At 39.1% G+C, this 67042-nt stretch overlaps 2 protein-coding genes across 5 annotated transcripts; one reads left to right on the top strand and one right to left on the bottom strand.

Moving 5' to 3' along the window:
- Window positions 1–24488: 24488 nt before the first annotated feature.
- Window positions 24489–31264, bottom strand: LOC149925489 (troponin C). Its single transcript, XM_090159989.1, has 5 exons — window positions 31109–31264; window positions 30966–30996; window positions 26209–26352; window positions 25855–26106; window positions 24489–24518 (listed from the first exon to the last, which is right to left on the bottom strand). Exons 1-5 carry the CDS (start codon window positions 31109–31111, stop codon window positions 24490–24492), a joined length of 459 nt encoding a protein of 152 aa, XP_090016115.1. The 5' UTR covers window positions 31112–31264; the 3' UTR covers window position 24489.
- A 4134-nt stretch (window positions 31265–35398) lies between these two features.
- LOC149925488 (calmodulin-like) lies at window positions 35399–66123 on the top strand. Of its 4 annotated transcripts, none has more exons than XM_090159832.1 (5): window positions 35399–35527; window positions 62431–62464; window positions 62766–62909; window positions 62979–63221; window positions 65163–66123. In XM_090159832.1, the coding sequence occupies exons 1-5, from the start codon at window positions 35444–35446 to the stop codon at window positions 65198–65200; spliced, it is 543 nt and encodes a 180-aa protein (XP_090015958.1). In that variant the 5' UTR covers window positions 35399–35443; the 3' UTR covers window positions 65201–66123. The 4 variants fall into 4 exon arrangements, with proteins under 4 accessions (XP_090015958.1, XP_090015959.1, XP_090015957.1 ...); XM_090159833.1 differs by lacking the exon at window positions 35399–35527 and adding an exon at window positions 58324–58863; XM_090159831.1 differs by lacking the exon at window positions 35399–35527 and adding an exon at window positions 61294–61535 and having other exon boundaries at window positions 65183–66123.
- Window positions 66124–67042: the final 919 nt, after the last annotated feature.

Below are 67042 nucleotides of genomic sequence, written 5' to 3'. Positions count from 1 at the left end.
TGGCGGGGGGGGGGCGCTACTAACCCAAGCTCCGCCACTGTTACTACTGACCATTACAGTAAGCAGCCCCCCTAAAACAGTCTGCAGACTATTTTAGTGGGGCTGCTTTTAAATAGTTATATTATAAATAAGACAAAAATCTTGCGTTTTTAAAAATTAAGTCATCTTCTAAATTTCTTGAAATTAGAATAAAGTATATTGGGAATTTTATCAGATAATTATGACATGTTTATGATTAACACACTTTTCATTGGTTGAGTCGTAGTTCCCTATTATTGTTATTAGAGAAAGACCTTTGGGTTTGTTGGAGGTGGCTTTTTAAATCCCTTGCATTTTTCATTCGGATTTAATTTTATTTATTTATTTAAAATAAAAGAATATGGCTACGAAGCTATATTTTATAGCTTGTGTGTAGCCTTACAGGAAACATTCTGTGACCATAGGGTACCAGAAAGATATATACAAAAGGATATTTACATACAAATAGTGAACCCAAAAGTTGTGACACTAAGACGGAGATAACAATGAGCGCGTGTCACAGCCAAGGGCCCTTGGGGGCAGTGAGTTCCACCTTTCGACAGCACGAAACGCAAGGTACCAACGGCGGACATTAGTCTTGACACGTGGCTTAAAAATCTTAGCGCGATGGCCCAGTGTCTTTACTCTTGTGGAGAGTAGAGAACTGGAAGAGAGTTGAGGCGGTTAGCGCAGATTCACCAGATCACATGCTCCAGATTTGCACAACGTCGTTAATTGCGTGGCGAAGTAGCGGGGCATCAAGGCCAAGGCGCGTATCCCGTTCGTCTGGCGGTAGAGTGGCAAGACCTTTAGCTAATTTGGTGAAGCGATTACGCGCCTTCGTTAGTCGAGTTTGGTCGCCTAGCAGCGGCGGGAGGCATAGTTAATTTGCTCAAGCACCAAGGAGTTGTATAGCGTGCGGATAAGTTTCGGGGAGCGAAAGAAAAACGTTCTACGTGTCAGGCCGGTGATTGAATTAAGTTTTTTGACAACACGTGTTGTGTGGTTACTAAATGTTAAGGAGGGATCTATCCATAATCCCAAATCGCGAATGGGAGCGTCAGGGTTAAGAAGGGGGGAGCCATCTACGCGATAACGCTCGCGGGGGTTGTTGGTGCCCAGATGGTTGACACCACTTTTCTTGACGTTAAATGACATTCCGTGATTATCCGCCCATGCTGAAACAGCGGCCAGGTCTTTCTTTAGCTGGGCTCATTCCAAATCAGTCACTACCGCATATTTTAAAATCATAATTTAAATATATTAACAACATGCAATTGTGAGAAGTTTATAACACTTCCCAAAAATACTGTTTACAATTAAAGCGTAACTTTACCTCTGAAGGAATTCCAATGTGCATTTGCACTCTTCCAGGTACTCATGTTCATCGTGTTATACCAAGTCTATCGAAGCAAAACCTTATTTACGTCCGAAAGTAGGTAACGAGAGCGACTATGAACCACGGCGATCGGTTTTAAATGTCTCTTCCAGTTTCCAAACTAGAATTTCTCATCTCTCCGACCTAAGCTGAGAGCCCGACACAGCAGTCTGACAGTGTTCAATGCTAGACTAGCACGGTTTTTCCCCGCCTGCACTCGATGTCAACTTCCCGAAAGCTTTATCTCGAAAACGAAACTACAAATAACGCCGTAGGCCTATGACGCACCCTGTAAAATATTTCCAACGGCAAAAGTAAAAAAATTAATTTAAGTTGTCACTGCATCACTGATGTTCCGGGTGGTACATTTGTACTTTTTTAAAACATTTTAGATTTTGAATACGTATTTAGTACATTTTGTAAATTTATGATAGAAAAGTAAAATTTTTGATACGTATTAAGTACATTTTTAGGAAACTTTGTACAGTTGCACTTATCAAAAACAAGGATCGTGTAAACTAAATAAAGTTTTTTCATTCAAACCACACCAACACTGTAATACTTGGTTATAAAGCACGAACTCGTCGGTCTCTTGAAGACTAGTCTAAGCTATTTAATTAGTGCTGATTTTTCTATCATTCCGCGCAATAAGGTTCGCTGTTAGGTAAATCTGCATCGCTATTTATTCCTATTAACGTTTCGCGCCACATAGTAGTGATTTTTGGAACCTGCGAAAATCTATAGGGGCACCTAAAAATTTAAGTACATAAATATCGTGCGGTTATTTAATAAATCTTGTGCCGAATATTGAAATATCACGCCAAGATTTAATAAATATCGCACTGACATTTTAAATGCTAGGCGTTTTTATGAGAAATGTTATAGTTACAGTAATTTTTTACTAACCAATAAAGCTCGTGACTTATCTGAAATAGTTTTTAAATCGCGCTCTTTTATTTTATCGTATGTCTATTTTATTGAGGCAACGTTATATTTAGTTTGAAGTAACGTGCTGTTGCTTTGGCTGCAAGGTACTGTTTCGCTTGAAGCTCAATTTGAGGCAAAGCACTGTTTCGTTTGAGGCAACGTACTGTTTCGTTTAAGGCTCAATTTGGGGCAACGTACTGTTTTGTTTAAGGCAACATACTGTTTTGTTCTAGCAACATACTGTTTCGTTTAAGGCAACGTTTGGTGTATCTTGTAGCAATTTACTGTTCCAAAGGGAGTAGTGTAATGTTTATTTTTATACTATTATATTGTTATTTTCCTAAAAGGTTACTGTTATTATTACAGCAACTATTTTTTCTCTCAAAAACACTAACACATTGTGAATTTAACTGCAAGTTGCAATAATGTATCGCAAACCACAAACTATTGTGTTTTGAGAACCCATAACTTTTAAATTAACAATATGTAGAAGTACTTTTGAGTGCTACATACTGTGATTGCATAAAACAGCATAATGTTGTATAAAATACTGTTAATGTTGTATATTTTCCAAAACAGCAGCATGCTTTTATTTAAACCGTAGTATTTACTATTGTTTTGACAGTAAGGGATGAGTGTGCATCTCCTGGCCTTTTGGAGTTCCGCCGGGATATCCGGTGCCAGCTGTGCCGGGTTATGCGGGCTGCTGTGTGCCTGCCGTTCCCCTTTAGGCGCTCTTTCCAAAGGGCTTGGCTCTCTACCTTCCTAGGTAGGGTGTCGGCCGGCGTTGCCAGAGCATCCACTCTCATTCCCACTGCTGTGTGTGAAGTGGTGCGTTGGTTGGCCCATTGCTGCACCTTCTGCTGGGTTGAGCGGCTTACGTCAAGGGTGCGACCATCAGTAGTAGGGTTCTGCTACCCATGCTGGTTTTGTCACCTGTCCGGGTCTGTGGACGCTGGCGTAGGGCATATGATGATAGACCTCCGGTGGTGTGGTTTAAATCTTACCGATACACCGGGCTATAAATCTGACGCATGTCCAGCCATTTGCGGTATGGGTTTCTTTTCAGACAGATAAATGAGAAGCTGATGATCTGTTATTAATGTGAATCGTCGACCCAGTAGATAATCGCGGAATTTTGTTACGCCGAATACAAGTGATAAAGCTTCTCGTTCCAATTGTGAGTAGTTTTTCTCGGCTGGCGCCAATGTTCTCAAGGCGCATGCAATCGGGAACTGTTCACCGTTGACGACGTGTGAGATAACGGCTCAAATACCTTGTGGCGAGGCGTCGCGTGCTAGTCTTATGTCTCTCTCCGGATCGAAGTGTGTCAAGAATCTTGATTTTTGAAAAGCGGTTCTTCGCATTGATAAAGGCGTGTGTCTCTTTTGAAGTCCATCTCCATTCGGTTGACTTTTTCATTAGGTCGTACAGAGGCGATAATGCAGTAGCTTGATTAGGAATGAACTTGGAATAGTAGTTTAGAAACCCAATGAACGATCGAAGTTCTTCTAAATTGCACGGTTCGGGCGCTTCCACGGTGGCCTTCATTTTGGTCTGTTGAGGATGCAGGCCGTCTTTGTCCAAGTGATACCCCAAAAAATCCAAACTAGGCTGCATAAATTGGCATTTGTCTTGTCTGAGTTTGAGTCCCGCCGTGCGTAAAGTTGATAATAACTTATCCAGCTTCTCAAGGTGGTCTTTATCGTCCACTCCGCCAAGGAGAATATCATCCAGGTATCAGTGTTCAGCGATATCTAAATACACGATATCTAGATACGGATCTAGCTACGTTTTTAGGTACTTTTTTTAGGTACAAGATATAATTGTGGGTAAAAGATATTAACTTTTTTCAGCCAAACACAGATAAATAAAAAACTCTTACACATACTTTTTTTTCCGTATCTGTTTGCAAAGAATTTATCTTATATATCTAAATTATTGCCCTTTGGTATCTATCTTCTGTTGAGGGGCCATATCTGCAACGTCCCTTATCTGTATCATTCTTGTTTTGCTAGTTATATTTTAATACATCGATAAAAAGATATACCAGGTACAAAGAGTGAAAACGAACGTAATTATGTTTTTAGTTTGAAAAAGCATTATCTGGGTTTCTTTCAGGCATCTCTCCGGGGGGAATGTCTACCTCCAGGGCCGTCTTAAGGCATGGGCTAAATGGGCTACAGCCCAGGGACCCCAGTCAGTATTGGGGCCCAGGAAAGGCCAGCCATACAACCTCTACTCTAGGGATTAGGGTTTAGTTAGTTTTATATTATTTATGCTCATTTAATTTTATGTATCTATTAGTTACGTCTAAAGTAATTTGATTCATAGCGTATCATACGGTACCAGCAATTTATAAAACCTAACAGCGAGTCAGTGACAGTAAAAATCTTATTTGCAGTAGGCCTATGTTATACTTTTGAAATTAAAGGTTTTGGTCTGATTATTAAATAGTTGAGTTTAGATAACGGACATACAAAGGCTGACCGTTGGGGATCGCAAAGGTCTCAAGAAATAATTTAGCCCAGGGCCCCAAAAGGTCTTAAGACGGGCCTGTCTACCTCCCGGGCGTTAAGAGCTTACATCACACACACGTTTGTCTGGTAAAAACCACTCTCAGCCTAGTTACCTTCCCCCGAGGAAACGTTTCTGAGATAAACACTGAGCATTATTAACGTTTGTAGCGCAAGAGTCACACTCAGGGGCGGACAGGTGCCTTTTTCGTGAAGTGGGTACTGTAGACTTGCGGCCCCCAAAAATTACCTTTCAAGCAGTCCATTCTGTAGTATTGGTAGTTTTGATGACGGCCATGTTTGTACACAGAGAATTGGACCATGACCGCAGTATATAACTAATGGTAATTCGACTTGTACGTTCTTGTATGTTGACACTGGTGACGATGAAGAACTGTTCCAGTCTTTCCAGGTTTAGGGACCCTGGTTCGACGCGACTGTTAAAAGTTCCAAATTACCTCAAATTGGCCATAATAAAATTTTACTTACGTCAAGTATCAAATTTCCTCCGAGGGTTTAGCAGTCTTCCTTTTCACTTCCATTCTATCCCCGTATTTGTTATGTATTTAATACACGGATGATGATATTTACAATAATATATAAAATAGTCATTACATAGTCGAGAGCCCCAGATCCCCTGCCCCTACATTTCAGAGTACCATATTTATAATAATAATAATAATAATTTGTCATTTTCATCGTAAAGCTATGATTGCCAACGCGATCCCCCGCTCGAAAACGTCTTCCACGGCAATTACGAAGTACTTGGCTTTTATATTTTTAACAGTCTATCACGTCGTTAAAATAATAAACGAATTTAATCCATATTTTGATAGATTTTAATCAATATATTAAAAAATACATAAAAAAGACAGGATTTTACTGGCAGATTGCTCCACAATACACTGAGAAATCAGATGACACAAAAATATTATTAATACAAGAGTCGGAATAAACGTGAAAAACTTTGAGATGATGCTGTTGATTGAAATATCTCCTCATTTTCTTATATTACCCTCGAAACCTTACGCTAAAACACCCAATTTAATTTAGTGAATAGACCAATCCCATCCACTGTCATGTCCGTTAAAATATCTCTCCAAATGAGGAACAGTCTTAATTTAATATCTCTAGAGCTTTCCGAAATTGTTTCCGCGGTCGGTGGGATGTGGGTGATAAATTATTTCAACGCGGGAATTCTAGATGGCCATGTTTAAAATTTGTGGTGGGGATTTTTGGCGAAATCGACGCATTTTTTGCATTTGCAGAAAGAGCTTCCGGTGCCGCAGTAATATCCGCTGGAGCAACAGTGGGCGTTCTTATCGTCCGGGTTGCAAATGGGCCTTTTCCCGTTCAGTTTGGGCGTGTCGGGGCCGCAGCGCCCTCTTTTACCGTCCGGGGCGTTCAGGAAATACCACTGAACGGGAACGGATGGTTTGGTCGGGTTCTCCAAGATCTTCTCCGGGTTCTTGGCGAAATTGACGCAAGTTGGGCAGTCGCAGTAGTCGTCGCCGGTGCCGCAGTAGCCGAATGACCCGCAGCAGCTGTAGCCGGGGTCATCGGGGTCGCACACCGGGTAGAAGCCCTTGTAGAGCGGCGCCGAGCGGCCGCACAGCCCAGCCTTGTCGTCTCCGTCCTCCGAGGTCCACCATCTCTTGTCCGTGATGGGGGAGCATTTGAAGATGATGGCGCTCTTGTCGGTGTTGGAACATAGGTTGGCCCCGTACACGGTTTTTAACATGGACAAGTCGCTGTCGTCTTGATCAATCGCCCATATCATTAACCCTCCCAAGTTCTTCTTAGACGCGTAATCGGCTTTGACCTTCAACGACCTTTGATTTTCGTACCCCAAATAAGTCTTCTCCGCTTCGTTCCAAGCGTAGGGCGCTTCCACTTTTTCGTTGTAGATCTTTTGGAAGGCTCCGTTCGGGATGTACTTTTCCAGAATCTCCTTCCAGCCCGCGTACCCGCCTTCGAACACTCCGCCGACGCGAACCGCGTTTCGCCACATTCCATCCTTGGGGTCGATCGGGGCGCCGACGTTCTTCCAGTAGCGTCCGTAGAAGGGGACACCCATGTTGATTTGGTGAGGGCTTTTGCTTCGGCAGGCGTAATACTTCATAGTCCAATCGACGTTGGTCTTCCCCGAATATCGCTTTGGCATGCCGAAGTACAGAGGGGCGGGTGGACCCGTGAAGGCGCCCCAGTCACTGGCCCACGCCCCGAAAAAGTCGTACGTCATGACGTTGACCCAGTCGGCGTATTTGAGCAAACCGGGCAGGTCAAACCCGGGGTCTAGCGTCCATTGTCCAGCCGCGCCGGCGAAGGACAGCAGAAAGAGATCCTTCCTGCCTTTGTCCTTGGCGTGCTGATCTAAGGCCTCCCTCAGCTCTTTCATCAGTTGGACGTAATTCTGTTTATCGTCAGGAACGCCTTCGTGGGCGCCGCCCGTGACGGGATACTCCCAGTCGAGGTCCACGCCGTCAAAGTCCCACTCGTCAATGTTCTGGATGATGGAGGCGATGAAAGTCAGCCGTTTCTGCGGGGAGGCTGCGACGCTACTGAAATACTGGGAGTTCTCCCAGCCACCAACCGCGAACTGCACCTTCAAGTGCGAAAATGGCTTGGCCACTTTCTTCAGTTGACGCAACCGGGCCTGGGACGTTGCCGTCACTTCGTCGGAATTGAGACTGTTGTTGGGGTCCGGATTCCCGACGGCGATGGTGCCGTCGGCTTTCATTTCAAAGAAGGCGTAAACGACGTGGGTGAGTCGCTGTCCTTGTCTCTGACTGAATTTCCCCTTTCCCCAGGAGGGATAGTAGCCGATCATTCGCTTGTTGCATTTGGCAGCTGGCACCAAATTTCCGCCGTCTCCTTCGGGTCCGTCGTCCTCGTCTTCCTGTTCGTCTTCCGACGGAAAGTCGTCTCCCAAATCGTCCAAGAACACGGAACTTAATCCCAGTAAAGCCGCTAAGCTGTTCCCTTCCTCCTCTGTGCAACCTCGAGTATTTTGGGGGATGGATCGTTTACCCCGGTTCTTATTTTTTTTCTTTCTTTTTCCGCTCAGGTTGGCTTCCCATTCACCTGCTTCCGCTTTATTTAAATCTTTCGAGGCGGAGCATTCAGACGGATTGATTAGCTTGGCGCCTCTTCCGACCAAGACGTATTTGGAGCCTTCGACCCACGGATTGAGGAATCCTGGACTGCCTCTCATTTTACTTTCAATATCTCTCTGGGAGACCGGTTTTGCTATTTGTAATTTTCTTTGTTTGATTAGATTCGTCTGACCCTTCAAAACTTGATCGTTGCTGGCCAAGAATCCAACCACAATGGTTTTACCTCTATTGGGAGCGTCGGGCTTCCTGTAACATACCATTTTCCAAAAGCAGTCTGGTATCTCTAAGCCTCCGAGCGTCTTCCCTCTATTTCCGGGGCAGATTCCGGTTAGGACGAGTCCGTCGATGCGGTTGGTGAAACATTTAACCTGGCCTTCCAGTAGTTTCCACAAAACGGAATTGGTGAAGCCGTCTTGAGGAGCCATGTTGATATATAAGTTCACGGATTTAGTCGCCTTCCCGCTGAACAACATGACGTTAGCCGGCGTCAAATGTCCTTTGTGAATGGGCTTAAAGCCTTTCCCGGGCTGCGTGGGGAAATCGGAATGTTTCGGTTGGTCTTTCCCGAGGCACTGATACTCGTAAAAAGGCCCTTTCCGTTCCTTTTTGCTCTGGCCGTTGAGACTGTCCTGGAAAGCCAAGGACCATATCGGCAAGCGACGTTCTTTGTTCACTTTGATTGCGTAGGCTGTAATTCGGGTTCGTCTCCCGGCGACGGTTCTCGAGTTGGGAACCTTGATCGGAAACAGAGGGTAGGGACTCCGGTCACAGGTTTCATTTTTGCATTGTGGATTCGGGACAAATTTGGGCGGTTGTCCACTGGAGGTGGCTAAGCACTTCAACGTGATGGGCTCTTCCAAGAAGCCTACATCGCATTCAAAACCGCATGATTTACCGATCTTCAGGTGCTCGCAATCCAAAGAGTCCAAGAGATTTTTAATGTTTCCCATATTACAGGTTCTGTCTTTCTTTTTGTTTCTATTGTTGCAACTTGAGTTTGACCCGGGATTCTTTCTCTTGTTATTTTGCGGTGCTCGGCGACATCGGTCCGGCTGATTCTTGTCTCGGTTGTCGTTGTTCCTGTTGTCGTTTTTCTTGCCGTTTGTGTCTCTGTTTTTATTCACGTTATCGCCGACCCGGTCCTTGCTCTTTTTACCCACGTCTTTCTGGATGTTCTTAGAGCCTTTTCCGATGACGTTCTTGATGATTTTGGCGCCAACTTTCACAGCTTGTCCGGGGCCTGGGATGAAATCCACGGCGGTGGAAGCAAGCCCCAAAGCGGCGTTGCCAGCCCCCTTCCAGTCTCCTTTGACGACGGACTTCCCCAACTTGATCACGTTTCCAACCGTTTCTTTGGCGGTTTTGACAATCGGTATATCCAGGAAAGCCTTTTTCGCGCCCTTGAAATCTCCAGTGACGACTTTGCCGATGGTTTTGCCGACATTTTTCACCGTGTCCACGACCTTCTTTCCAATGTCTTTCACGGTATCCACAATCGCTTTCCCTATTTTCTTGAAGGCGTTCGCGATCTTCTTGAAAATGTTTCTCCTGATTCTGAGACTTTTTCGTTCTCTGGATTCGTTGGGTTCGAAATCGAGAACGTCATCTTTGGGTACTAAGGTACTTTGACTCTGCAGGTGGCTGTTCTCGAAGCACGTGAAGAGGTCTTGCGGTTGGAAAGTGTCCAGGTTATTCAGGGCGTTAAGGTTGAGCGTCTTGTTGCTAAATTTCACCGTGTATATTTCTCCGTTCCCTTTGGGCGCGATCGTGACGTTGACTTCGAAACTGTAAAATCGGCAGACGACGCGGTTCGCCAAGTACTCCATCGAGATTTCGTCACACCATTGACCGAATCTTTTGGAACAACTGTCGACGCAATTCGTAATTTGGCGGGAGCAGTCGTTCGACCCGCATTGCAGGGTCTCTTCCGATTTGAAATTTTTCGAGTCAATGTAGAACCCCGGCGTTCTCTTGTAAGGGAAAAGCGACGAGGTCAATTTCGGCCGCAAGAGGAAGACGTGGAAATCTTGGTTCTTGTTCGGCCTGTTGTCCTTCACCGACGCGGAACCCGAACCGACGACGCAAGTTTTCTTGGAGGCCGAATAACTAACTTTGGAACACATTGGGCTATCGAGACATTGTTTTAAACAGGTGTTCCAATTGGCGGTGTTGGGGGACGTTTTAAACCAGTTGTTGTTGGTGTTCTTCGTGGCGACAAGCTCGTGGTTAGGAACCATAGAAAACTTGAGGAGGTTGTTCTTATCAAGGTCGTCCCGTCGGGGGTACTGCAAGTAATACCTTTTGACCGCGTCGGACGCATCAACGAGGTACTTGTTCAAAGAGAGATAGTCGCAGTCGGTTTGCTGGGCGTTGAAGTCGAGACCGACACACGTTCGGGAGTTAATACATTCTTTGAAGCACGATTTAAGTTTGGATTTGACGTTTCCTCTACTTAGGACGGTACTGTCGGGGCATATGGAGAGGTCCGAGCGATATTTCATGACGATCTCCGGGTAGTAGCAAGTTAAACAACCGGTTGCCGAATCGCAACCTAACCCTCCCGACGTGGTGCATTTGGAGTTGTACATAATGTCAACACCCTTTTCTTTCGATTTGGGACAGTTGGATTTGTCATCGGGTTTGGGTTTCACCTTCCCATCCGAGTTGATGTCGATCGCGTCTAGAGGGTCTTCGGTAAACCTCCATTCTACGTCCGTCGAGTCACGCGCTACTTCTACGTCGTAGCCGGCGACGGTTCCGTATTCTAAATCGAAATCGACGGCATCTTTGCGACTGTCGAACATTAAACATTGCCTCGAATTCAGATTGTACGAGACGTGGGTGCATTCCGGGGTATCTTGGCAGTTTTGCAAACAAAGTAGGAAGGAATCGGATGGTACGCTTTTCAGAGACTTGCCCGTGATTCGAGTGTGCCTGCTGTAGAGCCAGTTGTCGAGTACCCCCGTCGGTTGGTTGATCAGGATGGTGGTCCATCCTTCCTCGAGCTCGAATTTCCCCAGAGTGGTGTTGTAGAGGAAGCACCTCTTGGTCTCGTGGTCGAAACTGGAAGCCACGCAGTCCTCCCGGTCGTAGCAGCCCCCGAAACAGTCGGCGAAGTCGGAATCGGGGTACATGGCCAGCGGGTTGTTGTTGATGACGACGTTGGTCATTTTGTCCACGGGCAAATTGGGACAGAGGTCGCACATGCGGATTCCATCTTGGTCGCCGTCGATGGAAATGACGAAATCTTTGGCCGGGTCCACGTCCGTGCATTTCAAATGCTCCGGGAGGATATCGTAGTCGTTGGCTTTCAAGAGTAAATAACGGACGTAGTTCTTGTAGTAGTCGATACCTCTTTCATTCAGATCTTTGTCGATTGCTAAGGAAATTAAAAAAGCTAACTCTTAAAAAGAGGCCTCTAAGCTTACTATTACCAAGAATCCATTTAGGTACCATAAGAATATTGGAGCATAGCTTTAGCCTCTGATATCGTCCTCCAAACTTTGTTACGAAAGTTCGTCTGCAATTTTCACACCACGTACACAGCGCACTCAGGTGTTAGAATCTGACGTTTTAATTTTTTTTGTAATTTCGTTAAAATGGCGGAAAAAGCAAATATCTGCCCAAATGGGTTTAAATCGGATTTATTCTCTTCCTTGGCGGAAATTGGTGTAAATTATTTTATTAACGACAATGGGTTAAAAGATCTTAATACTAGTTTGTTATTAAATAATAATTCCGAAGGTAGTTTTTCTCTAATAAATAGTATTTGCTTCAATAATGGCTTTGGATTTCGTTTTCTTTTTAACATTTCTACGCGTAGTTCTTTTTTTTTTTGGTCAGCTCCATTTTCAATTACTAAATAAATAATATGTCAAGGTCGTGTAGTAGCGCGGGTTTATCATAGATGGCAGGAGTGAGTTACTCGAAATATCGAAGCAGACAAACTTTCGCTACAAAGTTTGCGAGGACGGGTATTGAATCGCGGTCCTCCCATATTCTTATGGTACCTAAATGGATTCTTGCTATTACCGTTAACCTCAATTCATTTTTATGGTGATTTGCATAAAAGCTAATATTTGAACCTTATAGCCCAAAATATAGAATACTAGCTGTGAAGCCCGGCCTCAGTTGATTAAATTGGGGTTTAGAAAACGGAAACAACATGCACTATACTTTAAATATGCAAATTAATTTTTTTTTAAATAGTAAAAAGGCATTTTTAATAAATTGTAAACGTTAAATATCATATCTTGTAATATTAACATATATTTGTTTTCTTTGATTAGTTTAAGATATAATTATGATAAAGCGTTTTTGTACACAATATTTTGAGCTTCTCCGTTCGGAGTAAGCAGATTGGCGAGTAACGAACGCAGCCGTAAGAAGGCTCTCTGTGGCCCGGGCAAAGGTGTCTGCGTGACACAGATAGAGAGGGAGCTAAGAAAAGAGAACGAACGCAAGCGAAAAGGGTCGAAGGTCGTGCCGTGCAGTGGCTACGTGACGCAAACAGAGAGAGATAAACTCCCGTGTCTCTTTCTTGACAGCGCCTGAATGCCAGCGTCTCTTGACAGCGCGACGTCAGGGGTTTTGGTCTTGCGGTAAAAAACTACGAAGGTTAGCAATCTCAAGACGCCCCTAATACCTGACAGTGACAGGGACGACAATGCCACAGGCCAAATTTCGTTTGAATTGGACAATTATCTTGGGCGTGCATAGAAGGTAACAAACATACAAACATCAGTTTTTATATATATAGATGATGTTTTGAGCCCCAGTGACGATGTTCAAAATGAAAGTCGTTCCTATTTAGGGGTATACGCGTAGTAACGTAGTTAAATGATGTTAGATGATTTCTAGGCCCATTAAAGGCTAGATGGCCGGTTGACCATCTAGGGCGCCGGAACGGGATCGGGTCGATGGGACCAATAACTTTTGACCGCCAGACCGAAACGCCTCACCTCGAAATAAGATCTCGTACCACCAGAAAAACTTTCTGGGGCCACTGCGGAACCCATTACGAGGGCAAATGGTGAATAATTGCAGGTTGGGTGGTGGAGTGGTTAGCACTTTCGCCTCGCAGCAAGAGGAGCCGAGTTCGATCCCAGTTTGTGGCACTGGGTGAAAACTCGGAACAGCTCCTTCCGCGTTGAGCTTGGAAGTTCTCACCCTGGTTCGGTTTCCCCTTTCCATAAAAACATGTGGAGGTTAACGATAATAGTGAGTGTAGGGAGCTGTTGGCCCGCGTGGCTTGAAGGGCTTGCCACCACCCTCCTGCGCATTGTAACCCGCAAACCTGAATTTATTGGTTTAAAAGTAACTTGATGATTTGGGCCTAAGGTGATGCTTTGGGTATTGGCCTAGCCGATTATTATTATTATTACCTTTAAGAAATCTTTTGTTTTTCGCGTGTTTTAGATAGCGATGGATACGTCTTTAGTAGAGGTATTAAATTCCTTAAAACATATTTTTTTAAATAAAATTCATTGTTTTAAACAGTTTTTAAATCAAACCATAAAAATTTATTTATTTATTTATTAACGCTGTTTATCCCGGCCACCTGAATTGATGGCCTTAAAAGTCGCTAATTGATTTGAGGCTATGATGGTGCCTTGGGTATTCGATTAGGTTATCTTAGATAGCCTTGGGCGCCCGCAGGCATTTATCAGAGGGGGGGGGGAATCTTGATCCGTAGTCAAAGGTTGTTTTCAGGATTTCCGTAAGATAGCCTCCACCTACACCAAGAGAGGGCTGGCAATAGTACCGGAGTGTCTTCACTTCCTCACAGGGAGAAAGCGGAAAGGTGAAACGGTATTCTGGCCACAATTTCTCAGTTAACCCTAATATATTCTCGGAGTGCTTATTATGGATGAAAAGCCCTTAAAAATGACAATCGGATATATTTTAGTACGTTTCGACACTGAACAAAACTAAAGATTTGTGAAAAGTTTTACTTCATAGATTTTGGGTCGGTTTTTCATGCGGTGTGTTCTCGAAGTATTTCATTTTAGCGAAAGAGGGGGAAGAGGAAGGGTTTACATTGGGGAGGGAATGAAGTTAAAAGGGAGAAACAGCGTCGCCTAGTGAGAGCTTCGAGAACTAAGGAAGTGCTGAAGAAGGCTAGCAGGCTTATTGATTTCTTTGCCACTCGACGGAAACGCTACCGCCATCTATCAACGTTTTAATGCAAAACACGAAAGAACAAACCAGAAAGTGAGTGCACCGTACATCCTAGCCTAGCCTTCTAAGTGGTCTATCTCGATAGCAGCATTCAGTAAATTTTTCGATTGGAAAGTATAGGAACTGGCACACTTTTGGTAATTATGTCACTTATGATTTTAGTTATAGTTATTTTATTGCCATTAACTAGAACTTATAACATCCTCGTACATCATCTTTTTTTACTATCATTTTCAAAGATAGTGATCAATTTTTATTTTTACTTGCATTAGATGGCCTATAAAATTAATTATTATCACCATAAGTGTATGATATTTTTACATAAGTGTGACACTTCCTATTCTTCACATGCAAAAGTTTTACTGAGAGCTATTCACAAGACAGACTGCATTACGGGCTTCGTCGCAGTTTTGCGTCCGCTTGCTAACGCGTCACAAGTAGCCTTTGACAGCGTCTCGCTAGGGGGAGATTTTCTTCTTGTGATGACGCCATTCCGTTACTAGCTCTCGGTAAAATACTCCCAAAGTGACAATATTATAGATTATCCCTTATAATTATTATCTTTTATCTCGGATTTCGTTCATAAGTCCTATATCGAGACAAATAATTATAAATAATCACGAAATCTTTTTTTTCTCCAAACCTGAAGTTTTACCTAATCTTACGTAAAACGATTTTTCTTAAAATAATTTGAAAGTGACCTAGGCAGCTTTGAAAGTAGGATTAAATGCTAAGAAAAAGGCGTCGTTTATACCTCCAGGGATTTTCAGGCAGCACTGATATTGAACTCCGGCTCGACCGTCGCAGTCTTCGAAGTCCGTTGACACCGCGATGCCGGTACAGCCTCCGGTGGTTGAGAGCTTCGATTTGCAAGTAGTCCACCAGCAAGATTCTCCTATATCTCCGACGCCTTGGTCTGCTGCGGGCTTGCAACATCGGTACTTCTCGCCCGGATGGGTCCCGTTGCCGCAACTGTCGCTGTCGATGGCTACCATCGGCTCGGGACAGCCACGTACCGCCCAATCCGCGGGTTGGCATCCTGACCACCAACAACTGGCTATTTCAATTCCCGACGGAATAGTAGGCGGTATGGTTGGGTTGACAGGTTCGGATTTCGCACAGCATTGGTACTTCGTGGAATCTTCGGGCTCCGAACATTCCTCCTGGTCATTTGGCGTCGTGTCGTTCGGACATCCCCGGACGACCCAGGTCGATGGTTGACACCCGGACCACCAGCAGGCTTCGTCTTGGGCCTTAATCAATACGTTGGCCAGATTGAAGAAGGTCAACCCAAACAAAATAGTTAATACGAAATAGTTCATCTCACTAATTTGTCCCGCTCATTTGTAAGCAATCAGAAATATTTGATAGAGTACTTTGAGGGGACTATAGTTCTAAAGCGGCTGATCACCCGTGAGGTTCGGAGTGCTTTTGATGGCGATAATATATTTAAGTTCGTTTTTTTACGTTTTGAAACTTAGGTAAAGTTGCGACATCGGCGGAACTGAAAACCAGAATTTCCCGATTGAAAACTGGACAGGATGGTTGAGATCTGACGATTACAGTCGCACGTATTTCTACCGAATAAATTATATAACACCAGAAGTATGTCATAGAGTTTAATTATTACTTGAGAATTTGACGAATCATTCCTTGATCGGAAAAACGTCCGATTCAGCGCTTTCCAAATTATGGTTTCGCAGCTGTAAAAATACTTTGGAACCGTCAAAAAAACCATGAATCTTGTGGACTTGTTGAAAGGGCCACGCTAGTCGTGATGCGTGTATCTTATCTTAAAGATAAAAACAGCGAAATTTTAATAATTTTGAAGACTTTAAATGACTTTGTTTTTCGGAGTAGGCGAAAATAATTAAATTGTTGTTTAATGGTCACACCCTAACTCTTTACGTCCCGGCTGGATTCCTGTTTTTAAGCAGATGTCGAAAATAATTCAATGGCAAGGATGAAAAGGTTTTCGTACGAAAAAGATAAGTGGTTTAATATGAATTACCTTTTTTTAATACTTTCCGTTTGACGTCATAATCCGCTACCGGGTAGTACCACGGGCCCATATGTTATTTTGTTTTAAGCCTTCTAAACTTACGGAAGACGTTATAGAAAGGAAAAGTTTGTTCATCGTCTTCAAGGTCGTTTTTCTCAGTAATCCGCGCGGTGATTACTCAAATATATAAAAGAGTTCGTACTTTATACATAAAAATACAAATGAGACTAGAACCACTGCTCTTTCCGCCAATCCCAAAAGGGAAACGGGAAAGCTAGAAGGCTGCCATTAGGCTGGAATTCGGTTATCCGCGCCATCTGACCAGAAGCTGGATATTTAGTGTTTGCGTTTTTCACGTCTGTAAACACATGGACTAATTAACACAGGAACACCGCGTTCCCATGATATTCCTATAGGGAGCTCCAAAAGACCCTTGTTAAGGGTGGGGTGCATTCGGCCGACTCCACATTTGACCGACTTTTCATTTGGCCGACTGCTCATTTGTCCGACTGCTCGTTTGGCCGACTGCTCAATTGGCCGACTGTACTCGTTTGGCCGACTACTCAATTGACCGACTGCTTGTTTGACCGACTTCTTGTTTGGCCGACTGCTCGTTTGGCCGACTGCTCATTTGGCCGACTGCTCATTATCTATGTCTTTAGTGTTAGGCTGACTTATAGAACGGGCAATGTATTCTAAGTATTGGCGACTGACGGCGCCGCGCACTCACTTCGCTCGAGCGCTGGGGGGCCGGACCGGCACCCCCCCCCCAGCCTCGTTCTTTATAAGCAAGCTGGGCCTTCTAAAACGCGACCTAGAGGACAGTACCTAGCCAAACGCACCTAGTATCGTCCAAATGCCAAATGAGCAGTCAGCCAAATGAGCAGTCAGCCAAATGAGCAGTCGGCCAAACGAGCAGTCAGCCAAACGAGCAGTCGGCCAAACAAGCATGTTGTCAGAATTTATAGCCCGCTGTACCGGTAAATCAAAAACCACACCAGCGGAGGCCTATCATCAGAATGCCCTACGCCAGCGTTCACAAGCCCGGACAGGTGACAAAACCAGCATGGGTAGCAGAACCCCACTACTGATGGTCGCACCCTCGACGCAAGCCGCTTAACCCAGCAAAAGGTGCAACAATGGGACGGCCAGCCCGCCACTTCGCACACAGCAGTGGGATAGAGAGCGGATGCTCTAGCAACTCCGGCCGACACCCCACCTACAGAGGCAGGGAGCCAAGCCCTTTGGAGAGAGCTCCTAAAGGGGAACGACGAGCACACAGCAGCCCGCATAACCCGGCACAGCTGGCACCGGGGATCCCGGTGTGACCCAAAAGGCCGGGAGATGGGTCCGCCGTGCCCTCATACGGAGGCCCGCAGCCCCACAGCAGGGAACTTAATCCGCCGAGGCGGCCAGTTTGCCTGGCCCCTCTCCATTAGCCTGGGCCGAAGCCCAGTATCCAGCCCACACCTGACCGAAGTCGGAGGTTGGAGATAGGACCCTTTGGACGGAGCTAACATCTCCCAGTGCGCCACCGCCCTTATGGGATACAAGAGCCGGACCCTGACTCCCCGGTAAAGCCACCAGTCATTGCACACTCCGACCCTTTGAGGGCCGGCCAAACAAGCAGTCGGCCAAATGAGCAGTCGGCCAAACGAGAAGTCGGCCAAACGAGCAGTCGGCCAAACGAGTAGTCGTCCAAACGAGCAGTCGGCCAAACGAGTAGTCGTCCAAACGAGCAGTCGGCCAAACGAGCAGTCGGACAAATGTGCAGTCGGCCAAATGGACAGTCGGCGTAACGTGTATTTTGTGGTCGGCCAAACGAAACTCTCCCCTTGTTAAATGCTCTTCCTCTTTTTATCCCCCCCCCCCCCCGACAGAATTTTAATCGGGTCAAAATGTCACAAAAAGGAAACGGCTACCGCCATCTAGTATATAGTTTTCAATATCACTTCTGAATTTTGAAAAAAATTGCAGACCGTTCTATCTCTGTTTTATACAACGGTCTTTTTTTGCCGTGACAACACGTTTTATGATAGTTTTTTTAGCATTAGGTTATATTTTTATTGGGGAAAATGAAAAAAACTCTGTGTATGTAAATCGTGAAAAAGTCATTCAAGATACAGCATATGAGTGGAGTATGTTTTATACCATTCCCTAAACCCTAAATAATCATCATCATCATCATCTACAAAATAAAATCAATATTACATTAGAGAACTTCTGAAATTGATAGTGATAAAAAGGCTGTTTATTAAGCCTTGATTAAGATTTACCAGAAATAAAATTGACATCCAATTCTCTTTTTCCTTTTTTTAGGTAGAGAAATGAACATCGTTTCATAAGTTAATGAAGAAAAATTCATTTTATATTTGGTTCAAATTAAGAAGGACAATTCTAGCTAATTTAAATCCGAAAAACGAAACTGTATGCGCCACAACGTGGTAGCCACATGGACTAGCTTTGTGTTCATTCCCCCCTTTTGTCATCCCCGTTTGACCTTAGTTTACCGTTAGTTCTTAACTATACCGCCAGAGCGCACATTTAACAATTGCCCGAAGCAAATATTCGGGAACGGGATGTCCTTGTGTTAATTAGTCCATGGTAAACATAACCACGGGAAATTAAAAAAGGATAAAAAATTGAAATTTTTTGCACTGTAAAACCGATTTCGGCAATAAATAAAATGTTCATTTCATAAGTATGTATTATTATAGGAATTATTTAATACTTATCTCGGAATATAAGTGTTTTTCATTTTCAGGGAACTCAAGACTTTGAGTTGGGGATGGGCCATCATCGCAATAATTTAATTATAAAACTAATTATGTTATATGCCAAAGTTCGCCAGCACAAAATTTCCAGAGACAAAAACCTGGAAATGGAAGGAAAAGCAATTAGACATAAGCTTTCTAAGCTTATTTTATTTCAAGGCTAGTAATTTTAAAACGTGTATAAAAGTGTTTTACCTGTAATTTTACGGTAATGTAGATTCTTGTGAACGTAATGATTTTCATAGTTGTTTAAATAACTTATACAATGTCGTAGTTATAATAAATCAATCTTTTTTACAACTCTACAATGTCGAAAACTGATCGAAGAACATAAACAAGCCAGACGACGTTGCATACGACGTTATACCACGTGCTTATATTCAGTTTCGTTTTTTTTTACTAGATGGCGCGGATATGTGCGATTCCACTCTAATGTCGGTCTTCTAGCTGGTACATCTTCCCCAAATCCTATCGTGGTTCTAGTCTTATTTCTATTTCTATGCTTTTTACCAGCGATATTTAGTTAAACACTGAAATATATTTCGAGTGGAGCTTTTTCTAGGACCGAAATGTTGTAGTAGTAGTAGTAGTAGTAGTTCGTTAAAAAACCCAACTTTGGCAGCTAGGAGCAACAAACACAGCACCCCACACAAGGAGAACGCAACCCCTCAAAAGTCGAGCAATTTCTTGCGTACAGTTTTCATTGGTTAGACACTTTAGCGCCTGCTGCCGTCGAAAGGGGAAAATTCGGAAGTTGTCTTCCCCCTTTCCGTAAAACGTTCAGCGTAAAGGCTCGTCCAATGAAATTTGTACACAACACTGCGTTAGCGTGTTTAAAGGTTAGCTGCGTTCTCCTTGTGCTTGTTGCTCCTAGATGGCAGCGCCAGAAATCGATCCCGGGCCTATGCTTAGGCTCACTGCCCAAGAGCTCTTATTTAGTTTTGTTTCGGAACTCCCTCTGGTCTCCACAGTTTTTCCTCCCATCTCCGTTGGTTTCTCAATGCGTTTGCGCGAAATTGCTATAGAGGGCAGCGTTGCCAGACGTACGAAAACTATTGTCCCGGTCGATAATATTTTAAATATTTTTGGGCCGAACAATGTTTTTGGAAATTAATTTTCAAAATATTCTACGACTCTATCTAACACTTGGTCACTCGCTGCTTATTTTTATTGGCAATTTTAAACTTCTAGTCAGACATAATTTCATAATAGCTTCTGATTATCTGCCGTTTAAGTCAAATTTAATGTAGCATCCATCTCAATGAGATAATTATATATATATAAATATTGATATATATATTTATACGCAGGAATTATTACAATTACAGAAATTTATTTTTAACTAACGAATACTTTGGTTAAAAGGAAACTTTTATATTAGTTCTTTTTATAAAGTAACGTGGCCTTGTTTTAATGTGGCTCTTACGTCACAGTCTCTTACTTTTACTAGTCTACCTGCGCGAGATGAATATTGGTTTTTCTAGCGCGCGTTCAACTGTGTCTTGTGACGTAAGAGCAACATTTTAACCAGTTGGGGTAAGACCACTTTTTATTTTATAAAATCAACTCTTGTCAGTCTGCCTACAATGCCACGTAACGTGAAAGGACAATCATAAGTAACAATGTCCGTAAGTAGGACACTAAATGAAGCTCTGAGAATGGTGTGTTTAACGTACAATTATGAGTAAAAATATCCATAAATATGAGTAAAAATATCCATAAATATGACACTAAATGAAGCTGTGAGTAGTGTGATTAACGTATAACCATAAGTAGCAATATCCTTAAGAACGACACTAAATGTAACTGAGAATGGGGTGTTTAACGTAGAATCATAAGTAAAAATATCCATGAATATGGCAATAAATGAAGCTATGAGTTGTGTGAATAACCAAGGATCCTATATGTTAGAAGGATATGAGGCGAGGGACGAAAAATGGCAGCGCCGTCGGTGGGTCATGCGCGATAGAGAATCCGTCTTTAGATTCCGTCAAGGACAAAACACGAAGGAAGCACCACCAAAATTTGTCCTTGAGGGAATAGAAACAAGACGTCCCACGTTTAGAGGCTCTCTTAATATCGACGGCGCTGCCGGCGTTTTGAAAACACCCATCCTTCTAACATATAGGATCCTTGGAATAGCTTACCATTACAAGTAACAATATCCATAAGTATGATACTAACAAGGAGACGACCCGTGGTGGTTCTCACTGATTTTGTTCAAAGTTGGGGGATTGTTAGACGTAGATGTAACATGAAAAAAGTTAAAGGGAAAAGTTACGCTTGGCTTCCGTTTTGACATGGCAACCAAAAATGTTTTGTAAATTTAAATAATATTGGGTATTAGACTAGTTGATTATTATTATTATTACAATCATATATAACATAAAATCATTTAGTTTTTCCACGATGCTTGGTTCCCCTTGGAGATATAAAATGTTGAGTATAGTGTTTGGGTATACATGGGGAAGTACTGTAGCTTAACACATACGATGTGTAGTTTGATTGCCACGAACGCGGTAGTATGTCCTTGAGCGAGACAAAAAAAGCTATACGTTTAAATAAATTATAAATAATGAAGGTTATAATTAGCCAATAGGCTTTGTCGGTTTCAAACGAAAATGACACGCTGCGCCTCTCGTGGCGAGCTCGCGCGTAACTTGGTTAAAAGTTTTTTCCCCGCCCAATTAAAATTAATGTAAAGTTGGCTTTGGTGTCTAAGGCCTCGGGCCGACACCACTTTGTAACTATCAAAAAAATATGTAAAGTTGTCGATAATTAAACGTTAACTAACCTACCAAATGATATAAGAAATATTCAATTGACAATTTTTCCCGTTTATACGAACTTAAATGTAGTATAAAATCGTCTTGAAAAATCGTTTATTACTTTATAACATTCAAAAATAATATGTTTAACGCGTGATGTAGATAATCGAACAGCTGCTCGTCTAGGTAAAGTTTGCGTTGTCAACGCGCGTATTACAAAGCAAAATGAGATTTTAGAAAGTAGGTTGTAATTTGGAACGATATTAATACTTTTCGCGAATTTTGTCATCAGTGAATTATAAATATGACTTATTTAAAAGCTAGTTTCATAACTTTTCATCCATTGGTTAGTTCACAATGTATCTTTAAAGTAGGTGAAAATTGTAACGCGGTGAATCTTTATTTAAAAAATAAACCGATAAAATATATCTTAAAGGCTTTTTTGGGTTTCTTTTAAATTAATTTATTATACAAAAATGTTAATCAAATATTTTTCGAAAAACGATTTGTTAATTTACTTTAAATCATCGCTACATTTTCATTAGCGTCAACGGGAATTGTGGTTTATTTTTAACCAAGCTACGCGCGAGCACGCCCCTAGAGGCGCTGCGCGTCAATCGCTAGTACTCTATAGACGAGGAACGAAATTTTAACCCCCTTACTTTGGCAATTTCATAAAATCTCGAATTTTATAACATAAATAACTGCTATCAAAAGTGACATAATTACAAAAAGTGCGTCAATGTGACCGTTTTTGAAATGAATGTTACACGCGAAGTAAAAGTTGGGAGGGGTAGCAGGGAAGGTATTTATTGGGGAGGTAATGAAGTTTAAAAGGAGAAACAGCGTCACCTGGTGAGAGCTTCGAGAACTAAGGAAGTGCTGGAGAAGACTAGTAGATTTATTGATTTTTTTTACTCGACTGAAACGCTACCGCCATCTATCAACTTTTTAATGCAAAACACGTAAGAACAAACCAGAAAGTGGGTGCATCGTCCATCCTAGCCTAGCCTTCTATGTGGTTTATCTTGATACCAGCATTCAGTAAATGGAAAGTAGATGAACTTGCACGCTTTTGGTTATTATGTCACTTTTGCTGTAATTTTTAACGATAAACATGACTACAGGCAGGCCGGCGTTAGGGTGGGTAAGCGGGGCAAAAATACCCCGACCCGGGTCTCCGAAAGGGGCCCATCAGCTCGCGTGCCTAACTAAAAATTTCTGACTATTTCCAAAAATCCAAATTTTTGAGTAACAAAATTTGGGAAACAAGGGCCTGAGAACGCTTACCTGAGGCTCGAAAATCCTAGCGCCAGCCCTGACTACAGGCCAACCACTGATACTGCAAGTCTACCCAAGTTTGCCATGTCCCAATAGTAAATGAAGTCTACATGTGTTGTGAATAGCTCTCACTAAAACTTTTGAATGTGAATAATAGGAAGTGTCACACTTATGTAAAAATAGTATACACTTATGTTGATGCCTAAAACAATTATCGACCTGATTTCGTTGTTCACGAATACGCATCAAACGAACATGGCGCTGTGTGTAACTGCCAAGCAAAAATGGCGGGGAATCTCTTTCACTAGCTATTTTTGCTTGATGCCAAGGCCTAATTAGAATTAAATCACTTTCAATAATGAATAAATATTGAATCTGAACGTTAAATTGACTCTTATAAACACTCGCTTCGATACGAAAGATAAAGGATATTTTGAAATTTGAAATTGAAAACGCGTGTTCACTCGTATTAGAGATAATTCAAAAATTCTCTCTGCTCGTATTTATGGACGGTAACGTAATCCGTTAGTCATTCTGCTAACAAAGTTAATTGTCTGCAGTGGCTGAAGTACGGTGTTTCGTCTATGTTGGCTAGGTTTTTAGGCACTTTAAGTTTATTTCATATAGATGTTAGCAAAAGTGACATAATGACCAAAAGTGTGTCAATCGGGCCTATTTCATAATGAATGTTACGAGCGAAATACAAGTTGGGAGGGGAGAAGGGAAAGTATGCATTGGGGAGGGAAGGAGGTTAAAACCAACAAATAACGCCTTGTAGTGAGGAACGGAGGAACTAAGTAGCACTTAGTGAATTTTTTTATTTTTCGTCGTTATGTGCAGATGCTTTCGCCATCTACCTACGATATAAAAAAGATCCAGAAAGGCGACAATAAATAGTCTTTTATGTCGTCGATCTCGAGTCGAGCATTCATTAAACCTTTAGCATACGAAAGTACAGAGATTGTCACACTTTTGGGAATTATGCCACTTTTGATGTTAGATATTCTTATTTTCCGAGACTTTTTGTAGATGAAGTGCTTTAAAATGCTCTTGATGACTGTGATAATATGAAGCAGAGGACGAAAAAAGACTGTCTTTTTTATTATAGAAACCGAACTGTAATCGCTTATACATTTGTCAATTTGTCAAATCATAATAAGTCAAATATTTAATTAGATTTCTTAAGATAGAGAAGACAGATAAATAATTGGTGTCACGGACGACATCGAGGAAAACCAAAAAATATAACCTATTCGGGTTCTTTTCCAAATCAGGATGTAATTGACGCTTAGAGAGTCGTGGTTTCGGTGAGAGAAAATTTACCGGTTAAAGCGAGTGTTTTCAAATCAACAGTTTTTTTAAAATGATTTTTTTTTAATGTTTTATTCTCCAAAAAATGAGTCGTCGTTGTTGTTGTTGTTGTTGTGGTTGGGAACACGTAATCAACCTCACCGCAGCTAAAATAAATGATCCCAAATATATAGTTTTACAACCAACAAGATGGTGCGCAGATGGAAAGTTTTTTGCGTTTAATCACCAGTCATCATCTCCATGAACTCTGCAAAGATATTGACGATTGTACATCATGAGAGTGAAAACTACGCAGGAGTTTGGACATGTAAATTACTGGACTGGGATTTAGATTATGCGCAGCGTTGCCAGCTTCTTAAAAAATTAAATTAACGTCCTGAGGCAGATAATTATCAATAGGCCTTTCTATAAAATAAGGTACGCTTGCTGAACTCGTTTTTATGTAGCTACTTCGTCACGAAATAAGTAGAAGTTCAGTTCAGTTTATACTTAAAAACTGGGTTGAATTTACTCTTATGTCCAGGGCATTTCGTGAAACGTCATCACTACGTCAGCCGTGACATCAGAACAAGAAGGCCAATGTTACTTTATAGAAAGGCCTATTGGACGTTTACCTTTGGCCAAGCTATATTTAAGAGAAATCCAAATTTTAAATAACGCTGAAAGAATCTTGACAAAAAAACTAATATTAAAAGCTGCAGTTATAACCTGTTTAACAATAAAATTATCGTACATGATCGTACAGTTAAGCCGAATTATCCAAAGTAGCGTACTATATCGTATATCTGGCAACGCTGATTGAGCACTTGGCTCTTTAACGACAGCGTGGCCTATAGCGCCATAGCGGCCGCTATTAGTAAGATTTCCACTCGTTTGTTAAAGAGGAATGAAGCATTACACGTAACCGTATTATATCCATTTGAAAATTTTTATAGTAATGCGATAATATGTTTAAACGTATACAGTGTGTTTTTAAAAGGTTATGCAAAAAATTTAAGGAGTTAAAAGAGCGCCAGAGAGCTTCAAAGTGTGACCTACTAGCCCCTGGAAGTAGGCTGCAACAAGCGCAAAACCAAGCAGCAGGGACTTTAAATACTGTTTAAGTTTATTTTTTTACGTTGGTTACCTCGATTTGTTTATAAAGACCTTTTTCACCTATCACACCTTAATGTTCGCATTTTCCTGCTGCTTGGTTTTGCGCTTGTTGCAGCCTACTTCCAGGGGCTAGTAGGCCACACTTTGAAGTTCTTTTAACTCATTGTAGGAAAATGGGGGAAAACAGGCATACTTCTCAACTCACCCCCTACAACTCCTTCAAATTTTTGCATCACCTTTTGAAACAGCCTGTGTTAATTAATTCAAATGTAATAACCGAATACTGGAAAACATATCTAAAAATCGCCTAAACCTAAAAAGCTTAATTTTTATTACGTAATGAAATAATTTTTTTTTATCGAACGTGTTTGGTATTTGGGTGGAAATGTTTTGCGATTCTCTCGGTAGGAGCGTCGCTGGCAGCCACGCAATTGCTGATGACGATTCCAGTCCGGTAATTAGCGGTATCAGGGTGTAAGGTGACTTACCGTCGAAATCGACGGTACCACTGCCGTCAGTATCAATTTCGGCGATCATTTCGTCCAACTCGTCCTCCGTCAGTTTGTCGTCGAGCGCCCTCAAGATGTCGCGAAGGTCAGAGACGTTGATGTAACCGTTGCCCTCCTTGTCGTATAACCTGAAGGCTTCCCTCAACTCTTCTTGCATGGCTTCCGCGTCCTCCTCAACCAAGAATCGGGCCGTTAGAGCCAAGAACTCGTCGAATTCCAGCTCACCGCTCCCTGCCACAACGACAAACGAAAGGTTCGATTAAAATATGACACCTAGAACCACCTCGATATTTATCCGGTTCGATTCTCTTTGGAATGACGACGGTCCCTTACCGTCTTGATCGATTTCCTCTATTAACTCCTTCAGATCGCTTTCCTCGAATGTCTGTCCCAGGGTCCTCAGAATGGTGCCCACCATGTTGGTGCCGATGATGCCCTTCTTTTCGCGATCGAACATGTCGAAAGCCTTTCTCAACACTGCACGCGAAAGAGACAGAAACGAGAGATTAAACCAATTGCCGCGGAACCAGGGGAAAAACGCGTCAAATCAGAACCAAACCGTATCTATACTGCTAATCAGACTTGGAAATAGCGGGAGTCCTGGGGCCAATGGCTCTTTCAAAAATCAGGGGCCCTTAAAATAAATCATTCGAATTGGGGTTGCGGGCCACCTGGGGCCCCAAATTAAATCAAAATATTTCTTAAAAATTTAACGGAAATTTATGAAAAATTTGGTTTTACGCCTAGGCTGAAACGCGGTTTTCCTACCCTAGTCGAGTGCGAAATCTAACTTTAAAAGTTATCGTTTTAAAGTCAATAAATGTTTACGTAAGTAAGGTAACCAATTCTTATTCTTGTTTTTTCTCGCCCTAATTTAAAATGTTTTCCCCCATTTCACCTCCACTGGGCCACTGGCCCTCAATAAAAATAAACTTAAAGGGGTCGGGAGCCCGAAGGTCCCCCGTTAAAAATATCACTATTTCCAAGTCTGACTGCTAATGCTAATGTTATTTCGTAGAAACAAATACCTTCCCGGTGATTTTTTCCATAAACGATTGCCAAAAAAAAGTACTTTCAAGAATGACTACATTGAGACCAGGGTTGGACATAAGGATAATTTTTTAGTAGTCAGCCTGACTCCTGAGCCTCCTATCTTAATTTATTTTAGTAGTCACTAAGTGGGGGTAAAAAGGGGGTTATAAAACAAGAAGGACAGCCAACATTTTGCTTTACTCGTCAGAATTAAAATAGGAGTTAATTACCACTTGAGTTACATGATGTGATTTTTTGAAATAAAATGGGATTGATGAATGATGAATTTATGATACGCCATCATGGACTTTAGATATAATAGAGTCCATGACGCCATGTTTGCCATTATTTATTAATATTTAGGGAAATTTTTTACTAGACAAATTGACTAGTTACGGCCCATAAATTTTAATTTACATGTTTATTTTTATAGCATAAATGGATATTTATCTCTAAAAGGTGTATACTATACTTCTGGTAATATTAATCAGTGAGATAAATTTCTAAGAGCAGCCACCGATTAGATGGCGCCACTAGGTACTAGGGGAGTTATCCATAGGTTAAGCTATTTCCACCAATATGAAAACCGGTGAAGGTTCACGCTTTTTCATTGCCCAATAGAAAAGAAGGGCAAAGGCCAATAACCTTTAACCAGCTTTCCCATTGGTGGAAATAGCTTAAGCCCCATAGTACTTACGTCGTTAGTGGTGCCATCTTAAAAATGTATATCATTATACTTGACTTAAGTCTATCGAAACTCCAATAGTGGTAAACGTAAATTAATACGGTCATTCGCGAGTTTCGCGTGTTTTTATTGAACTAACTTACAGATGACATCATTTTTTAAAAGAGTAGCCCTAAGTGACGTTTATATCAATTTGGTCAAGATGGCGGCCAGGGCTAGGATAATGAGATTAGTCACGGGAAAGCAAGCTATAATCTAAAAAGGGACTCTATCTTTAAGCGTAAAAAATTGGATAAGTGCTACATTATTTTCAATTAAGGGCATTCTATTTTGTTTCGGTGTCCGTAAGCGCCCAGCTCTTAATGAAATTTAATGTTCACGACGAAGATTAAATTCGGTCGGGCGCAGTGTTTTGACTATAAAGTTAGTAGTGGGGAGTCCACGGGCGCTTTCAAATGGAATTTTAAATAAGCCCTTTTAAATTTTAACACTATCCGCATTGAGATATACTAGCTCGCGAAGAGAAATGGAAGCATCGTCCGAAGTCTCCAAGCAAACCGGTACCGTCCTCCGAAGTCGCTAAAACAAACTGGTACCTCATCCTGAGAAAGTGCTACTGAGTATATTCATTTTATATTTGCATATTAAATAAGCCTTTGATAAATATTCGGAAGCACTAAGCGCTGTTTTATTGCCTCAAAAGTGGAAAGCAATTACCTTTACCAACGGTATATACAAAAGTTTAGCAATGAATTAGGTCATAATGGCGGACCATTTTCTAGAAACATTCTATATTTCAAAATTACATTGGTTTTGAAATACACAACGATTTGAATCGAGACGCTGATACCTAAAACAATTATCGACCTGATTTCGTTGCTCACGAATACGCATCAAAAGAACATGGCGCTGTGTGTAACTGCCAAGCAACAATATCGAGGAATTTCCTTAGCTAGCTTTTTTATTGATGCCAAGCCCTAATGAAAATTAAAACGCTTTCATAACGAAAACTGACGCTTATTTCGGTATAATTATTGAATCCCGTGACGTCACAATGCCGTTACGCTATTAGAGGCGATGACGTCACGTGAAAGCTAGCTATAGTTATTTTGATTCCTAAATTGATAATATACTTGGCAATATCGAAATTTGGTACACAATTTTAAAAAAGAGTGCAATTCAGACTAATAATTACCTAATATACTTTGTTTTAATGGTTAAATTTGCTAAATCTGTTAAGGTATAAAGTAATCGAGAGACATACAAAATTAGGTGGAAAATGAAATTTGTGAAATAGGCCAAACCCCCGTAAATACGTCCGAGTCGCGTGACGCGGGTGTTCGGGGGAAAAGCCCACATTTGGGCTAATCCCTCGCCTCGTCGGGCAAAGAGCAATATGCCGAATTTGATCCCCCACAGCGTCAATAAACAGTTCGGATCTCAAAAACAATAACCGAGCGACTTAAACCCACTCGAAATTGTGAGCTCTTTCTAACGAGTTAGGAGGGTACGCGTCTTTTAATATATTTTCAGCGGCATTTTATTATCAACGGCAATCTAACGGCTGGGAAGAAATCCGTTAAAAACTGAATGATGTCACTCGGGGGAGGGCGAACGATAAAAGAACTTTTCAGGAAGTAATGGCGTTTAAAAGAAAAGCAGGGGGAAAGAACTAATAACTTTAACCGATCGAGTAAGTGCATGGCGCGCAATATAGGTGGCGTCCCGTTCGCCGTTTCGAGAGAGTGCGGTAATTTGAGGCGGAGGAAGCCAAATTTGGAGTCCGTCGGATGCTCTCCAATATAGCAGCTATCTAGCCAGCTTCCCGGCCTCGCAGACTATTTTATTTTAGATTCGAGAGACGGTGAAGAGGTTCGGGGCGACCGGGGCGACGTCTGCCTGCAACTATTGGCGTAAACACGGAGGGGGGGAAGAAGGGGTGCAATTCCACTCCTCGGCGGTGAATTTTCAAAAATAGAAAGTGTAGTGGCGCATCCGAACCTTTTCAGAGTGCCTAATAAGACCTCATCCATGGCCGGCTAACCTTACTTATTATAGAACGAGGTCCCGTTGGTTTTTGTCGTAAATTAAGTTAGCTTATATTTTTACCCACCCGTAAATAACGTTATTGTCTATATAGGTATAGTTATCACGTGACGTCATAATATTTAAGCTTCCCCCTATCGTCCTGCCTTCGAACGTGACGGATATTTCGGCCAAAATGTATCCTAGAACCTCCTTAAAATCATTAGCGTTTTAATATTCGCGCAGTTGTCGGCGTAATTAGTAGACGTAATGACCCGCGGCACTACGACGCCAGTTTTAATTGAATTACGTCTTAAATAGGTAGATGCTTTATCTCTGAAGATAGCGCCTTTAAATTATCTTTTGCCTTGTTAATCGCGTTTAAATAAATACCTCCCAATTACAATTACGTGTTAATCCAAATTCATGTCCTACACTCAAAAAAACAAAGTGGGTTTAAATTTAATTTAATATAATTTCATTTTAAGTTTCTGGTACAGTGAAGAGCTAAATATAATATTTAATGATTTTGTTAAATGTTGGTTAAAATTATTAGCAAATATTTAAGAGCGCGACGGATAATTAAAATTGAGTTTGTAGCCTCGGTTACGCGCTAAGGCCTAAGAGTGCTATGAGCCATTTTTTTTAAATATTTTAAATTATATTTTTTCAGAAAGTGAAGTTTAATTCGGTACTTCAATGTAGTTTTAGATATTTTGCCTTTTTAACTGGCCCCTTAAATAGGGCAGCCTACTTCAAAATAGGGGGCCAATTTGGGCCAGACCCCATTTGCTTACCCCCCTAGTTGAGCACATATTTTCTATTCTGGTACAATATCTGATTTTACGAGCCTTTAAATTAAATTTTAATTCGATAATTAATTTAATTTCCTCAAACCACACAGCGTGTTTTCGGAGGGGGAAAAACCACAAATAATTTAATCCATTTTTGAAAAGCACTTTATGGGCGGTTTATTCCCATAACCATCCTCGGAATTATTTTTAGGTAAAACACGATGTTGATATCGATTTTGGCGTTGCTATTTTCTCATCTAGGAAGAGGTTTGGAGCCCTAAAGGAGGACCAGATCACTTCTTAGTAAACCGAATCAAATATTCAATAGTCGGTTCTCGGATAAAAGATTTTTTTTTTTGACAATGGATGTATGGTTCGAAATATACGCTTTTGTAGTTTGCCTTTTAAAGCTATTTCAAAGCGTAATAAAGGTATTTTAAAAATGTAGAAACAGAATTTATGGGCATGTTATTAATATTAATACGATTAAATCTCGCAATTCTTAATAAAAATATATATTAGATATAGATATAATTTGGTTATTTTCGACTTACTAGCGACTTGTTCTTTTGTCAGATCGTCAGCCTGTTCAAAAAACACATTTTTAGAACTCGGTAAACGTTTAAAAAAATAGCTAATCCAAATATTAAATATTGGGAATTTATTGTTTTTAATAAAAACGTAAAATTGAACGAACCATTCTGTCCTTTCGGTGTCAACCGTTCGAGCCTAAACTGGAGTGAAAAAGTTGAGAATCCGGAGGAACACCTATTCAGAGACGGGCCCCGAGAAGACTAGGATCCAAGCAGAGGGGGAAATTTGGGAAGATCCACTTTGACTATTTGGCGGGATGGTGTGGGGGGATTCTTTTTTTGCGCCTCTGTATATTTCTCTACGCCGCCAGCAACATCCCAAAGAAAAAAAAGAGAAGAGGTACGACTTGAGGAAAGTTCAAAAAATGCACCACCGAAGCTGGCCCCCCTCTCGTCTATCCTTACGCTCCATTTTGGGAACGGGGGGTCGTCACGTGACTCTCGTGACGCAAACATGTTCCCGGATAGAAATTATTTTAGGCCAGATACGCCAAAATTGAACTTCCAAACGGCTTTCCGTACTGGGCTGAAGTATACCTTTAGCGAGGATGTTCGGTCGTTGGGTTGACTCTGATGTACATTAAGGATGTACTCGTTTGTCACTGTTGGGATTGGCTTTACTTTCTTTCGCAACTTTAGCGTTTGTTGCCGAGCCACTTTAGGCACGAGTATAGGAAGTCTTTCTCTCGGGTGCGCGCGCGAAGCTGGGATGTACGAAGAAAGGCCTAACTGTTTCCGGTTTATTTTAAGATGAGACTGTCTCGCAATCCGAAGATTCACACGCTAAACCTAAATACCTTATACTCTTTCTAAATCGAGAGAATTCGTCCAGATGGCGCCCTTAAATTAAGGCGGATCTTACCATTCCCAAAAGTTGGCCATCATAGGAAAAAGTTATCATTCTTTTGGCGTTTTTTTTACGCGAATCTTCCGCTACGTTGCGAGATTGCGCCAACTATGGAGCAATATCGAAGTAGGCCGTTGATCAGCCATACCTACAGCAACTTTTCCAGGATAAAAGTGTTTTTCTTATCGACAAACGTTTCTCCGAATTCAAATAAATGTTTTCTTTATCAATACTTAACATAAGTAATATTATAGACGCGAAAAGATATCGGTTACTGACCATCTTTTCGCCAGAGCGATTGCGTCATCGGAATTTTCGGAACAGGAAACTCGTCACTACCGTCTTTTAGTAGTTTGATAAATGCGAGCCAAAACGCGTTCAGAGGTCTCACACACCAAATCGAGTGTTTATAAAAGTCAATTTTACGCTCCGATTCGATGATTCGTCAATATCATTCCAAAGTAAGCGTTATTTTTTCAATTTAGATGCGTTTCAATTTTCAACTTTTAGGCCTTGGCTAGTCAGTTGAAAAGGGATATCAACGGAAAGTTATCAAGGGTCTTCAGAAACGTTTCAATTTTCAACGCTTAGGTCTTGGCTAATAAGTCGAAAAGGGATATCAACGGAAAGTTATCAAGGGTCTTCAGAAACGTTTCAATTTTCAACGTTTAGGCATTGGCTAGTCAGTCGAAAAGGGATATCAACGGAAATTTATCAAGCATCTTTAGAAGCGTTTCAATTTTCAACATTTTAGGCCTTGGCTAATCAGTCGAAAAAGGATATCAACGGAAATTTATCCAGCATTTTTAGAAGCGTTTCAATTTTCAACATTTTAGGCCTTGGCTAATCAGTCGAAAAAGGATATCAACGGAAATTTATCCAGCATCTTCAGAAGCGTTTCAATTTTCAACATTTTAGGCCTTGGCTAATCAGTCGAAAAAGGATATCAACGGAAATTTATCAAGCATCTTTAGAAGCGTTTTAATTTTCAACATTTTAGACCTAGGCTAATCAGTCGAAAAAGGATATCAACGGAAATTTATCAAGCATCTTTATATGGCAAAATTAATCCAAAGACTAGTAACTGGTCACGGATATTTGACTATCCTTATCCACGTAATGATTTATATGGTCTTTAGCGAATCAAAATCTCATTAAAAACATTATCGTTAGAGGAGTTTATTACGGTCACTATGGTTTTAACTTTGTCAATAAAAACCAATTGAGTAGCAACCTTTTATCATCGATAAATACAATTTATTTCGCTTCGTTAATTCGTCTTAATATCATTTCGGCGATTTGTAGATTGAATTTGGTGTGTGCGTGGGCGGGATTCGAAGTTTGTCCGATCGCCGATACGGAAAAATTTATCGACGAGAGCATCCACGGTCTTAATGAGCTCTCGGACAGCGCAAATCAGCGCCTTGGGCTAATTAGGACTGGAACGGGCAGCTTTAATTATGGTCCACTCGAAGAAAGACGACCCCCCACCCCAACAAGTTTCTTTCCGGTTTTAATTAACAAAGTTTCTAATTGCTATTTAATTGTGTCTTCTTCCGGCCTACCTTCTCTTTGACTCAAACTCCAATTTGAGTGAGGGGAAAAAAATCACGTGAAATGTCGTCTTCTCCCTGAACACTAGTGTACCGCGTGTACTGCACTTCTACAGGCGTTTGTAGACCAATAATAGACCAAAAAATACCAAATTTGGAATTCTTTTAAATGTATATTAATTACGTATAGAAGTCCCTAAATCTACCCATTTAAGTAGTACTTTTCTTAAGCCTAACAAAACGTAGATTTGTTTTAATTAGCTCTTAGGAGTTTACGCATTATGTAATTCTTAAACTGTTTATTAAAAATATAAAAATTTTAATTTTTTAATTATAGAAGTTAATACGAACCACTGATGAACTTTCATTCAATAAAATTTGAAAAACGCGAAAAGGTATAAGAGTCCATTAATAAATAAGGAAAAAAGCTAAAACCTAGATAAATTTACAAAACGTTAAACGAAACTTGGAACAAATAGGCCTTCGAGTAGTAATCGAAATAATTAATAATTAATTTTTAAATGTTAGGGTTAGCTTTTTATTTCGGTTTGTTAGTCGCAAGCATAGATATAAGAAATGTATATAAAGGTCTAGATAAATTTCGGGGCGTCTAAGCCTAACATAAAATACGAAATTGACACTTAGCAGAGCGAGCTCTCATAGCATTTTAGTACTAAGTGCTTGACCTTTCCGCAGGCCGTAGTCTTTAGACACCATCTGTTGGTGACTTTTAGTATAATTTTTAAGCAGGAGACAATGGCTCTCGCGACGATATCACGAGCTTTCTTACCGATAGATAGCGCCTTATAAGGATAGCCTGCAGAAATTACGCGTTTCTGCTAGCTGTCACCTCCGTATTCACTCCCTTTGAAATATTTTATCTAGACCTTTATGTACGTTTATTATATCTATGGTCGCAAGCCAGATATCCTACACTGATGAGCTACAAACAGGGCGAAACTCGTCTACTGTTGCAAATTCTGGCTAATTTTAATTTTTATTAATACTCGAAGACCTATTTGGTCCAAGTTTTGTTTAACGTTTTGTAATTTTTCAAAATTTAGCTTTTTTGCCCCGTTTATTGATATACTTTTATACCTTTTCGATTTGTTCAAATTAAAAAAAAATTATTAACCGTTTCATTTTAGGCGTTATTAACAAAATGCGGGATTTTAAAAATAATTGATTCACAATACGACAGTGGCGTAGACAAGGGCAGGATTTCCTTGGCCGTCCCTTTGGCTGTACTAAAATTTCACCCCCTTCTCGACACCTCTCAGGTATATTATGCAGTTTGAACCCCTCCCTCGAAGGATTTCTGGCTACGCCACTGCAATACGAATAATTTTATAACTAGTATTTCTTTGTTTAGAACTCATCTTGACTAAATGAAGATTATTGGAAAATAAATTTAACTAAATCCCCATTCATTTTTATTCGTTTTGGGCGCGTTAACCGCGATAGAAATGATATCTATTAATATTTAACGCTTTTCCATGTTTATTCGAGTTCAAAATTAAAGCTTAATACTATAAAATATTTCGACGAGGCGGCGTTCCGCTGCCGTTATCTATCCACTGATAAAAGCGCCTACTTACGAGTCCCGTTCCCTCAAACTTAATAACTCTAATCTTTGTAAACATAAATTTATCTCTTCGCTAAAGCCACCTTGATTATGTAAGCCTATTTAATACCTAGATTTATACTAAAATTCGGGGTTCCAATTTATAATAGAATTAAGGCGAAAGCCCGTTGTCCAGTTTGGTTTCGACGGTCACCTCGTTATTGGCCAAGTTCCAGAAGTCAATTTTAATAACCCGACCACGTTTAACGTCTTTTTCGCGTTGCGAGAATTCGCCCCCAGATGGAGCTCGTCGAATCGTCGTCGGCGTAATATCGAACGGCGGTGCAGCCGGGAGGAGAGCTAAAGACTGCAATCGGCAAGATTTTGTCGCATTTTAGCAAAATTCCGTTTATGGAAGGGAAGGCGCGTTAGTGTCCAGCCAACGAGGCCGAAGTTTGCGAGTGCGCGTAGCAGCATGCTGCAGCCGCGTGGTCAGCAGAGTACCGGACAACACGCCGAACGCAAAACTATTCTGGGCGAAAATGACCTCCGACTACAAGTGAGTCTGTTATAATTACTTTCCTTTTTTTGCCGCGTTCAGTGGCCGTGTTGGCACTTTCAAGCCTGATAAATACGTTATTGGAAGGTTATGTCTATATATAAACTAAGCCCGCGATACAAAACGCGTGGGGAGACTTGAAGGCCTATTGGCCGAAGTACCGGTTCAATTGAATTAATTAATGAATAAATATATTTTAGTTTCCCCAAACGTTGTTGGTCTTTTGTACCTCTTCAACGTATTTGTTCAATGTTATCTTTAGACCAACGGTGTATCTCGTTTCTTGCTTCCGTGGGCTTTAACTGTATATTAAAGAGATTAAGAACGAACTAACTACTAATAGTTTATTTTAGCTATATCGTTGTTTTGATACCCAACTTATAGGTATATTATCATTTCAAAGTCACGATGATTCTGTCTTTTAATAAATTAATTGACATCGTCCACGCGTTTTATGGTGGGAGTTTAATCTCTCTAATTTCCCGAAAACCCCCCACTAATTTAAAATGTTAACATTACACTGCCTAAGGATACTTATTTATTTATAAACCACATTTATTAAAGCAAATAGTGGAGTGGCGGTGTGTTTCGCACTTTCATCTCACAGCAAGAGGAGCTGGGTTCGAACCTATAGCTTGTGGGAGTGGGTAAGAACTCGGAACCCCTCCTTGTGGGTAGATTTTGCAAGCTATCTCCTCACTGGCTTAAGGGGTTTTCCTCCTAGCTATTCGATTTCCCTTTACATAATAGCTTATCGAGGTTAACGATAATAGTTATTATAGGGAGCTGTTGGCTAGCGTATCATAAAGGGCTTGCCACCACCCTCCTACGCATTGTAACCCGGCTGCACCTGAATTAATAGCTTAAAGGTGGTCGAGGAATTAGGCCTAAAGTGGTGCCTTAGGTATTAGCCTAGCTGATTACTTTTATGAAATATATTATGTCTTTCGGCTCTTATTATTTTTGTATTAAACTTATTTTGAAAAATCAAACGGAGGCGACTAGGTACAAGCGAATAATATTAGTGGTATTGTTGATATATTCAGGAACTGATTAACCAATAATAATCTGAGTAGGCTTAAACCTAGGGCCAAAAGGTAGGGGCCACGCTACAAGGCTAAGCCAAACTCACAAGAGCCCGCGTGGTAGTATAATCAGTCACTGGTTATATTATAGTTATAATTTTTTTATATTTCCATAATCTAATATCTAGGGTGGTTTCGGTATGCGGGTATCAAATGAGTAGATATTAGGTATAGGGTATTCTTTAGGATTATTGGGTGATTTAATTTCGTAACTATTTGTTTATTGGTCAGCCATATTCTACAGATTAAGCCACTTTTTTCAGGGCAAACTTGTAGCTGAGTGTAGACGTAGTTATAGCCTGTACAATCTACGCTCCCACGGTCACGTTTTCGAGAGGTGGCTTAAGCCCGCCTATCGAATCTCATTTTTATACACATTGAATTCCAGATTACTAATCTCCAAAGAACTTGGCGTGGAAATTCCATTTGGTATTTTCCAAATTTCGACAACACATTCCAATTCGGCGTTAAAGCTGACAAAAAAAAAGAAAAAGTAGATCATTTTTTTAGTCTTTGTTTTCCTGAACTCTATTTTTCTATTTATTGAACTCGAACCCATGCGATATACGAGAAAAACGATGTTTCACGATTTCTTGATTCTAGTCTTTTTTTCCTTTTCCGTTCAGCCAGTTTCCGTTCTAGGCCGCTATAGCTAAAAGCGTTATTGTGAAGGAAAATATATATAATATCCGCTTGTAGCAGTCTTTGAGTTCTAGCTCGTCGCGTGAAAGGAACGACGTTGACCAACTAACCGTGTAAACCTACGCGGCGTTTTCCTTTCGATGAAAGGTTTTCCGAAGGAGGCCGTCCTGATGTTCTATTTCTGGCCGAGATAAAAAGTGTTAAAAGTTGAAACAGGAATCCATAACGCTACTTGGAATGAATAACGGTTTCGATTCCCCGCCGTTGTGGCGGAACATAGTAGGCGGAGCTTATAAGCCTTTGTTTGTCACTGAATTTGACGTCATTTAAAGCGGTATAAGCGTTTTTAGCCCCTCCCACAATGTTCCGCCACAAAATACCACAGGGGATATGGGGAGATACTCATTCCAAGTAGCGTTATGGATTCCTGGTTGAAATGAATCCGTGATTTACTAGCGTCTAAAATCCTCGCGATGTTCGCTTCCTCTCGGGAATTTTGGACGCTATTCGGCGAGGCGCTCTTCGATTTTACGTTTATTTTTATTCAAATTTTTCGTAAGGTCGAATATTCCCTCCAATTCCATTCACTTAAACAGAAAGAAATTCGTTTTTGAAATCTTGAAATAATTTTTAAAATCCTAAAATCAGGAGCGATTTTTTTTTAAATTAGCTTAAAAACTGGAAGAAATCAACACAAAAACACTTTTAATTCGCAGTACAGTTTAAGTTTTTCGAAATTTAAACTTTGTTCAAGTGTCCGAACAATTTAAAAATCTGGCGAGTTGTTTTGTTTAATAATTAATTAATTATGAAATAATTAATTTACAATTTACTGATAAATATCTAAGCAGACCGTTTAATTTTTGTTTGGTAATGAACGCGCGTTGAAAGTCGTGAGAAAAACTGTTATTTTTTAGAGATCAGATATCACAAAAAATTAGCGTGCTAATTTTCAGATATTACAAAAAATCAGCGTGCTAATTTTCAGATATTACAAAAAATCAGCGTGTTAAATTTTCAGGGATCGTAAAAATTCAATGTGTTAATTTTCAGGGATCGCAAAATTCAATGTGTTAATTTTCAGGGATCGCAAAATTCAATGTGTAAATTTTCAGACATTACAAAATCAACGTGTTAATTTTCCTAAATCACAAAAATTGATGTGTTAATTTCAGACATTGCAAAAAGAACAGGATTAATAATTCTTTGATCTCAAATAAATATTTAACTAAAAACTGTTTATAACATAACATAGTGTCAATTAAGTAAATATTGAGTTTTTTAAATGCTTTTTAGATAAATGTTGTGGCTACACTACACTAGGGTACTAAATCAGCGTTTGTACACGGCAAGAAACAGCAAGTGCCCGAAATTTATATTAGGATAATTGTTATAGTGCTCTTATTAAGCTAGCTCATGTACACGGGTGATTGAACATTAGTTCAAAATTTAAATATGCAAGCTACACTTCACACATCGGTGGAAGGATTGTGCGTACTCAAATGTCCTTGACATCTTGTTTAATATTTAGCACTATCTGTAAAATCAAAGGTTTTGTAGCGCCCCTCTTTTATCAAAAACTATTCCAAGAACTTCATTGTAAACTCTTTATTGAACCAAATAAAAATTATAGCAAAAAGGAGTGAAGTTTATCAGTGACGTAACGGGAGAAGGTTTCGGAGAACCAAAACAAGAATAGATTTATCTCGGAGCCGTATATAGATCGATTTACAATTTTTAAGGGGCAGAGACCACTTTAAAGGGGTAAAATTAATCCGAGGTAATGTGGTGATGGCGTTATTTGTTAGTTTTCAGTTTTTAGTGGAGAACGGTTTTGTCGAGATTTAAAATACAAAATTATCTTCCCTGATTGGATAGTTTAAAATTGTATTATAGTGCCATCTATGTCGGAGAGTGTTAACTACTGTTAAAATTAATTGTTAATTTAAATTACAAAAATTATATATTTTTAATAAGAATTTAAAGTATTATAATTTAGTAATTAATAAATAACATTTTAAAAAAGTTTATTTTTCAGAAACTTTACAGTGTCGCCATCTACCTCAAACATTATTAAATAGGTAGGTACCTCGGGTGGATTTCGCCCCTTTTTGCATATTTCCCTGTAGGCAATATGTGAATGCGTCTATATCGAGTCGAAAACTAGATTTATTCAAGCACGCACGAAAGCCTAAACAAGGTAGACAATTGTTCGGTTATCTTAGGTAAAAGTATCAAGATAAAAGTATTCCCTTTCTGTGAACTCCCAAACGCCAAATATTCTCTTGCGTGTGGAGTCACTATCGAGGATTCGGACACTCGTCAAAATCCCGTACACTCAAACCAAGAAATATTTTAGATAATTCCGTTTTGGATCTCCGAAATTACTTTAGTCAGGTAAACGCCAGACCTCAAAGCCCAGTTTAAGTCGGTTTTGACCAATAAATTTGATAGAAACTCGCCATGAAAACGGGCCCCGGATAACCAAAAACCAGTGTGTACGTAATTGAATTGGTGGGTAAAGGTAGACTTTGAATTTGAGAGGGAGGGGTGGGTAAAGGTAGACATTTGAGTTTGTGGGGGAGGGGTGGCTAAAGGTAGACATTTGAGTTTGAGGGGGAGGTGGATAAAGGTAGACATTTGAGTTTGAGGGGGAGAAGTGGGTAAGGTAGACATTTGAATTTGAGGGGGAGGGGTGGGTAAAGGTAGACATTTGAGTTTGAGGGGGAGGTAGGTAAAGGTAGATATTTGAATTTAAGGGGGAGAAGTGGGTAAGGTAGACATTTGAGTTTGAGGGGGGGTGGGTAAAGGTAGACATTTGAGTTTGTGGGGGAGGGGTGGGTAAAGGTAGACTTTGAATTTGAGAGGGAGGGGTGGGTAAAGGTAGACATTTGAGTTTGTGGGGGAGGGGTGGCTAAAGGTAGACATTTGAGTTTGAGGGGGAGGTGGATAAAGGTAGACATTTGAGTTTGAGGGGGAGAAGTGGGTAAGGTAGACATTTGAATTTGAGGGGGAGGGGTGGGTAAAGGTAGACATTTGAGTTTGAGGGGGAGGTAGGTAAAGGTAGATATTTGAATTTAAGGGGGAGAAGTGGGTAAGGTAGACATTTGAGTTTGAGGGGGGGTGGGTAAAGGTAGACATTTGAGTTTGTGGGGGAGGGGTGGGTAAAGGTAGACTTTGAATTTGAGAGGGAGGGGTGGGTAAAGGTAGACATTTGAGTTTGTGGGGGAGGGGTGGCTAAAGGTAGACATTTGAGTTTGAGGGGGAGGTGGATAAAGGTAGACATTTGAGTTTGAGGGGGAGAAGTGGGTAAGGTAGACATTTGAATTTGAGGGGGAGGGGTGGGTAAAGGTAGACATTTGAGTTTGAGGGGGAGGTAGGTAAAGGTAGATATTTGAATTTAAGGGGGAGAAGTGGGTAAGGTAGACATTTGAGTTTGAGGGGGGGTGGGTAAAGGTAGACATTTGAGTTTGTGGGGGAGGGGTGGGTAAAGGTAGACTTTGAATTTGAGAGGGAGGGGTGGGTAAAGGTAGACATTTGAGTTTGTGGGGGAGGGGTGGCTAAAGGTAGACATTTGAGTTTGAGGGGGAGGTGGATAAAGGTAGACATTTGAGTTTGAGGGGGAGAAGTGGGTAAGGTAGACATTTGAATTTGAGGGGGAGGGGTGGGTAAAGGTAGACATTTGAGTTTGAGGGGGAGGTAGGTAAAGGTAGATATTTGAATTTAAGGGGGAGAAGTGGGTAAGGTAGACATTTGAGTTTGAGGGGGGGTGGGTAAAGGTAGACATTTGAGTTTGTGGGGGAGGGGTGGGTAAAGGTAGACTTTGAATTTGAGAGGGAGGGGTGGGTAAAGGTAGACATTTGAGTTTGTGGGGGAGGGGTGGCTAAAGGTAGACATTTGAGTTTGAGGGGGAGGTGGATAAAGGTAGACATTTGAGTTTGAGGGGGAGAAGTGGGTAAGGTAGACATTTGAATTTGAGGGGGAGGGGTGGGTAAAGGTAGACATTTGAGTTTGAGGGGGAGGTAGGTAAAGGTAGATATTTGAATTTAAGGGGGAGAAGTGGGTAAGGTAGACATTTGAGTTTGAGGGGGGGTGGGTAAAGGTAGACATTTGAATTTGAGGGGGAGGGGTGGGTAAAGGTAGACATTTCAGTTTGAGGGGGAGGTAGGTAAAGGTAGATATCTGAATTTAAGGGGGAGAAGTGGGTAAGGTAGACATTTGAGTTTGAGGGGGGGGGGTGGGTAAAGGTAGACATTTCAGTTTGAGGGGGAGGTAGGTAAAGGTAGATATTTGAATTTGAGGGGGAGAAGTGGGTAAAGGTAGACATTTGAGTATGAGGGGGAGGTGGATAAAGGTAGATATTTGAGTTTGAGGGAGAGGTGGATAAAGGTAGACATTTGAGTTTGAGGGGGAGGTGGATAAAGGTAGACATTTGAGTTTGAGGGGGAGGTGGGTAAAGGTAGACATTTGAGTTTGAGGGGGAGGTAGGTAAAGGTAGATATTTGAATTTGAGGCGGAGGGTGGATAAAGGTAGACATTTGAATTTGAGGGGGATGTGGGTAAAGGTAGACATTTGAGTTTGAGGGGGAGGGGTGGGTAAAGGCAGACATTTGAGTTTGAGGGGGAGGTGGGTAAAGGTAGACATTTGAGTTTGAGGGGGAGGTGGGTAAAGGTAGACATTTGAGTTTGAGGGGGAGGTGGGTAAAGGTAGAAATTTGAGTTTGAGGGGGAGGTAAGTAAAGGTAGATATTTGAGTTTGAGGGGGAGGTAGGTAAAGGTAGATATTTGAATTTGAGATGGAGGGGTGGGTAAAGGTAGACATTTGAATTTGAGGGGGAGGTGGGTAAAGGTAAACATTTGAGTTTGAGGGGTAACGAAAACAATTATGACATTTAAAAAGGCGAACTACGTCTAAGTAGAGATAAAATTAGGTAGCTTTGTTTTGTACAAAATGAAAATGTTTGTGGCTAATGGCTATAGTGTAAGCATTTCTAAGTAGGTTGACAGTGTCAAACGGATTCTGTCCCTTAATATTGGTTTCAATAAAAAAATAATAAAAACTAAAAAAATAAGATATGTTGCTTTTACATAACAACACACAGCTTTATTAGTATGTACTTCGCACAGGCGCGTTTTAAAAACCTATATTCCTTTAGCGATTGTAGCGCGCGCTCGTAAACTTGTAAAGACTATGACGTAAGAGTCACATTGAAACAAGAAGGTCACGTTATTTTATAAAAATAACTATTGTTTACTGATTCAACACGTTCCCTCAAAATATATTGAGTTTAATTCGCCAGGTAGATGATTCTACTAGGAATTTTAATAAGTTTTTCCTAACCTAAACTGAATACGCCACTACCAACTTCTTCCATTCGGTTCCGTTGAAAAGGAAAATCTAAATTGCCCGTGAACTGTCCCGTCGGTTGCGTTCTAGCGATTTCTTTCCGCGGCGCGAATTTTAACTCGTTATTGATGGTTTTACGCGAGTCTATAAACTGATGTCTTCCCGGGTCGAAGGTTAAAGGGTAAAAGGGCAGCTAGGTTCCGAAAGACATTTCTTTAAAAGCCGCGGTGGCGTCTTGGCGAAGGCGCGTTTTAAAGCGAGCCTCCTCTATTAGGGACGTTCCTTATCTCCGACCCCGGCCCGAAATGGATGGCCGAATTTCCCAAAATTGCCTCCCATGATTGAGCTCTTCCGCGGAGATGATCCTCAATTCGATCGATGAAATCAATTTTCTGATATTTCACGTGTTCCTTCTCCTTAAGCCTTTGCGGACTTTCTTTCCAAGATATAATTGATCGACCTCGCGTGTCTACTTTTCCTTCCTCCGCCTGTGCTTGTCCCGTCATAGCCTATTATTCTTTACTTACCAAATATGTATTATAAATCATTCGCCTTTCGGAAAAGGGAGAGAAACTTCGCTGTATTATATATACTTAGTGTTACGGGATCATGTCGTTTCAGTGATGATAAGTCACTTAACAATGGATTATACCAAAAGGTTATACAGGGTGTTCCCTGAAAAATGATCCGGGGCTAATAATTGGAAAGCTATTTTTTCTAGGAATTTGATATATATTCAGATCGTATAGCACGCGCGGAGGTCAGTAGATGATACAATACTCAATGACCTTGAACCATGTCCTCAAGGTCATTCAAAATCTATCTCGGGAGCCGTTGAACCAAGGATCCTATATGTTAGAAGGATATGAGGCGAGGGACGAAAAATAGCAGCGCCGTCGGTGGGTCATGCGCGATAGAGAATCCGTCTTTAGATTCCGTCAAGGACAAGAGCGACATTTTATTAATTTAACATTAAAAAAACACCTTCAGGGCACGTGTAAATTAACATCAAAAAACCATCGTGAGTTAAAAAACCTTTAAAACACGCGGTGATCACGTGTGAAATTACACGAACTGATTTTCGTGTAATTGAACATGTAAATACACCTTCAGGGCACGTGTAAATTAACATCAAAAAACCATCGTGAGTTAAAAACCTTTAAAACACGCGGTGATCACGTGTGAAATTACACGAACTGATTTTCGTGTAATTGAACATGTAAATACACCTTCAGGGCACGTGTAAATTAACATAAAAAACCATCGTGAGTTAAAAACCTTTAAAACACGCGGAGATCACGTGTGAAATTACACGAACTGATTTTCGTGTAATTGAACATTTAAAAACACCTTCAGGGCACGTGTAAATTCACACCAAAAAAACATCGTGAGTTAAAAAACCTTTAAAACACGCGGTGATCACGTGTGAAATTACACGAACTGATTTTCGTGTAATTGAACATGTAAATACACCTTCAGGGCACGTGTAAATTAACATCAAAAAACCATCGTGAGTTAAAAACCTTTAAAACACGCGGAGATCACGTGTGAAATTACACGAACTGATTTTCGTGTAATTGAACATTTAAAAACACCTTCAGGGCACGTGTAAATTATCATCAAAAAACCATCGTGAGTTAAAAACCTTTAAAACACGCGGATATCACGTGTGAAATTACACGAACTGATTTTCGTGTAACTGAACATTTAAAAAACACCTTCAGGCCACGTGTAAATTCACACCAAAAAAACATCGTGAGATAAAAGCCTTTAAGACACCAGGAGATCACGTGTTAAATTACACGAACTGTGTTTCGTGAGCTATTAACCCTAAATTCCACGCGTTCTACACGTGTGTAATTTTCAAACACGTATTATCCACGAAAATTACGAAAATTCCACTATAAATACACGTGCTTTTGCTACCTGGGTACCCACGACACTCAGCAGCTTCCTCTGGTTTTCCGTTTTCAATTAGATTCTCTAACGTTAAAACTACGGAATCGAGTCTATTTCTAAAATAACTAACACCTTTTTTTTTTACTCCACCACCGAGTGTCGCAGCTTTGTGGCATTTTAAGTATCTCATAGCCCAGATCTTTTTGGGAGTTTTCAAAATATTCGCTTCTAATAACCGAATTGCTTTGAAAATTGTATATGGCCTGAACCAAACCAAGAAGTTCCCTAACTGCCAATATTTTGGAGCAACAGTCAACTAAAACTAAATTTAAGCGGTGCGCGTAGCAATGCACGTACGGACAATGTCCGCCTACTGCCTTTTCTACTTTCACCCTCACTCCTTTTACGTGTCCGCTCATTACACTTGCCCCGTCATATGTCTGTCCAACGCAATTCTCCAGTTTTAAACCACCCTCTGTCAAAAGATTTATAATTGCCAAGCTGATATTCTCAGAATCGAACTTATGTAAATCAGTGATACCTAGAAATCTTTCTACGACACCTATTTCTTTTCTAGTACATCGAATACAAACGCTTAGCTGCTCCACCCCTGCATTGTCTCGGGTTTCATCGGCAATTACAGAGTAAAACCCACCGGATTCGATGACCTTTTCGACAATCATTTTCCTTACTAAATTTGCACAAATGTCAATTATTTCATTTTGTACAGTGCTGTGAATATATTTTGCATTATTGGGAATACTCTCGCATTTGGCTTTCAAATCAGGACATTTTCTTTTCAGAAGTTCTAAAATTTCAATAAAATTTCCTCTGTTTCCAATTTTATCGGCAGATGTATTCCCCTGAAGTGCTAAATCTTGTTGAGAACATAAAATTATGACTTCCACGTGTGCAGATAATACCTCTCTATTTCTAATTACGTCAAGTCTATGGTGGTAATTAACCTGACACGCTATTGATCCACGAGATTTTAAATCAGTGTAGTCTAAATACATTCTATAGGCTAGTTGGTGGGAAGATTTATTCGAAGTGAAATGTTCTTCGAATTTTTTCGCCATATTTTTCCAATCCGAAAATCCGTTCACAAATCCAGTATTTCTACTGCCTAGAAAATGACGGCAACAAAAGCAGTAAACTGCATTTTTTGCAACTGAATACTCAAGCATTCGATATTTGTCGTACCAAGAAGAAATGAAACCACGATTTTTAAAAAACCATTAAAGTTTTAGGAAAAGGATTGAGTTTAGGCTGAACTGGAAGGTAATCTTTATCTAAACTAATATCCAATTCGTGTAAGCGCACTTCTGTTAAATTAGTTAAATCTTGCACATCGGCAGATATAGTAGGGTTTCTAATAATTTCGGCTTCATTACTTAGTGCAATGTCTAAACAAGAACTGACGTTTGGAAGAACCTCAGAAATATTACCACCTTCGAATTCTAAACCCTCTTTATTTCCCAAGCTTTCCCCGGGATTATCATTATGACTCTTGCCTGACGATTTCAAAAAACGTTCCATTGCGCCTTTCTGACTACTAAAGATAAAAACTTTCGGGTGCTCATATTTTAAAACTTAATTTAAAACCTATTCTAAACGAAGCTTGTAATAGCTTAGTAGTCTCGAAAAAAATGTTTGGATAAAGCAGAGCTATAGTATATGTAAATATAATAGCTAATTAGGTTTCAAAAAGGCAGTGGGAAAATCAGCTATAAATAGCAAATTAGCCTTGAAAAAGGCTGTTTGGAAAATTAAGCTACAATAGCTTATTAGCCTTGAAAAAGGCTGTTTGGAAAATTAAGCTACAATAGCTTATTAGCCTTGAAAAAGGCTGTTGAAAAATCAACTATTAAATCTAGTTAAATTCTGGCCAAAAGAGACTCGAAATTGAGAACTATCTTGCTCAGGAGACGAAAACGAAATGACGATTGACGAAACGCGAGGCCCTAATAACTGACGGACCCCGTTCAATGGTCACTGAAATCACGTGACTTCGCAAAAGAGGGAAAAAGGGGAAACCCAAATTCCTCAATATTTGAAAGAATAACCCCTTCCTATCAAAGCAATAGGCTTGGGCTTTACCTCTGCTGGGACGAGAAAGAGAGAAATCCAGTTTTGGCAATCCCCCCCTCCGGTCCTCTTCACTGACGTCGTCAAATTCCAAGAAACTAAATGTCTTTGTTGTGTGTATTGTAGCTTCTCACTGACACCGAGGCAAAAAGACAGGTGTCCCTGCACTTTGCGGCCTAGCATGACGTATTTCCCCCTCCCGGCGTCACCATCTCTTATCAGTCAATTCAAAAGAAAAAGTTTTTTCAAGGGGAAAATCTATAATCACGGACAGCGTTGCCAACCGCACTCTAATTATAGTACATTTCGATAAAATTAACTATCGATTTTCTTCGTTACCAATCTGTTATATTACTCTCAGTAGGCTAAAAATGGAAATATCAAATCTTATTTTACAAACTAGTAACTAAAAATATTGAGGGTTATAATAGGCACCGTTTCAAAAATTTAGAGGCCCCCAAAGTAGGCCTACACTTTTTCAACGTAGGCACGTGCCTACTTGTGCCTATTGCTGGCGGGGAGCCTGAGAAAAGTGTGCGCCATCTCATTGTATACAATGCATACGTATGCATTAGGAATGTCTAAGGCTCCATCGCTGTCAATAGCGTAAGGCTTAAATTACGTCTAATGTAATAACGTAACGTCTATTTTCAAATTCATTGGCTAAGAAGCCGCCACCGCCTCAAAACAATTGGAGGACGCTTACTCTAGAGAGATGCGTTGAAACGTTTTTTTTTTATAATTTACGGGATTCAGATTGATATCTTATTTTCGATTAGGGAATGGATGGAAAAGGTAATTTTGAATTTCGCTCACAATATTAGGAATGGGAATGGGCGGGAATAACAAAATTAAAGGTAAATGGAATGGGAATTTCGGGAATGGATGGGAATGATGAAATTAAAGCTAAATGGAATGGGAATTTCGGGAATGGACGGGAATGATGAAATTAAAGCTAAGTGGAATGGGAATTTCGGGAATGTACGGGAATGATGAAATTAAAGCTAAATGGAATGGGAATTTCGGGAATGGGCGGGAATGATGAAATTAAAGCCAAATGGAATGGGAATTTCGGGAATGGGCGGGAATGATGAAATTAAAGCTAAATGGAATGGGAATTTCGGGAATGGACGGGAATGCGGAAATTAAAGGTAAACGGAATGGGAATTTCGGGAATGGGCGGGAATGATGAAATTAAAGCTAAATGGAATGGGCGGGAATGATGAAATTAAAGCTAAGTGGAATGGGAATTTCGGGAATGGACGGGAATGATGAAATTAAAGCTAAGTGAAATGGGGATTTCGGGAATGGACGGTAATGATGAAATTAAAGGTAAGCGGAATGGGAATTTCGGGAATGGGCGGGAATGACAAAATTAAAACTAAATGGAATGGAAAATTCGGGAATGGGCGGGAATGAAGAAATTAAAGCTAACTTAACGGAAATGGATTGTAAACGGATAATGTTTCAACGGGAATGGACGGGATTTGAGAATCACCGATTCATTACCTCACTGAAACTCGCTCAAGTTTGATAATTTATAATGTTCTTCACGAAATAGGTGTTTCCATAAAATAAAACGTTTTAAGCCTAATTTTAACTTCGACGGCGATTTTCGATGGCACTTAAACAACCGATCGGGTTCCTTTGACGATTCCAGCGCCTGATTTTATCTTTATGTACAGCTAGACGTTTGTATCAATTTCCGTTTCTATGGGAACCATCACGAGCACCCCAATCTTACCATAAGTCTACTTTTATGTTCATTAAGCGTGTCGTATAGACGAAATAATTAGTGGTCGTTCTAAAATGGCACTAAGTGAATTATTTACACGCCGAAGATGGGGAACTGACACACTTATGTGCAACGTAATTATAAACTTCTGGTTTAACTTAGACATTCCAAACCACTATAGAACCAACAAATACATTTTTCTGCAAACTAAATTTTTTAATTTATTTTCAACAACTTTTAAATGTTTTTAATTTATTTTCCAAAACTTTTAAATATTTTTAATTAATTGAATTTTTTTATCTTTGCTCCTAGTTGGAATTCTTATCGCGGATGGTAAGATCACTCTGACGCAGCGTTGCCAGGTCCCAAAACTGAAATTATAGTATCGAAGCCCAAAAATTATCGAATTTTCTAGAAAATTATAGTACACAAGTATGGCCAACTTTGATTACTCTCTATACCATGGTAGCACTTTATCATAGTTGGCCGTTACTAACATATTTCGTTTTCGTTAGGCTACAACACGCTTGATTAGTCAAGTCAGCCGTATTTTCGAGAACAAACCAAACACTCCGAGTATAATATTTCAATTCTTAGCCTACTTAAGAAACTGGAAACGCCGTTCTTATGTAAACAAAAAGGAACTTTCTAATATTTCTTAAATTATCGCACAAATATCGGAAATATAGTAAAACTATAATACAATTATCGCAAAAAGCGTACTATATAGTACGCTATTGAAATTATAGTACGGAAAAATTCGAAAGGTATAATTATCGAAATGTACTATAATTATAGTACGGTTGGCAACGCTGCTCTGACGGCTTTGGCCCCGCCGACGAGATAAAAAATCCCCTCTGCGCGCTCTCCCCTCACACATTGTTGTTTAAGTTAACATGTAGTGACGTCCAAAAAAATCGTCAGTCACATCGAGACGAAAATTTGCCGCGATAAGCATTATAAATAGAACTTAGGATTCCTGATTTTGAGTATAGCAGTCTTCAAAACGATTTTGAAATTCATGCCTCTTCCAGTAGCGACGCCTGGCGTGAGCTCCCCGCAAAAGCCGAACAATTAGAGGTTTTCTAGTTGGTCATTTTACTCAGAGATGACAGCGTATACTCCGGCGTTGTCACTCGTTTTATTTCAGTCGCGTCTTGCATTAGGTGAGAAGCTACGGCTGAGGAGGAACGCCGTGTAATCTCTCGTAGAGAAGAAGTAAAACTCCGATTAACGAGACTGATTTAGCAATTAGTGCCAAAGTTATTTCAACGTCGCGGGTCCATTTATAAATTGGCGTAATATTTGTTCAGTGTTTGCAATTAATAGTTCCTAGATCCTCTCAACGAGAGAGAAGCTCGAAACTGATGTTGACGCGCAGCCATCCTCCAGGTCTTCGCGATGAGTAAACAATAACAATCATTACAGCGCGTAAGTCGGTGTACCTTTGACTTTCGCTAATCATGGCTAGCGTATAACGAGCGTGGCGAATTAAGCCTCTGCTTCGGGATTCTCTCTTCATTATTATTATTTTTAGCATCCCAGAGAAATATTTAACGCGTTTTCTCCAGAAGGCAGCTGCTCTCGTCAGTTCGGTTATAATCAAAGCCGTTAATCTAACATTTGCTTCGTTCCAATTTTCTCACACCAAGTTATCCGACCAGGCCCGTAGCCACGAGTGGGTATTCGGGGGCGATGCCCCCTCAAATTATATTTTATTTGCCCCACCTACCCCCTCAATTTAATCCCCTTCAAAGGATATTATCTGCCCCTTCATCTTTATTAGTTTTTTTAAATTTCTATTCGTAGAGATTTTCCTTTTGGACCACTTGTCTTTGTCTAAGGTTTAGATCGTTATTTATAGCTAACTATTTCTTAATAAAATACACCAAAAACATTTCACGGCACCACTTATGTTAATTTTCGAAATTAGGTAACGAAAAAATATGCCCCCTCAAAAAAGCTACTGCCCCCTTAACGAATTTTTTCTGGCTACGGGCCTGTATCCGACTTAACTATTATCTAAAATGACAACTTTCGAGATTGAATTTGGTATTTATTGTCTAAAGCTCCCTTTCAAACTCAGTTTGACGGACGGATTTGAGTATTTCTCGGCGTTGTATAGGAGAAAATCTCACGCTAAATCCGTCCTGATTTTCGTGTTGTTTAGCGAGAGGTGAGCGACCTTCGCAACGGAAATCTGACCATGGACGAGGATGGTTTGCGGAGCTTGGCTAAATAGCTCTTGAAGGTGAACTTTGCACGCCCGAGTATTTGACCCAATAGATCACTGGCTCCCTAGATACTACTGCTTCAGATACCAGAGTATAGATACTACTGCCGAAAAAGCACTTAGCGAAATGAGACTTCTAAACAACACGAAAATGAGGACGGATTTAGCGTGAGATTTTCTCCTAGACAACGCCGGAAGACAAGAGTAATTGAAGGCGAAAAACGTAAAATTCTAAACGGACTAGCGAGCGCTTTTCTCTACGATGGGCTCAAACCTTATTCTTAGTTTCCACAAACGCGACTAACGCCGTGAATCTCACCTTTGACTTGTACAAAAGTTTTACTAGCGTACATTATTACACGCGCTAGTGGTAATAAAAGATTTAAAGGGACTTTCAAAGGAGAGCTGTAGGGGGTTTGAAGTCCATTCAAAATAAGTCATTCGGTCACCGTTCGTTGCATTTACAAAGTTCTACTCTGATGACGTTTCAGTGACGTTTTTTGAATCGACTTCCGACCCCTCACACCACTCTTGAAATTCCCTTTAAGCTTAAGATCTGCTTTGTAAAAGCCATATTCTCTCGAACGATCTCAAAATTACGTTTTTGCGCACGACAATACTCATACATGCGAATTGGGTCATCTTGTAAGATAGACTACTCCCAAGGAGACATCCCGAAGTGTAACCCACCGATTTTGTTCAAACTCGGGGGATTGGTAGACCTTCATGTAACTTGAAAAATCCTAAAGGGAATTTATTTAATGGGCAACCGTTTTGCCATGGCAACGAAAAATGTTTTTTGAAAACACAAAATATTAAATTTTCCCATTGAAAATAACATGGGATTTTGACCTCAAATTGATCAAAAGTTGATCAATTTTGATGTTTTTTTGGTCAATTTTTATTTTTTCTATTTTTGGCATTTTAGAAATTTTGAAATTTGTTCATCATTTTCACAGGGGGTTCCTAGGAATGGGAAAATTTCCATTTGTTGTTGCCCATTGAATAAATTCCCTTTAGGATTTTTCAAGTTACATGAAGGTCTACCAATCCCCCGAGTTTGAACAAAATCAGTGGGTTACACTTCGGGATGTCTCCTTGTTAGGTTAGATCATGAACGCATAGAAGTAACTAAAAACTATGTATCATAACATTGTCCCACGCTGCCATCTAGGAGCAACAAACACAAGAAAAACGCAGCTAGCCTTTAAACACGCTAACGCAGTGTTGTGTACAAATTTCATTGGATGAGCCTTTACGCTGAACGTTTTACGGAAAGGGGGAAGACAATTTCTTAATTTTATCCTTCCGACGGCAGCAGGCGCTAAAGCGTCTAACCAATGAAAAATGTACACATGAAAATGCACGAATTTGGACGGGTGGCGTTCTCCTTGTGTGGGGTGCTGTGTTTGTTGCTCCTAGGTGGCATGATCTTATACTTCTCAAGTTCTCAGAATGGAAAAGCCCCATCTGCAGTGCCATCTGGGAAATGCCAAAGTGGGATATTTTTCTCCTGATCCGATTGATAATTAAAAAAGGAAGATAAATTTTTTAATTATTATAATTATAAAAATAATAACAATAAATAATAATAATAAATTATAATTCCAAGACTACATAATAATGTAAGCACTAGAGGGCGCCAGTCAATTCGCCAAGCTGGAGATGTATAACTTCATGGTGCCGGCATTTCATATTTTCATACTTCTTAGCTACTTCTATGGGTTATTATGATTTGTTTGTATATATATTGAAAAATGAATTTGCGAGACAATTTCTGACTTGTAAAAATTGGGAATCGTCGTGACGGTTAGTCAAGATGGTATTCAGGTAGCCACGCCCCTTTCTTGGCGTACTCCCCCCCCCCTTTCTCTTGTAGGAGGGGGAAGACACTCCGTTACGATCCAATGCTTCAATCCAATCCTACAATCATGAAAACAGAGGCTCAATTTCGCGCGCTTAACCTTTTTAGTTTCGGAAGAATTGGGGTGTTTAGAGGAGATGAATTAGAATTATTTTCAGGAGCGTGGCAAACAGTGAAAAGCCGCAATGCGGTACTCTCAATTACAACTCTGGGAGAGGCAGTACAACGTAGTGTGGTCCATGAGATTTCTCCGTTCGTATAGCCCGCTGTTAATTCGTAGTTTTTGGAAGGGAAAAAAAGGTTAACGTTGCGCTAGTACGCGTGCCAGAAAGAAATGTTAGCAAATGTGGAGAAGTTGCCAAAATCTCGAGTCGGAATGCGGCTCCACGCGACCCCAAACTACCTCTATTCGCCGTAGATTAAGAAGAAAAAATATATAATCTTAAACAAGTCTAGCTCACGTCCTACTCGCGTACGAAAACAAAGAACTTTTTCAAAAGTTGGCACTCGCGATAACCTAGGAGCAACGGCGACACGTTGAGTCCATTCTTTAGTGGGAGAGTGATCTAGGCCTAAATGATGAACGTTGCTGGAAAACTGTCAGGTCATTGCGGAGTGGTTTTTGCTGCTTGTAGAATGTCTCGAAAAGTTACCTCTCTACCTTAACCAAAAATAAATGACTGTTTACAACAATGTTACCAAGGTCGCGTTAGGCTTTAGGTACCACACCAGTCCGTTCCGTTAGCGTAGGCAAAAGTTTCAAAGTCACGAAATACCGGGCAATACTTGGGGCGCGTCAAAACTGAAAGAGTTATTGTTCTTCGAGAATTTCGGTAAAAAGTGTCACGTGAAAAAGAATTAACCAAAAGATTAGGGATGCCACTAAATCATATTAAGTGTATTTTTCACATTTTTAACGATAATATGAAATATATTTAAACGTTAATATAAAATATATTTTAACGATAATATAAAATATATTTCAACGATAATGTAAAATATGTTTCAACTATAACATAAAATATGTTTCAACGATAATATAAAATATATTTTAACGATAATATAAAATATATTTCAACGATAATGTAAAATATGTTTCAACTATAATATAAAATATGTTTCAACTATAATATAAAATATGTTTCAACGATAATATAAAATATGTTTCAACGATAATGTAACATATGTTTCAACTATAATATAAAATATGTTTCAACGATAATATAAAATATGTTTCAACTATATATAAAATATATTTCAACGATAATATAAAATATGTTTCAACTATAATATAAAATATGTTTCAACGATAATATAAAATATAGATTAAAACCACAACACCCACTTCTTGTACAATAAAAGTTTTTAATTTAAAAAACGACGACTAGTTTCGTTGCCCCTTCGGGAACATTACCTGTCTATTCCAAACGGATAATTATTTAAAACTCAACGTTCGTGAGTCTTTAGAAATCATTAAAAAACGTAATACAAACGATGACCTATTGAATAGAGACGACGGTCCAGGTAGTTTCACCGCACTTTTTTGGTACAAAAATTTGATATGACGGGTTTTTTTTAATATTTTTAATATGTATTTCCTAATTTTTTACTCTTATTTATTTGTTATTCTTTATATTTGACGCTTTACTGGTTATGTAAACCAACCTCTGTACTGTGAATTTTTGTATATATTGGCTAACCGCATCGCGCTAGAGTTAGACCTGATGATGTTCCCGAAGGGGCAACGAAACTAGTCGTCATTTTTTAAATTAAAAACTTTTATTGTACAAGAAGTGGGTGTTGTGGTTTTAATCTATCTTATGTACAAGTGTCTCTATCAATTGTAATATAAAATATGTTTCAACGATAATATAAAATATGTTTCAACGATAATATAAAATATGTTTCAACGATAATATAAAATATGTTTCAACTATAATATAAAATATGTTTTAAGGATAATGTAAAATATGTTTCAACGATAATGTTAAATAAGTTTCCACGATAATGTTAAATATGTTTCCACGATAATGTTAAATATGTTTCCACGATAATGTTAAATATGTTTCAGCGATAATGTGAAAAATGTTTCAACGATAATGTGAAATAGGTTTCAAAGATAATATAAAATATGTTTCAACTATAATATAAATATGTTTCAACGATAATATAAAATATGTTTCAACTATAATATAAATATGTTTCAACGATAATATAAAATATGTTTCAACTATAATATAAAATATATTTTAACGATATTGTAAAATGTTTCGACGATAATGTTAAATATGTTTTCACGATAATGTGAAAAATGTTTCAACGATAATATAAAATATGTTTTAACGATAATATAACATGTTTCAACGATAATATAAAATATGTTTCAAATATAATATAAAATGTTTCAAAGTAGATAATATAAAATATATTTTAACGATGATGTAAAATATGTTTCCACGATAATGTGAAATATGTTTCAACGATAATGTGAAATATGTTTCAACGATAATGTGAAAAATGTTTCAACGATAATATAAAATATGTTTCAACGATAATATAACATGTTTCAACGATAATATAAAATATGTTTCAAATATAATATAAAATGTTTCAAAGTAGATAATATAAAATATATTTTAACGATGATGTAAAATATGTTTCCACGATAATGTGAAATATGTTTCAACGATAATGTGAAATATGTTTCCACGATAATGTGAAAAATGTTTCAACGATAATATAAAATATGTTTCAACGATAATATAACATGTTTCAACGATAATATAAAACATGTTTCAACGATAATATAAAATATGTTTCAAATATAATATAAAATGTTTCAAAGTAGATAATATAAAATATATTTTAACGATGATGTAAAATATGTTTCCACGATAATGTGAAATATGTTTCAACGATAATGTGAAATATGTTTCCACGATAATGTGAAATATGTTTCAACGATAATATAAAATATGTTTCAACGATAATATAACATATGTTTCAACGATAATATAAAATATGTTTCAACTATAATATAAAATATGTTTCAAAGTAGATAATATAAAATATATTTTAACGATATTGTAAAATATGTTTCAACGATAATGTTAAATATGTTTCAATGATAATGTGAAATATGTTTCAACGATAATGTTAAATATGTTTCCACGATAATGTGAAATATGTTTCAACGATAATGTGAAATATGTTTCAACGATAATGTGAAATATGTTTTAACGATAATATAAAATATGTTTCAACGATAATATATGTTTCAACTATAATATAAAATATATTTTAACGATATTGTAAAATATGTTTCAACGATAATGTGAAATATGTTTCCACGATAATGTGAAATATGTTTCAACGATAATGTGAAATATGTTTCAACGATAATGTGAAATATGTTTTAACGATAATATAAAATATGTTTCAACTATAATATAAATATGTTTCAACGATAATATAAAATATGATTCAACTATAATATAAAATATATTTTAACGATAATATTTATATTATATTTGAAATATTTTTGCGAAATGTTTTCTGATGAGTGAGTCTGAAAATACGTACTTTTCAACATCAACCGAAGAAACTTGAACGTTGGACGCCATATTGAAAACATCAAACTGCCTTTGAATACGCCTTTAAAATTAGGAATAAATTTGAAAACATCAAACCCCTTTTAAATACGCCTTTAAAATTGGAAACAAATTTGAAAACATCAAACCCCCTTTAAATACGCCTTTCAAATTTGGAATAAATTTGAAAACATCAAACCCCCTTTAAATACGCCTTTAAAATTGGAAACAAATTTGAAAACATCAAACCCCCTTTGAATACACCTTTCAAATTTGGAATAAATTTGAAAACATCAAACCCCCTTTAAATACGCCTTTAACATTGGAAATAAATTTGAAAACATCAAACCCCCTTTAAATACGCCTTTAAAATTGGAAACAAATTTGAAAACATCAAACCCCCTTTGAATACACCTTTCAAATTTGGAATAAATTTGAAAACATCAAACCCCCTTTAAATACGCCTTTAACATTGGAAATAAATTTGAAAACATCAAACCCCCTTTAAATACGCCTTTCAAATTTGGAATAAATTTGAAAACATCAAACCCCGTTTTAATACGTCCTTGTTTAAGTTTATGGTTCACGTGTATTTCTATTGAGCAGCTACAATAACATTTTAGATTAGTTATTTGGATTTGACCTGACATCATGGCATGGCTAAATTGAAGTACTGAAAAATTTCAGCATGACGTAATAAAAAAAATAAGGTAATTTCATTAAGGTATAATAAAAAATATTTCAAGGGATAATAAAAATATTTCAAGGGATAATAAAAAAAATATTTCAAGGGATAATAAAAAAATATTTCAAGGGATAATAAAAAAATATTTCAAGGGATATTAAAAAAATATTTCAAGGGATAATAAAAAAAATATTTCAAGGGATAATAAAAAAATATTTCAAGGGATAATAAAAAATATTTCAAGGGATAATAAAAAATATTTCAAGGGATAATAAAAAATATTTCAAGGGATAATAAAAATATTTCAAGGGATAATAAAAAAATATTTCAAGGGATAATAAAAAATATTTCAAGGGATAATAATGAATTACTTCATATTCGAAATCGAAGTTTGAACTCTTTGTGTTACACTTCGTCTACAACTCTTGATACTTCGTCTAGAATAATATTGTTGTGACATATAAAAATATTTAATTTAAATTTTTCAAAATTGCGCTACATTTTACCCTATATCCTAATATTTCCGAGACAAATTTTTATTGCTTGAAATATTTTTATCTCAGTCTTTTTTTCGTTATTACAAACATCTTTGATCCAACACCCCTGTAGTTTTTACCGAGGTTCCAATTTTATCGAGTACGTATACGCGATTTACGAGGTAACTGCCCCCTTTTTGGAGGCTAGTGCGGTGGAAGCTACCGGCTTCGATGCACCGACAAGCAATGTCAGCCAATGAAAAAGGCGTACCGACATCTTATGACGGCGCCCACAGAAATGCTCTCGTAAATCCCGTATAAGCTCAGTCTTAACGCAAACGTGTAAAAATAATTGAGAAAAACCTTAAATATATTATAATATTTTTATTTTTATAATAAGGCTCTTCGTAAGATAATCATATTTGTAAGACTTAATAGAAGCCAACAAAATGGGTCTGGCCCCGATCGGCCCAGCCGTTATCGCGTAAGAGATATCTATAGGTGGCGGCCATTTTCCAAGATGGCGGCCAGCCTTTTTAAGGTAATCCTGGGAGATCTTTGGATGACCCTAAAACTTTGAGGACATCGATCTTAGACTTCTAGCTAGTTCCGTATTTTCCAGAAATCTATAAGGTACTCGACCGGTTCCTAACTAACGTATCTCTATACTAATCCTAGTAATTGGACATGGTATTTCTTCATTACAATTACCGCGAATCGTTCGAGGTGCCTAGTTAGTTAAAGTAGAAGTAATTAACGGTACAGTTCTTTCGGGGATAGGACGATGGTAGATTTATTACTTAAGACGCAAAAAAGCGTCACCAGCGGGAAGGTGAGACATCGGGGGATAATTGTCGAGCAAAAAACCAGGAGAGAGTAGAGGGAGGCCCAACCGAGCAATGGTAATAGGCCATTAGTTGCGGGGGAAAGGTGTCGGCGTGAACCGTTGGGGCGAAAGGACGAAGATGAGAAATGAGTTTTTCGAAGGAAGCGGAAAAAAGGCGCGTCCGCTGGGGAGAGAGCAATTGGACCAAACGGAAAGACGGGGGCGGAAATTTGCGCGCATTCTATACGACGAAAGATCTCCGACGGCGGAAGAAAAGATTGGCGCGCTAGAGAGAGAGCCAGAGAGCGAGAGAGAAAGCCCGGAATGATAGTAGACGATTATGTTTTGTCCGCGCAATCGCGCTAAGAACGGTGTTCCAGTAAAAATAACCGCGCGGGGAAGAGATCTCCGTCGAGGGGGAGAAACCGCTGGAGAGTTGCCCGACCGAGGAACGGGAACCTTGTTGAATCTCCGACAGCGAACCGACCGACCTCCTCCTCGAGTTGTTAGTATTCGGAGAAGCGAAGATTATTTAGCTCGCGATAGGGTTTTGGGTAACATTTTTGCCGGCCCCACGACGACAAAGCCGACGTAAACGCTTAAGTCACTTTTCTCAATTGAGATAAAAAGCTTATTGGTTTGTCAAAAGTTTCTCGCGATTCGGACGATCGGATGCCAGCCGGAATATAATGTAGGTCCGTTGGAACGACGAGGAACAAGCTTCTGAGCATCCAGACGCGGGACGTCAACGACTTCCTACTTCCGGACCTATTCTTTTTCTCGCTCTCTTCTCCTTTTGGGGCGATTCAATTTCCTCTCCTGTTTCGCTAGTCATCAAAGGATTAGCCGTTTCCTTTGACGCCATGGTAGGGAACCCATCTTCTCTTTACAAGTTCTTTTTGTTCGCGCTGTGTACGAATGACGAACGTCAAATCGGCAATTTGAAAAGACGCTGCCACTTTCGGATTTTAAGGCTCCCCCTTTGACCGTAAGCCTTTGTCGAAGCTTTTACTTTTGCCGTATTCGTAGACGTCGGTGTCGACAAAATCTTTCGATTGTAGAATCTTTTTCCCTTCAAACAAGACGCTCAAGGTCAAATTTCAAATTGTTAGATTTGAAGCTTCATAGGGGTGTTTCCGTCAATAAGTATAATTATTTGTTATTTGTTTATTTTTCGTTTTGTTTATCCATTTTATAAATAAATAAATATAAATACTCTAAAATTTGATCCTTAAACTCCGTTTGTCTAAAATCAAGCAATACAATAAAAATATGTTAAAAACTTAAAAAGAAATTGAAACTTAAATAATTACAAAATCCGCCGCCGTGAGGCGCTCGAAACGCTGGTGATGTTTAGGCGAATTCCCATAACTCTCGATAAGAAATGAAGCCAGATGTAGCAAACCCAGGTCGCGTGGTTTTCTTTTGAAGTGAGATTAACAATATTGTCCGTATAACCTTACCCGCGCCGTACATAAACTAAATTTAGCTTTTCGAAAAGGACACCGCTTTAGGAACGTCTTAACCTTGCAAATTGCGCCGGCACGAATTGAAATCTTTTTTTTTTCTCTCAAATCATTCTTCCTCACTCCCTCCTCTATCCTCTGACATTCACAGTCTTGATTATCAGCGCTTTTCAAGGCGATTCTTAAGCCTAACCGGGGAATGGCTAAGAGTCGTTAGCACTTCGAACAGTCCTCAACAATCTTCACATATTTCACGTGTTTAAAACTCTCCATTTATTAAAGAAACTTTTTGGTTTTGTATTTTACGTAATTATTACGTTATCTGAAATTATAAATTATAAATGGTCTATCAATATGTACATGTTATCGCTTACCAATAGGAAATCATACTTAGATTTTCCCCGCTTGGAGTGTCTCAGAGCTATCGACCCACTTGGAGTGCGGTGGGAACGTTCCACTTGCATGCCCCATTGCGATTGGAGATTCCGAGAATAATTATCATAACCTCTTATGACAATGACTTTTGACGAAAAATCATGACGTCATCGATGACGTAGCTATATCGTCGTGACATTTTCCAGCACGCGAATTATTCCTTTCGATTCTTTTGAAAATTAATCAAATTATAATCAGCTAAGCACCATCTTAGGCCCAAGACCGTTATTGCCATTACATGTCGGGTTACAACGCGTACATAAACATTGGTGTAACCGAAGAACTCAGGGAGAAATCCCTTTAACCAGTGGGGGAGATAACTTCCAAACTCTCACCCAGTGCCATTTCCAAGGTCGTTTTATCCATTGGGCACTGTGCGGCAGTCTGTGCCCAGTGCCTACGATGGTATGAAGGGCCCTTCAAAAGTTTCTGAGTATGAAAACATTCAACGAAGCTCTTAAAACGGCACTGGGCACATTTTTAGATCAAACCCGGCTCCTTTTGCTGCGAGGCGAAAGTGCTAACCACTCGGCCACCACCTATAGTCATACCACGATTCTAAAACTATTAAATCTATAAAATGTAGTTTATTCCTAAATAGTACCTCATTTTTAGTTTTACTTCGCCAGTAATACACTTCTCTCCTAAGTACTTCCGCTTTTGTCCAATTTGCTTATTTTTGGGATAAGAAATGAAAGTTATAATAAATCAGGGTGGTCTGATTTAAATCAGTGATTTCAATCGCGATTTAAATCAAGTGATTTAAAAAAAACGTGGATTTAATGTATTTATGAAAATGTAGGAAAGTAGGTTCTTTAAAAATTTCAATTCAGAGAAAATGCAATAAAATTTTATAATTAATTAATTAATAATAGTTCAATTTAATTAAGATTAATTTGAAATATAGTTTACGTTATCGCTGCACTCAAATTATTTATCAATTTATCAAGAAAACCGTCATAAAACCTTAAAAAAATAATTAAAATCAATAAAAATTCGATTTAAATAAAAAAAAACGTTTTTTAATTTTTTTTTTTAAATCCAAAAATTTAATCAAAAAAAAATCAAATCCCCAAAAAAAAACCCCCGTTTGTAAGATATTTTTAATTAGATCGAGATACTAGTACGACATTGATAAAGCACCTATCTCCGATTATCGTAAACAAAAGAGCTCCAAAGTGTATCTATCTAAATACAACGTGGGAAAGATACGTTTTTAAGTAGAGATACAACAACAATATTTACATTTAGTACCGCCCCCTTTCTACCCGCAACGAAGCGGTCTAATCGGAATGGGCGAAAAGCCAATTCAGGGACAACTGTTCACAAAAAACATAGTTAGTGAGGGGAAAGAAAAATACGGGGGGGAAACAGGCTATCGTAGGACATATTTTAAAAATTACAATAGCGGCATTCGCGTACTTGTTTCTTCGGGATGAGTTTGTTCACGCGTTCGTAGCTTTCGCACCGCGTCTACATAGCTATCTTTATTACCGTAACATTGCTGGCGATTTGCAGAAGTTATGGAAGTTATGAGAGGTTGCGGTGGATCTTTTAAATTGAAGTCCGCGTTTCGCAAAAAGCTTTCTTTATCGAGGTATTTCCCCAGGATACACAAGAAGAAACCCTCCGTTGTGGTAAGATTCCCGCGATTTGGTATATAGCGTTCGTCAAAATCCACGCGTTAAATGTTAACAATTAATCAGTTGATTATCAATGTTTGTTTATTATAATTATTACCTTGACTTAAATACTTCTAATCGTTACCGGAGTTGTAGAAAATTATCTTACCATGATCAGTGCGCGGTAATAGTGAGTGTAGGGAGCTGTTGGCTCGCGTGGCATGAAGCGCTTGCCCCGACCCTTCAACGCGTTGTAACTCGGCCACAGTCGCTTTATGACTTAGGCCTAAAGCCCCATTTTCATGCTCGCTGGTAGCGGGTAAAAATTGTCAAAATTCGGTTCCGCGACTCGCAAGCGTGAAAATAAAGCTAAAATATCTTTTTGAAACAGATCGACGCGGAAAGTCAAAAAGTGTGTAGCTGAAGCGGATTTTGACGATTTTTACCCGCTACCAGCGAGCATGAAAATGGGGCTTAAGGTGGTGCCAAGGGTATTAATAGCCTAGATGATTATTATTAAGAACTAGGCCTATGGGCTCCCACCACTGATGAAACCAATGGATTTTTCACTGATTCGGTTACTTTATTATTTGAAAAATCATTATTCTCAGTTTTGCGTTTTTATGCTTTCCTTACAAGGCCCCCACCAAAATCTGACTAGGGTCCCACATTCAGTAAATCCGGTACTGCGTACCTTGATGAGTGCCGTATTATCTTTCAAGCGGGCCCCTATAGGCTCGAGATTTATTGGGGCCCGGCTGCCCGTGTTACTTCTAGCCTCGCCTCGGGGCCCCTGTCTGTTGACAAGATCCGCGGGCCCCTAGGCTTAAGCCTACTCAACCTTGCTAAAAGAAGTGATTTGTATATAAAGTTTACCTCAGTTTATCTTAATATTTCCTAAATTTTCCAGACGGAGTACGGACTCACGGATGAACAAATTGCTGGTAAATATTTTAGATTTCTTGAAATTTTCGGTTTATAAATATAAAAAGTATACTTGCTATTTAATGTAACGAACTAACGAATTAGTGTTTCAAAAAATCAATTCGTAACCAAGGAGTCGTGTTGTATAAAATGGGAGAATAGTGACTGACCACAAGGTTTTGAGTACCGGGTATTCTTTTTAGCGTGTAAAGCAACGTGGTGGCGTCAAAGTCTGTGTCGACCATTGACGCACGGATATTGTATTGTAGCACGACTCCATGCCGTAATTAAATGGTATTTCTTACCTATTTTGTTTTGAAGAATTCAAAGAAGCTTTCATGCTTTTCGACAAAGATTCCGATGGCATGATAACGGCGGCCGAACTGGGAATCGTCATGAGGTCGCTGGGTCAAAGACCAACCGAGGTCGAACTCCGGAATATGGTCCACCTGGTCGATCAAGATGGTACTTTCCCACGAAATTCTAGTAAACAAAAGTGACGCCAGAAATTGACAGTGTCCTAATTGTCTTCAGGAAACGGAACCATCGAGTTCAACGAATTCCTGCACATGATGTCCAAGAAGATGAAGGAGACTGACAGCGAGGATGAGCTTCGAGAGGCCTTCCGGGTCTTCGACAAGAACGGCGACGGATTCATCAGCGCGCCGGAGCTGAGGCACGTCATGACCAATCTGGGTGAGAAACTCACCGACGAGGAGGTTGAGGACATGATCAAAGAAGCGGATCTCGACGGGGATGGTCTTGTCAATTACGATGGTAAATAAGGATAATTCGGTACTTTTTTAGTTATTGTATAGGCTATTCGTGGGTTGATTTCTAACACTCAAGCCGATTTTAAGACTATTTTTAAATAGTTAGGTTTAATTTTAAGCCTATCTCTTCCTCCCCCGTCATCAAGAGCCTTATGCATGGCTAATTATTGGATAAATACAGAACGTTAACAGTATTAAAAGCTATCGTATTTTTTTGCATGTTAAATACTTTTTTGTGGTAAATATTTTTGGATTAGACTTACAAAGGAACTTAACTAACCGTTTTTACCTCATTTTTGCTTGTTTTAATATATTGTTTTATGGAAAACTGCTTTTTTTTTCAATTTTTTAAAGTTACTTTATTAGTGTTTCGTAACATTAACTCGTTGCTTTTTTCAATTTGAAAGATTAGAGATATAATGGGTATTTTGTTTTTTAAAAATTAGGCGAATTTAGCTGATTTATTTATAGGGATGTAGCGAAGGGAATCGAATTCTGGGAGGGGGCGTTGATTTTGTCGACAAATAATTATTTTTCTTAAAAATTGTAATTTTAAGGAACCAATATCTCATTTTTCAAACTGACCCCTCCTCCTCCACTGCCTATTTACAAAACATAATGGTTAGACTAGAAAATAAGCCTTCTAAGTTTTCAAGAAGCCACTCACAAGGAAAGTACCCGTGGTATTTATTGCCGATTTTGTTCAAAGTCGGGCGTAATGTAAACATATATGAGATGTGCAATTTAACAAAAGGAAACGTTGCTCTACCCATTCGATTTGACACGGCAACCAAAAATGTTTCTGTTCACTTAAAACCAAAAAAATCTCAATTTAAAAAAGGGGGAATTTCTCGGTTTCACGAAAATGTTTAAAAAATTTCAAAATCACGAAATGGGTCATTTGGACCACATTTAGTTAATATTCATAATTTTTGGGTAAAAATGTAACACTTTTTGGGTAAAGTAAGGAAAAAATCATATTTTTGTTAAGTGATAAAAACCATTTTCGGTAGCCATGGCAAATCGAATGTTTATTGCAACGTCTCCTTTTGGGAAATTTCATATCTACATTATGGCTGACTTAGAACAAAATCGGGAATTTCTGCTTAGCAGTTTCTCGGCTTCTCGCGTGACTCTTTATGTAAACTAAAGTCTTAATTATTTAGAGTTTGAGAAATGTCTTAACTTTGAGAAATAAGTTTCATAGCGATATTTTTGTAAGTATCCATCTACCAAAACTGCTAATGTTCTTCTAATGAAATTAAGTTTAGAAAGATTAAATAAAATATTTCTACCCAGTGCAAGTGCATGCTATGTATACTTATGAGGTGTAAGATTTTTATGAAGATCGTTACGGAAACGTTTAATCTATGGAAGAAATGGATATCTTCAGTTCCGGATTAAGGCCAATGGAATTTTCTTCGGGACACGCGCGAGTTTTGCCTAGGGTACTGGATATTTTGTAATGTATATTAGATACTTCCGTTAATATAAATGTTTAAGTAGCGACCCCTTCGCCATTTTGTCAAAAAAAATCTTAATCCAAATTACGTTAAAGTGCCTCGAAAATAAACGCTCTTTCTCTTTTTGAGGCGATTGTACTTGACTCGGATACAAGGGTTGGTAACTTGATATATTTGGCAGATTTTGCTACTTTTGAAGTTAAGTATTATGTTGACTTAAAATTTTAAGTGTTCTAAACGCATGTTGTGTTTTAAAATCGCTTTCAATATATTCTGACAAGTACATTTAGTTTCATATATATAACATCCGTTTGGCTATTTGGAAAGTTTTTGGGTTTTTTTTCTTTAAAGACAACTTGTATAACGTATGTTTAAAAGAAATGGAAAGGTTTGTTGGTGTTTTTTTCTTTGCATCATTTTTGCGCATTTACGTCCTGCACCAAACTTCCACCTTGAGATCTTCCGTTTTTTAAAAATTTCAGAATTCGTCGCAATCTTTCAGAATTTGTCACGATCTTGACGTCGCCCAAGTGATAAAAAATAATGAAATCAGAGATTGGATAAATAAAAAATACAAAAGTTAAGAAAATGTCAACGAATTAACGTATTTAAACCACTGAAAAAGATTTTTTCCGTCGAAAAATGTAACTTTGTGAAATTTGTCTCCTCGAAAAAAGTCATTTCATCAAAATGATCTCTCCCGCTGTTCATTACGTAACGGTACTCCAGAGTGTATTAAAAATTAACTGTAAATTTTTAAAATAATTCCTATATAAACCTTCAAGTTTTTTTTAAATATGTAGAAATTCGGTGATTTAGTCAATATCCGAACCGAAATTTTTTTAAGGGGAAAAATGTGCCTTACAGAAAAGTTTTTTCATTTTTAAATTTCGTTAAAGTATTTAAAAATTTGTTAACTAACGATAAAAACCTTCCCAGTTCTATAGCTAACCCGTTAAAAAGTTACTCCGCCCTTCATAAAGTAAAACTAAATGTTTTAAAATAAATATCGTAAACCGATTAAAAATTATAAAAGTTCTAGTCATGTTAACGTGAAGTTATATTTCAAGAGATCTATTTAGAAAAAACGAGGGTTAATGTTCGCGTGCTGTTTACGCCAAAAATATCTTGAAGTAAAAATTAGATGAATAATCTATTTTAAACGAGAATTTAAATGAAAACGGTGGTAGGTCGAGTTCTATATGAAATTAAATTCGTGAAACCGTCATTGGGTTTGTTGATTGTTTTCCTTCAAAAAAAAATATATAAGCGCGAAAATGTATTTTTCGAGTATGACCAGAAACTGCGAAATATAGATAAAAGTGAGTGAGGCTATCGAAGTGCCAATCGAATACAGAGAAAGATAATGAAAATTTCCTCCTATTGTGAAAAATAAAATTGTAATCATTTTGTAAATAAAGCTCATTACCTAACACCTTTTCAGTGTACTCTTTTTTTTTTATTAGCCTAATTTCTTTATATAGGAAACCATATGTATCCTCTTGGATTCTCGAAATGTCTGGCTCGGGGTAAATCCCCATGGCGCTTGAAAAAGTGCCCGGAAGCACTGCCCTACGTTTCAGAAACGCATTATCTCCAAAAATGGCATTTCGATTTTTGTGATTTTTTTGGAAAATTACAATACTACAGAATTTACATACTGAAAACTATTTGTTGTGTGCCTTTTAGTCCGCAATCTAAATATGACAACGACTATCGCCAAAATTAAGTACATATCAGAATAATTTTACAAAAATGCAGACTAAATGATGACCCTTATTGGTTTATAACGACATAATGCGTTTCTGCGGAGTATTTTCGAAACTTTTCGATTTTAATGCGTTTTCGCATTTTCACATCTCTAAAACTAGACCAGATAGGAAAAAAACTTGACTTGAAATTTAGAAACAGCGCCCTAAAATTAGTATGAGGAGCATTCAAACTCAAAACGTCAAAAATGGTCGATAATGCGTTTGTGAAACGTAAGGCAAAGCATGCTCAGTTAGAAGAGCCCGTGATGTCAAATAGTTCTGTTTATAAAGTAACGTGGCTTTCTTGTTTAAATGTTGCTCTTACGTCACATTTTCTTACTTTTACAAGCCTACAAGAAGAACGCAGCTAGCCTTTAAACACGCTAACGCAGTGTTGCGTACAAATTTCATTGGACAAACCTTTTCGCTAAACTTTTTACGCAAAGGTGCAGTCAATTTCCGAATTTTCCTCTTCCGACGGCAGCAGGCGCTAAAGGGTCTAACCAATGAAAAATATACGCAAGAAAATGCATGACTTTTGACAGGTTGCGTTCTCCTTGTGTGGGCAGTGCTGTGTTTGTTGCTCCTAGCTGAAACCCTTCCCTCGGCTG

This window comes from Leiobunum rupestre, chromosome 10 (genome assembly GCF_980474605.1).
Source record: "Leiobunum rupestre chromosome 10, qqLeiRupe1.1.hap1, whole genome shotgun sequence".
Taxonomy (NCBI): Eukaryota; Metazoa; Arthropoda; class Arachnida; order Opiliones; family Sclerosomatidae; genus Leiobunum; species Leiobunum rupestre.
The sequence above is the reverse complement of the archived record's forward strand: the minus strand, read 5'-3'. Positions and strand labels throughout refer to the sequence as shown.

Coding starts and splice junctions, on each gene's coding strand:
- LOC149925489 (XM_090159989.1), bottom strand. Junction 26,353..30,965: donor GACAAAAGAACAAGTCGCTA/GTAAGTCGAAAA, acceptor TTTCGCGTGCAG/TGTTGAGAAAGGCTTTCGAC. Junction 24,519..25,854: donor TGGTACCGTCGATTTCGACG/GTAAGTCACCTT, acceptor ATATCTTTGCAG/AGTTCATGGAGATGATGACT.
- LOC149925488 (XM_090159830.1), top strand. CDS start 61,422: ATGGAAGTTATGAGAGGTTGCGGTGGATCTTTTAAATTGAAGTCCGCG. Junction 62,465..62,765: donor CACGGATGAACAAATTGCTG/GTAAATATTTTA, acceptor TTTGTTTTGAAG/AATTCAAAGAAGCTTTCATG. Junction 63,222..65,162: donor TGGTCTTGTCAATTACGATG/GTAAATAAGGAT, acceptor TAAAAATTTCAG/AATTCGTCGCAATCTTTCAG.